The 64317-nt window shown below is 41.2% G+C and overlaps 1 long non-coding RNA gene across 2 annotated transcripts; it reads right to left on the bottom strand.

Annotated features, from left to right (window-relative positions):
• Positions 1-28443: 28443 nt before the first annotated feature.
• LOC129688509 (uncharacterized) lies at positions 28444-52839 on the bottom strand. 2 transcript variants are annotated; one of them, XR_008721951.1, is made up of 9 exons: positions 52701-52839; positions 50998-51113; positions 46433-46516; positions 40770-40878; positions 39841-39977; positions 34636-34784; positions 32569-32701; positions 30537-30644; positions 28444-28956 (listed from the first exon to the last, which is right to left on the bottom strand). It is a non-coding gene; the product is annotated as an uncharacterized LOC129688509 (long non-coding RNA). The 2 variants fall into 2 exon arrangements; XR_008721952.1 differs by lacking the exon at positions 46433-46516.
• Between the last annotated feature and the right edge of the window lie 11478 nt (positions 52840-64317).

The raw sequence follows: 64317 nt of genomic DNA, 5'->3' as shown, positions 1-64317 counted from the left end.
AAGAAAGAAAGAAAGAAAGAAAGAAAGAAAGAAAGAAAGAAAGAAAGAAAGAAAGAAAGAAAAAGAAAAGAATGCAGTCTCAGGCCAAAGCCCAGACACTGAATCAGAACTCTAACAAGAGCCCCTGAGCCTGGGCACCTACAACTTTAAAAACCTGGCTTACCTCATCTCTCCCCAGCTATTCACTCACCCTAGAAAGAAAGTAGTGAGTACGAGACACTCTTAAGAACCATGGACAATCTACCTACCCACTGTTTCCTTCTCTACGCTGTATCTACATCTTCCCTAAAGAACGGTAAAATATCCCATTCCAAACAGCTTCTAAATTTTGCTGAGGCTCACAATCCAAGAGGGAAATAAGTATTTCATCTGTTTCCAAAGTGTTCCTTTAAAACAAATCTGTAAGTAGAGCAGTATTTGTGCATCCCTTAGTTTCCAGTAACTTCCCTAAGTCATGGTTCGCTGGGTAAGTAACTTATTTGGTCATCTCATCTGCTAGTTCTCCTTACTCTCTCAGAACGAGATAAGTCTGTAAGGTCAGGACAGAAATATATGTTTCTGGCAACAGGGACCCTTATGATGAGTTCCACTCTAGTACTGAAGCTCCAAGCGTTCTCATGTTCACCCCACCTTCTTAAGTCGAACGGGTTCATTTCTAAGTTTTTTCCACCCTGGACTTCTTGCTTATTTGAGCTGTGTCTGTTCTTCCTTAGTGGAAGCTCTTGCAGCTTCTCTTGATTGACAAAAATTCTTCTTGTGTTCAGCTCTCACTGTGTAACCAGGAGCAATACAGACAGTAATGACTTGGATTCCACTATCCATTCAATAATAGACAACTAAAAGAAACCAAAAAAACAAAACAAAAACAACCCTAAATGGCTCACAATCTCATGGTCTATGTATGTAGAGGCAGTAGTACAAGTTTGCAACTTAACTTTCCTTAAGATCACAGCAGATTTTTTTTTCAATCTCTCCTCCTTTAATTTAATTAGAATCTGGGATGGGGGCAAAGCGGAGAAGGAAAGGTGACAGGGAGAAGGAAGAGGAGCTATGATGAATGAATGATATATACACATGTGGAAATATCACAGCGGAACACATTAATCTGTACAGTTAATACGTGTTTAAAGGTATAATAATTTAAAGAAAACTGTTTCTCAATATGGTCGCAGGCTCCATAGCACGTTACCATCCACCCAATGTTTCGATGCTACCTGGTTAAATATGTGCAATCAATCCACTACTCTTGGACATATAGTTGGCTTCTGGTTTTCATCATTAGAAATAAATTCGAAGGTCCGTTTGAGAACGTCTGGAGATTTGTTTCCGACTCTTCGTAGTTACCACCAACAAAGCAATCCTGGTCATGGCAGGATTGCATTGCTAACTATCCCTAAAGTTCTTGTGCACGTATCCACAGAGTCACAAGGATGAACAGACAAAAATGTGCACAGGAAATGAGGTAAAACCAATTGTTCTTACCTGAAAAACCAACTGACAGTGCATGCTCCAGGAATAGGCTGAAAGTATTGCTGGCAGCTCTGAATTCAGACACAACATATTCTAAAGACATCATGAATGTGCTCATATGAGTGAAGTTCACTGCTCTTACAGGTCACAAGACCTGGGTCACACAAGAGGCCACCTTCTGACTAAGTGACCACTCTAGAGCATAATGGAATGTAACTGCCACCTCAAATGTGAGTTAATATAGCAACTGGTGAATTACACTATTCACATTCTGTTTCTGCCTGTAGACATGAAAACATACCCAGCAGGTAGAATCTGCTTAACCTTTATCTAGACTATACTTACTTATACCGGCCACTTTTATTATAACCAGCACAATAGCTAACTTCTGTGTCATCCTCCCCATTCTGACTTGTGCCATTACTAGCCTGGTAAAGGTCTCACTGATTTTGAAGAGCATGAGAAAGACGATGGAAGCCTCATGGGGTAGCCAGACTTAGAAGATAACAGCTGCTCTGAATTGACAAGGAACCCTGCAGAGAGACAGAAATATCAAAGGGGTGGCACCATTTAACTTTGCTAAAGGAAAAAAAAATGCAAAAGATGAATTTGGGAAGGAATCTTAGAAGATCTTGAATGGCAGTTCAAAGACTTAGGAAAAGAAACAGCTATCTTAAACAACAGCAAATGGAAATGAGTGTTGGGTTCCATTAAGGCTTGGCAGGGTAAGATGATGGAAGAGAGAGCATGAGAAGCAAGGTAAACACAGAGCTTCCAGAATGGTAGCTGTGGTTTGTCTAAAGGAAGTGTAAGGAGGACAGTCAAAGAGGACAGAACTTTTGCACTGCGTAACTGCTACAAAGAAAGTTATCTTTTGCCAGTTGTTCCCAGGACAGTCTTCTTCTTGGGTCCTAAATCTTCACAAAATCATACTTTATCACCAGACTCTTACCAACAAAACAGCAAAGAAACTAGAGCATAGTTCAGTGGTAGTATGCACAAGACCCTGGGCTCAATTCTTAGCACTAAAAAGAAAAAGATAAACAGAGAGGGTAGAAGTAGAGAAGGGAGAGGAGGGAAGGAAAGTAGAGGGAAAAGGAGAGGAAGGAGGGGAGGGGAGAGGAAGAGAGAGGAACAGATAGGACAAGAGAGCTGAGAGGAGGGAAGGGGAGGGAAGAGGAGGGGGATGGGAGAGAAGAGAGGAGAGGAGAGGAATAAGGAGTAAATATACTTCTAGTACTTGTCAGGTTGAGAAAGGATAATCAACATGACTGTGAGACCACCATAACCTATAATGTGAGTCCCATCTAAAAAAAGAGAAAAAGGAGGAGTAAATATGAATATATAGGTCTAGGTATAAATATGAATATATAGGTCTAGGTATGGAGCATTAGGTTTTTAATTCTGGTACCAATAGCATGGCTGAATGAGACATAAGTCAATGACATCAATAGTACATACTAAAATGATGAATGTGTTTTGTTTGTTTGTTTATTTTTCACTAAATATGTTCTCCAATCTCAGAATATGGTCCAGGATAACCCAGCTTGCTCTAGAAACCCCAATGAGGAAGGCTCTGGTTATAGTCTCCACCTTCTTAAAGAGGCTATCAACAGAAGATGAGAGGCTGTACTGACTTGTGGGTCAAATGGAGCTGAAAATGTATGTGAGACGATAGAAAGACTCCCATTTAAAAGACAATTTCTGAGCAATTTGGAACAGGTAGTAAAACATATCATGTGTACTTATGACTCAGCAACTTCACTTAGAGCATTCATAATGAATGAGCACTGAATGTGACGCATGCTCTTGTAGGAGAACGCTCAAAGAATGTGCCTGTAGAGATGTTTGTGAATGTGCTGTTGTAATAACCCAAAGGTGGGGAAAGGAAAACCTGGAAGCAAACAGTATGAGAACAATTGACTCAGCCAACCATGAAGCAGGTACACAGGAACACATTTCTTTCTACTAACAAGGTGGGATGGTCAAGAATTTAGTGAAGAAAGATTCAGCTGCACGATGGTATGATATGATACCTGTTCACTAAATTCCCTTGGAGAGATAGGGGACTGTCAAGATATACACTGGATAGGTCATGCCCTTGGGGTGGAAAGGCAAGTGGAATTGAAAGTAATGCCAAAGACCTCACCTATATCTTCTACCACCTTTACATTAACTAGGTAAATGAATATAAGACAAATGTTTTGTCCTTCAAATTTTATTTGAGGATTTCTTAGTTATAACATGCTGATTATTATCTTTTTACTTTTAATATCTTACACCATAGGAACATTTCCTCTCACACATTGATTAGAAAAAAAATCAATAAGGTGAAAGTTTAGACCAGAAATTTAAGGTTGAATAACAATACATAGTAGATAATTGATTAATAGACATATAAATGATCAATAGATGATAAGTGATAAACATAGAGCTTGATACATAATAGATGGATAGACAGATCGTTGGATGGATGGATAGACAGGTAGCTAGACAGACAGCCTAACAGCACACTGAGTAAAGAGAACTCCAATCTCCTGACCAGAGACCTCCAGTCCCTGAAAGACACCATCTTTACACAGGATTACCAAGGCAACTCAGTTTATTACAGTCGTGGGATATTTGCAGCTCAAATGCTGTGGAGATGTGTGTGTGTGTTACTGAACTGCCAAGGTGGAAGGATTCTTGCATATGTCACTTTCCAGGAATATGAGACATAGCAGGCTGCAGGAAACTCAATAATGGAGCACACGTAAAACCAGAGCAAAGTCATCTTAATTGGAATTGTTCACAGGACTATTTTTTTTTAAGGTTCCAAAATCAGTAGCAAAAAATCATTTTCTAAATTGTAAATGATGGCTGGGCTGGTGGCATAGTTACCTTTCATCCCAGCACTTGGGAGGCAGAAGCAAGTAGATCTCTGTGAGTTTGAAGCCATCCAGTTTGCATAGAGGTTACAAGACAGCCAGGGCTAGGTAGAGACCCTGTTTAAAAAAAAAAAAAAAAAGGTAGGAAGGAAGGAAGGAAGGAAGGAAGGAAGGAAGGAAGGAAGGAAGGAAGGAAGGAAGAAAGAAAGAAAGAAAGAAAGAAAGAAAGAAAGAAAGAAAGAAAGAAAGAAAGAAAGAAACGAAATGGTGTGCCTTTGTATTAGTTCCAGTTTTAGAGGACAAGGTGGATCTAATCCAATTTTAATAGAGTTCAGCAGATAAGGATTGTCAAAAATCACCTTCTTCTCCCTCGAGACATTTTCACTGAAGTATATGGTGGTTTGGAGTAGAGCGTCGTAAGGGAGATCCTAGCACAGGACAGCAGGGAAACTTTTAAATCCACTGTGTCGCCCTAGAGCAGAACTCATTCTTTAAGCAAGTCAGGGCACCTCCAGAACACAAACCGTGTAAGACAGAATATTCTGCAAAGTACTAAGATGGCCCTGGCATCTGGAGGGCTTCAGGTTACTCTGAAACTATTGTTTTGACCCCTTGATTCAGATGTTACCTTGTAATTTAAGTCGATTTGGTTTTTGTTTGTTTGGGGCTTTTTGTTTGTTTGCTTGGTTTGGTTTGTTTTTCCCATGCATTTGAAAGCAATAACTACCAAAATGGGTTTGTAAAAATATTTCTTGGAGTCCAAAGCTGAGTCCAATCTGTATGGTTGAGCACGTGAGAATCACTCTGGGAAAGGGTGTTTAATGAATAACTTTGCAGTAAAGGGCTTTGAAAACTTCATCTGAACACTAGATCCGGCTCCCCATCTAAAATACGTTAACAGCCTCCAGAAGGTTTTGAGACGCTGCTAAGTGCGTCAGGCCAGCTTCAGAAGCCCTGACATTTCCATTCTGCCACAGGAAAAGGTTCCTCCATGGTCTCTACCCATCCCCCCACCCGGGCTGTGTTTCGAGATGGAGTGAGCTAGTGCTTCTGCTGGAGAAAAAGATTGATAAAGCCAAGGCATCAGAGTTGTTTCCTATGCATGAAATTGATTAAATGCTTCACTAAATGGCTTATAAATTTGCTTCTCATATTTCTATCACCCACTGAAAAGATTACAGAAACTCCGCATATGAGCATGTTGTGTACAATACCAAATTACAAAAGGTTGTAAAAACTAATGTTTTGTTTAAAGTTTTGAGCAGGACCATATGCCTTCAGTGACCTTGAGTAAGCTATTTTAATTCAAAACATTTCGAAGACTATAAAGGGGAGAAATATTCAACGACATAACAAACCAGCCTAGCCGGGTAGACTTGGGCTCAGGCTGTTCTACATCTTGTTGTCTGCTTAGGGCACAGCAATACTCACCACACAAACGCCTGGGCTTTGAAAGCTGGGACGCACATGTGGTGTCAACAGGGATATATTTACAAAGGAGATGAAACAAAGCCATTGAGACCTCCCAAAAGCTGAGCCTGTTCTATTATTTTTAGTTCAGAAGGGCACATCCTAGGGCGTAGGAGTCCTGAACACACTTGCAGGACCATGTAGAGAAGATGACAAGTATTAGCAGGGGTGGGTGGGATTGTTTTATTTGGGGGTTTTGTTTTGGTTTTAATCTTTACACATCTTTCAGATGTCAATTATGTCCCATTCTTTCTTCCATGTGAGAATTCCTTCTAAGGATTATATAACGTTTGGGGGCAGGGGGTTAGCCTAGAAGCAATTTACAGGCAAGCAGGTGACCCACAGATGTTACTTGGGAAACTAACCTTTTGTAACACGGCCTGAAAAATACCTTCACTTCTACAAGAAAAATGATATTCTTTCATAACATTTATAGGACATCATGTCCTAAGCAAGAATTAACATTTGGCATTAATGCACAGTTCTGGCAGTAATTTCAAGAGAAGAAGGTTTACAATCAGTGATGTGGGTAAAACCCCTACTGGTGTGGTGTCTGTGGAATAAGCCCAGCCTCCACCATATTCAGAAACAGTCAGGACAAGGGCAAAGATGGCAGCCATAACAAGAGCAGCCAGAGCCCAGTGAGGCAGGAATTGTTAGAACAGACAGGCAGAAAATTTTCAACACACCAGGCCCTTGCTGAGGCAAGCCTGTTTCCCAGGCAGTTTCTAGGTACTCTCAGTGGTCTCTCATCTGGAAGTCTTACTAGTAAAACCTGCTTCTTTCTTTCTTTTAGTTGGCATAGGCTCATTGCACATACTGGCTATAAGGATATTTTCAAGTATACACTATACTTTGAACGTATTCTCCTTCGTTTTTCACTCTTCCTCTTTACCCACTAATGCCCTTTACTACCCTAGACAATTTCATTTCTACTTTGTATAATGTGTATATGTATATAGCATTCACATGTGTGCGCTTGCACATGCTCCTGTGATGGAGTACAACACATATGTACACACATGGTGGGGGAGAAGCCGTGTCATAGAACACCCTCAGGTGTCATTGCTCAGACATTTTCCTAAAAATGTTCTTTTTTTGCTGTTTGTTTCTGAGACAGTTTCTCACTTGCCTGGAATTTGTCAAGTGGGCTGACTGGCCGGTAGGCCCGTGTGGTCCTTCTGCCTCCACCTTTCGAGGCCTGAGAATATAAGCTTGGGTTTCCACACCCAGCTTTTTTTTTTTTTAAATGGGATTCTGGGGCTTGAACTCAGGTCCTCCTGCTGTAGAGGCAAGCCTGTTACCAACTGAGCTGCTTTGTCAGCCCCTTCACTTTACTCTTTTGCCATATATGCCTAAATGATGTTATATCACTACATATGATCAAGACCCACAAATGGGAGAAAACACACCACAGTTTTCTCTTTTCTCCCCCCCCCCCTTCTTTTTTAAAAGAAGTACCTGTTCTGGGAAATATGCCAACAGTTCAGGGATGATTTAAGCAGACCATCAACAGCTAGACAACTTATTTAACTCTTTGGTGATGGTTACATGACCCTTCTTGTTGGCATGCAGCCACCACTTAAGTAATCCTGATGTCATTTGCAGAGGGTTTAATGAATTATTATATTGATGTTCTTTTTGGTACAATACATAGGCCAAGCATCTGCCCACGGGTATTTGCCATCTTAAGGATTTGAACCCATAACATCTGAAACCTGATCCTGCCATATTTATTTTACAGGCTTCTCCTTTTTGGAAGGAGTTTTGATGACCAAATCCAGTGGCTACCACCTCCGCAACAGAGGGCACATAGTAATGTGTTCAAGGCTTGAGAGAGGCAGTTGCATGCAAACAATCACTTTGACCCAGATACTTTTCAATTCTTGTGTTAATGCTTGTGACCAAGCACCTGTGCTTTGAAATGTCCTCTGGGGGACATTTTAACACCTAGGGCACCTGTGATACAACTAGTCCACCTCTTATGAAAGTTTAGCTCACTCTGAGCTACCTTTTCAGAAAGACCCTTGACAAAAATATAAGAAGCCAGTAACTCTTCCCTAAGTAGGTGATTGTCACCCCCTTCTCTTGAGGACAAAACTGCTGCCGTTGAGCTGCAGCATTCCCTCTCCACCCTAAGGCATGTCGTGTGCTCTGCAGCTACTAAGATACAAACAAGAGACCACGCTCTACTACACAAAAGCCTGTGCCCTTCAAATGCAGCATTGGGTAAACATCAGATAGATACCATATCTGTTGATTTTTTTTTCTTACTACTTCCTTTTCATTAAGGTTAGTAATGAGGCCTGTGAGATGGGTCAGCAGATAGAGGTGCTTGCCACCAAGACTGACAACAACATGACTTTAATCCCTGGGTCTCACATGGCAGAAGAGAGCTGACTCCCCAAAGTGATCCTCTGACTTCCGCCAGCACTCCCCGGCACACAGCAGTCAACGCACACACAAAATGACTGTTAAAAATAAAAATGATGATTTAGAAAGTCCACTCCCTCTCTACTTCAAATAACGAACAAGAGGTTTTCTTCCCTTTCTGCAGTCAAAATCATTCCTATCAGGCTCAATCAGGAAAACCTAGCTGCTAACCTAGATGTAGCTCAGTGGGGAAAATGCTTGTCTCACAGGCCCAACGGGCTGGCTTGCCTTTGTAGCCCATTGTAGCCTAGCTGTGATAGCACACATCTGTACACCCCAACAGCTGGAAGGTGAAGGTAGAAGGGTCACGAGCTCACAGGCATCACTAGCAACACAGCAGTTTGTTCCAGATTCACTTGGGATACGTAAGCTCCCCTTTGACAAGCGAAAACCTCTAGCCATACACAGTGAGCGCCATTAGTGATTTTAAAGATAATCTTGGATCTGCCCCTAATTTTTCAAGTATAGTATTTCCAAATTTCAGTCTTCTAATGGGTACAAGCGACAAACTCCCCATCTTCTGGGGAGGGGGATGGGGGAGGGAGCCACAGAGAGGACTGACGAAGGTGTTATGTGTGGGGTGCAGACATTTATTCTGCAGCATTGGGTCTCAGGATATCAAGTATACAGAAACGGTCTGTAGTCTCTTTCAGTAGATTCAGAGAAAGGCCTAAGAACCTTCATTTCTAATAAGCTCTCAGGTGACACTCTCATTCCTGGTCAGGGGATGTCCCTGAGAAGATGTGCTGTAGGACAATTCACTGCCGGATGGATCAACATTATCTCACCTAACCCCGAGACTGGGAAAATGCCTCAGCTGGTAAATTTCTTACCGCAAACCCATGAGGACCAGAGTTCGGATGCTCAACACCCACATAAAAGCCTGGTGTGCCAGTACCAATCTATAACCTCAGCACTGCAAGGCAGGGGTAGAAGGTGGAAAGAGGTCAACCCCCAGAGAGTGCTAGCCGGTCTAGCTAGAAAGCTAAGCTCCAGATTCCATGAGAACTCTGTCTCAAAAGGTAAGGTGGAAGGCCAGGGAGGAACAGTTGTCAGCCTTCCTAATGCTGTGACCTTTTAACTCAGTTCCTCCTGTTGTGGAGACTCCCAACCATAAAATTCTTTCATTTACAGCTACTTCATAACTGTAATATTGCTACTGTTGTGAATGCTAATGCAAATATCTATGTGTTCCAGTCAAAGGGTCACTCAACCGCCAAAGGGGTCATGACCCACAGTTTGAGAACCACTGCCCTAGGGAAAGCTGTATAACATCAAACACTGGCTGCCACACACAAGGACAACTGTGTGTACAAACATACACACACACACATACAAAAAAAAAAAAAAAAAAAAACACCTAACCCAACCCCCAACTCCCACACATGCCCATTTGGAAACTGTAAGAAGGACATGCAATTATTATGTGGCATTTCAATCAACTCCTGGAATGACTCAGATCATCCAGATCTGAACTCCAAGGCTTGGCCCCAACCATCTGTGAGAACAGGGACTCTCCCTTTTGGGGGCCCCTTCAAAGCATGAGGAGGCTGGAGACATGTGAGTCCCTCCTCCAATAACTTGTCTGGTAATTGGCATATTCCTCCCTCGCTCTATTACACAGCCCTCAACACTCCAAAAAGTCATTGTTTATTCATCAGGACTTCCAAACTGGACCTTGCCAGCTCCTGCTAGAGGGCCTGCTGATAAAAATCAGCAGATGATTGGACACACACATTCTTAACATGACTGACCCATGACATCTGGGAGAGCCACCCCAAAAGCCTGACACTGAACAATGCTTTTCTTTTTTCCCCCTTATCTAGCCCAAATGATTTTGAGATTTTTTTTTTTTATTAACTCATTAATGACTGAAGACGTCATTAAAATCAATGGGAAGTTTTTCTTTTCTTTCCTAAGTGGGAATAAATGTGCCATTTGCTGGGAGATTGGGAATCTGCTCAATAATGAAATGGTTAAGACAACTCAAGTGGAGAGGCTTATTTTATTAAAATCTGAGATCTCACTCATGATTGCCGGGAATGAAAATCTACACACAGAAATAGTAACCCGCTTCAGAAAGAAGTTGGGGAAGAATGGGGCAATTTGATCAAGGAAATAACTGCCCATAAAATTCAGCATGTATTTTCTCCAATTGTTTGCCCAATCGTTCCAAACTAACAGCTACATAAAAAGAGAGTTCAGCCCAAGGTTCCTAAAACCTTTAACTGCTTCTTAACCTACGCTGTCATTAAACCAGGTCTTGTTTCTGCATGGCTTTAATTTTCCCATCTGCAGGGTCACTTTTAAAAATCAAATTAGATCTTTGGAAGGTACTTCAACTGCAACAATCTTCTGCCTTTTCACATACTGTCAGGCTTCAGCCGGTTCAGTCTGGATTGTGCGGCCAGTTAATGGACTATCTCAGGGAAGAAGTAATCATGTGGAGAAGCTGAGACTCTGAAAAGCAAGCAGCCTATTTTCATTGTAACTGATTGGACTGAGAAAAGCTAGAGAGGAAATGTCCAATCGTTATGATAACTTTTTCAGACGGGCTTGTGCCGGTGCTCCCTTACATACACAGAAAACGGTGGAGAGTTCCATAAGGTGCTGTTCATTGACTTGGAAGCTTTGAAGTTCAAATTGAATTGACTCCTCTTCTGGGTTCAGCCTCAGGCATGTGAGAAGGCACCTCAGAGGGTGGGTTTACACTGATTTTTATCAGCTCAGAGAATTCATTTGGCAAAGGAGACATCTATAACTATCTGTATTTCATATGTTACTAAGTGTTCATTAAATTTTACTTTTGTGGAAACACATTGAGAATTAACAGAGCCTCATAACACATGGAGAAGCATTCTTTGGAAAAAAATGGCTGAGCACTTCAAAGACTATTGTCTACAAAACCTGAAGTCAGTAAACTACTATCAAGACTTAAATATGTTTTAAACAAAATTGAATTATTTTCGCTATTATTGTTATTATTATTTTGAGACAGGGTCCCACTGTGTAGGTTTAGCTGTCCTAGAACTCAGTCTGTAGACCAGGCTAACCTCAGACTCACATTGGTCCACCTGTCTCTAATTCCCAAGCACTGGGACTAAAGGTAGGCACCGTCACACCTGGACAAATTTTAGTATTAAATTGAGCGACTGTTTCTTTCTGTGTTTATTCACCTGGAATACAATTTTATTCATTACACGATATGTAAGTAGAGTAAGTAGTATTCAGAAATTAATTAAGCTGGATAATTTCATCACTATTGATAGTAAGCCTGCTCTTTCATCTTTCAGTTCACAATATTGCACAGTCCAGTGAAACCTAGTGGGGGGGAGAGATACAGATGTTTATCATACCCACATGTATGATGTCAAATAAAGAAAACAACAAAGTTTTCTAAACTTTTTTGTTGTTGTTCTTTATCTAGATGTTTGGTGTCATAGTTTTGCCACAACAAATGTTTTTTTTTTTTTTTTTAATCCTTTGTCAATATTTGAATTTCTTCTTCACAAAATTATCTCCAAAACTTTATTAAATTCACTCCTGGAGAAACCCCCTGGCTATCTTTTTTTTTTTTCAATCTTTGTGTATGTTAATGTGTGTAAATCTGGATATGTGTGTGCTGTGTCATGTGTATAGAAGTCAGAGGACCACCTCACTGAAAACAGTCTCTTGTTCATCTCTCTGGGTTCCACGCTGGCCAGCCTTTGAGTTTCTTTGGACTCCCTATCTCAGCTTCCTGTCTTACCATAGAAGCAATAAAATTATAGACATGTATTATCATATCCAGCTTTACATGTGTTCTGGGGATCCAAATTCAAGTCTTCACACTAACATAGCAAGCACTTTGCCCAGTAAGACACCACCTAAAAGAGTGGGCCATCTTCTTTGGAAACAAAACCTCTATATCTAGTAGATTTACAACATTGAGGGACCAACCAGAAGGTACCAATGTCTATATTGAAAACATTGCATACTTGTATCCTTAAAATTTGTTGATTTTATTTTATGTGGATGAGTGTTTTGCCTACCTTTCTGTATATGTACTACATGTATGCCTAGTGCCCAAAGATATCAGAAATGGGCATCAGATCCCCTGGAAATGGAGTTACAGATGGTTGTGAGTTACCACATGGTGCTAAGAACCAAATACATGCCTTCTGCAAGAACAGCAAGCACTCTTAACTGCTGAGCTAGCTCTCCATCCCCTATAGCTACCTTTTTTTTTTAAGGTGAAAGATAAGTCAGTTTACATGATTGGAATGATAACTTGATTTTAATTGGGGTGCCTGGGCCAATTTGTACTTTAATAAGTAGCTTTGGAGGACCAAAAAGCTCTTAAATGTCAGTGATGGCCATCTTTTCAATGGGCTCCTTTTCCCACGTTGTAATTATTACAAGGCAACATACATTCCCCTGGCCCTTCATATCTATGGGTTCTGTATCTTCAGATTCTTCAAACTATGAATAAAAAAAAATATCTGGGGGGTGGGGAACCTGAGTCTGCATTGAATGTATAATGATTTTTTTTTCTTTTCATTTGTCCCTAAACAAGTATAACAATTATTTACCTAGTATTCATGTTATAGTGGGTATGATAAGGCAGCTAGTGATCATATAAAGCATACATGAGGTTATATACAGGCTATATTCATATATTAGACTTTTATGCATGAGACCTGGGAATTTACAGATTTTTGTATCAGGTGTGGGGTGTGTGTGAAGGGACTGGGTGCAGTCCTCTACACAGATTATGAAGGACAGCTGATCTTGACACATAAAATATGGTTTCTGCTGTGACTTTGGGTACAACAAAGTTCCCATCTAAGAATCTACAGACTTGTTGATGAAACCAGCGCTTACATTTTCTGTATGACCTTGACGCATTCATTTTACTTCTAAGTCTGGATGTTTTTCATCTTTGAAATAGATATACAGCTGAGTGAGGAAGTGCTTGAACGTAACACACTTGAAACTTTAGGTTTGAGTCACAGCACCCCACCCCAAAAGGAGAGGTAATCTATAAACCTGCTTCAAGCTGACTCAAGAATCTTTTGAAAGCTTCTGAAAGACAAAGGACATTGTCAATATAACAAGACAAAACAGCAACTTACAGACTGGAAAAAGATTTTCACCAACCTTACATCCGACAGAGGGCTAATGTCCAGAATATATAAAGAGCTCGAAAAGTTAAACACCAACAAACAAAATAATCCAATTAAAAATGGGATACAGAGTTAAAAAGAAAATTCTCAACAGAAGAATCTCAAATGGCCAAGAAGTATTTAAAGAAATGCTCAACTTCCTTAGTCATCAGGGAAAGGCAAATCAAAACACCAGTCAGAGTGGCTAAAAAGACCTGCACCACTATTCATTACATGTAAATTGCTAGAACAATGACAAACAATGCTGGACCTGAGATCACCTGAGTTTCTTCATGCTTTACTTAGCTGACCCCAAGAGATAATTCTTGCCCCTCTCTCTTCTATGGTGACAAAATTGACTAGTCATGACATCCATGGTGTCTCTAATTATAGCAGGGCATCCTGCTAGCCTGGGACCACATTCTTGGCCAACCCGTGGACTTAAGTTTGATTGGCCTCATGTAGTCTTCTTCATCCCAGCCTTCCTCCTATGGCAAAAACTCAAGCCTCTGTCTGTAGCAGTTGTATGACTGACCGGAGGACAACCCAGCCAAGCTCATGGTGTTTGTCATGAGAGATTGCTTCCATATTTTTATTTTGCTATTAATGACCAAGCTTTTGGACAGCCTTTATCTTCGCTAGAGGAAAATGCCTCTGGGTAAGAAATAAGCTTAGACACTTGTAAAATACTAAGAGCTATAAATTCTGTCAAACACTTCAATCTTAAGCTTTGTTGTTATAGCTCCAACATTTTTGGAAAAATCTTCAAAACTCTTGAGTCGTACCTTTAAGGTACAAAAGGCCTGTGGGCTGCAGAAAAAGAAACAAAAAGGATGTAACTTGGTTCATTTTAAATTTTAAAAGTCTGTGGTGTGAAACTATTGCAGTAAAAAATAGTTTTCTTTTTTCAAAAAAGCTCACACATTGGGAATTTTTTTTTAAGTTTAGCCCAACTTTCTTCTCTACACTACAACTACAGTGAAGATGGAAGACTAATCAAGTTTCAGTTCTCCAATGGTGAAGTCACAAATCTCTCATTAGCATGTTACTATATTTGAACACTTGCTTCAAAGTGCCAGAAATCAATACAAAAGGAAACAATAATAATAAGGGGAGATTTCTCGTGCTATAATGGGGAAAGGTGTGTGAGCTGGAGAAAGAACTGTACAGAAGCCCAATGACAAGTCATGATAAATGAGTCCTTATAAAATTCATGTTTAGGCAGCACCAGGCCGGGGATAATGCCATTCGTCATGGCAACACTAGGCCGCTAATGAGCCCTCATTGCATATTCATGGATATGGCAGTTCTCCCCCTCCCACCTGGAACTGGTGCCTAGAAATATCTCTACCTTAAGCAGAAGCTGAGCTTCGGCCTTCTTCTTTTCTTTCTTTGGCTTTATTATTATTATTATTATTATTATTATTATTATTATTATTTGTTATGTTGCAGCAATTATACAGTGAAAGTGCTACCCAAGATTGATTGCTCTGATCTGTAGTTCAATTGTAAATTAGAATACACATCCCCCCAGGGACACACGGCCCCTATTTGTGATTAAGAAAAAAGCCCCATAATAGACTAATAGCCAAAGTTCTCTCTCTTTTACTTTCAGGCAATTAGCTTGATGAAATGGCCTCTTTTTGTATACCCTGGAAGTGTAAACCGATATCATAATGAAGTATATGATGTTTATTCTATTATTTTCACCTTGCCGGGTATGCAAGAATGCATAAGTAATGGTGGCTTTGTCTAGTACATTTACTGACTCACAAGTAAACTATTTTTTTAAAGATACAGTGTGTGCTTGCTGAGCCTGAGTTAAGCAACCCTTGTGGGTTAACCTCTATGCAAAGAACTTTTTCTAGTTTCATTTCTGTTGCAGAGACAGACACATTGGCAAAAAGTAACTTAGGGTGGAAAGGGTTTATGAGGCTTACATTGCTACCTTCAAAAGCAAACTAAAGGCACCCATGCTACCTGCTTGCTTGTTTGCATTCATCAAACTTTTTCCTGTCTTATGTAGTTTAGGACCCTATGGCCTAGGGGATGGTGCCACCCACAACGGGTTAAGTCTTCCTACATTAATTCATAATAAAGACGGTTCCGCATAGACATGCCCACAAGCAAATTTAATTAAGATAATTCCTCTACTGGGCTCTCCATTCAGGTTATTCCACTTTGTGGCAAGTTGACTTTTAAAAGTAACCATCTTACCATTCAAGAAGAGGAAACTTCCCAGGTGCTGTAATGAGCAGGATTCTGACATGGAAGCAGCACATGGTGGCTGGGGCTACTAGGAGTGAACACAGACCAGAACAGACTTGCCAGCACTCAGACTAGAGAAGGCTCCAGGCATCAAGAGATGACTATGCCCAGAAAGATACCTGTGGGCTGTGTTGTGACCTTCGTGTCCCCAGCTAGCTGGGGAGATGACACCTCTTTGGTTTCTGGTCTTGGATAGGTAGAACACTCCTACGCACCCCTTAGGTAGTTGTAATTTTTTAGCGAATTATATCTTCCCTGTTTCAAAAGAAGTCTTGCTTTCTTTCAAAATCCAAAACTGTCTCTCAAAGGCTCGTAGAGCAAAATAAACAACAGCAACAACAAAACATTATTCAGCTTCCTACAGTAGGTAGAAGTTTCAAGGAGACAGCTCCTTGCCGTGGAGCATCCCTAAGGCCATTTAGAGACTTCTTTGTATGCAATCCTTTTCTGTGCCTTTTTGTTTCTGAGGAGATTATAAAGGTTAAAGAGGGAAAAAGAACGTTCCCTACAATACCTTGCTGGGGGTGGTGGCACACACCTTAGGTCCTAGCACTGTAGCCGGAAGAAGTGGATCTCTGTGAGTTCAAGGCCAGCATGGTCTGATAACCTCTAAAAACATGATAATAAAATAAAATAAATATGCCCCAAAGAGAAAGATAGCCAAAAAAAAATAATTTTTTTAAGAAAAATAATTTATAAATGAAAGAGAAAAGAAAAAAAAAATCTGCCTTGGTCTCAGTAATGTAGATTCATGGTGAGTCTGTATTTCAAATGTACATTTCAGTCTCTGTCAGTCAGCAGTGACCCAGTTTGAATTACTTATTCTAGTGACGTTATATGAAAAAAAAAAAAAAAAAAAAAAAAAGATCAAATCCCAGTATGAATTCTATTTGAACTTCTAGGAAATTATTTTCACAGCCAAATGACCTCAACAATTTTAGTACTGAAATGTATGCACATTATTAGGTTCTCTATTTTTTTCAGAGCAATTGTTTTGGTCTTTTTCTTAACTTTTCATATGCACTTTTAGACAGGGTCTGCCTATGTAGAAAGCCTGGCTGGTCAGGTACTTTGTATTTAGGTCAGGCTAGTCTCAGATTTGCTGTACTTCTCCTGGATCAGCCTTGTTTGATTTGTTTGTTGTTTGTTTGTAGAGATAGCATTACTATGCAATGTCTATGCCTCTGTATCCTGAGTAGCTGGAATTATAGATCTGTATTACCAAGCCTCACTAACAATTTTGTTATTCTTCCAAAGGCAAGAGTAGCAAACTGAAACTCAGAAAGGTAATGTGACTTGCCCAAAGCCAGCACTAATAAGTAGAAGGGCAAGCCTGATCCTCAAGTTACCAAATTCCGAATCTCAGCCACTCCGATGTGCTCTGCTGGCTCTCTCGCAGCTGCAGGACTGCACAGCTCTTAGTGCTAATGAATCTAGTGGCCCTAATTAATACGTGGCCAATATTAACAAATGAAGTTAAGATTATGAAAACACACACACAAATGCACATGTACATGCATGCACGCACATATCCACACATATACACATAGATATTTTACTAGCACCAAGAATAGTCTAGAATAGTGTATAAACATTTCCTGAGATGGAACTTTACCATACCTTACAGTAATAATAGTGAGGCATGTTTCTTTAGATTTTTTTTATCCATTCATTCAACGGTGTATTGTTATAGTCATTTTTATAAGACTGTGTTTGTTTTTTTTAGTTTCTCTCTTAACCCAGCTATCACACAAATAATTGAGACTCTATTATATTATTTAACAAGCTTCACAGCACAAGAACTGAGCAGTTTTAACTTTATTTTAAACCTCTAAGCTAATTTGGTTTTCTTCCTGTATACATCCCACAGAAAATTACACTTTGTAGCTTTTCTTGCTGAGCAATCTCTCTCCTGATATCACCTGGACTTCTCTCATGGCTGAATCCCCTACTTCCTCCTTTAACTCCTCTTCCTCCTCTGGCTGGCAGGAAGTCAAATCCTATTCTTTCCCCTGCTCAGTGATTGACTATAAGCTGCTTTATTGGCAATATCAGGGGATAATTGAGGAACAGTGTTTATACAACATTGAGACAAGAGATTCTCAGAACACAGACTGCAACCAGATATGGGGGGAGAGGTATAGAAATCAGCATTTGAATTACACAATAACCTTATGCCTACAGTGTGTTGTAGATTATCTAGTGTGATGATGACTCTTGGTTGTCAACTCGACTGCATATGGAATCAACTAAAACCCAAGTGTCTGGGTACACCCATGAGAGACTTCTCCTGATTGAATCATTTGAGGAGGGAAGATCTACCCTAAATCTGAATATTTTGAGATGGGAAGATCCACCTTAAAGCTAGGCCACAGTTTCTCATATAAAGGATCTGGAAGAAGGTCTCTCTCTCTCTCTCTCTCTCTCTCTCTCTCTCTCTCTCTCTGCCTGCTTGCCCTTACTTACTGGCAAGTTCATTCCTTTATGGGCATTAGGGCCTACTTTTTTCAGGATTCTGACATTTGCTAAAAACGAGCTGAGACATCCAAGACTTGTGGGCTCTAAAATTACTGAATTCTTGAATTTTCCATTAGTAAACACCATTGTTGGACTAGCTGAACCATAGCTCATACGCTATCCAAATAAATCTCATATAGATATTATAATATATACACATATAATATATATGTTGTTTCTCTAGAGAACCCAGACTAATACATCTATCTTAACAAATAATGAAAAGGTGGACATCATGCCCTACTCATGAAACTTTTAGTTTAATGGTGAAGACAAACATTCTATAATCACAATTATGAGTGCTGAATATCTTGCTATAATTTGTGCACAAAATATAGTCACAGTATAGTAGGACTCATGGCACAAAGTTAATTTAAGCAAGTGTTTCCATGTAGAAAATCTACACAAGAGAACTCTGAAGAATGAGATGAGACGTGGAGGTGTTCTGAAGGGAAAAGCATTTCTCAGAACAGAGTGTGTGGAGGTCCAGGGGTAGGTAACAGCCTGGATAATTAAAAGACCATCAGCAGGCCAGTAGGATTAGACCTCAAGGACCTGGTAGTGGAGAGGAATATGGTGAGACTAAGGCAAAGACTTCTATAAAGCAGACCTGTTTCCTGCCATGGCCTGAACGAGCCCAGCACCAGGCCTGTTGGTGCAGAATAAAAGATGTGATATCAGGTATGGAATCAAAGAGTTGTTGAATCGGTTTTAGGAAACATCAACTGCCCTTGTGACAGAAGGACATCAGAGAAAATCCAGATGCTTATTGATGCCATAGAGGGATTTTGGAAATGGACTATGGCAGTGGTTCTCAACCTTGCTAATACTGCAACCTTTTAATACAGTTCTTCATGTTGTGCTGACCCCCAACCATAAGATTATTTTTGCTGCTACTCTATAACTACAACTTCACTACTGTTACGAATCGTAATGTAAATATTTGTGTTTTCCAATGGTCTTAGGTGACCCCTGTGAAAGGGTTGTTCAAGCCTCCCCACCCCAAAGGGGTCATGACCCTCAGGTTGAGAAGAGGTGGACTAGATGGAGCCTAAAGTCTCCTAAGTTCTCATTCTGTACATATTTACACACTCACCTTGAGCACATGGCACGCCCCTCAGTCACTTTCCTTCAGCCTTTGATATGACTAGGTGCTATCCACTCAGAGCCCCAGCTTCCTATTAGAGTTCATGGTTGAAATTACTCGTTCACAGTCTTAACTCCTGCACTCCACTCAGCAGTGACTCCACAGGGAAAAGGGAAAAGAAGAAAAAAGAAAAGTAGCCCTCATCTCCTATCCTCCATTCTACCCTTAATGCCTGGGGTAGTGCCAAGCGCCTGTAGGTGATTTGGGGTTTAATTTGTTGTCTGTATGCTGCAACACGTGACATCCTGTTTGAACTGTGTCTTATTCCTATTCCTCCCTGTAAGCTCCTGGAGGGAAATATCCCAGTTTTCATCCTTGTGTCTCCCCGTTCATCCAAGGGGCTGTTTCACAGTTGGCCTTTGGTATACAAGTCTAGTCTAGTCAGTCTGTCAAAACAACAATACACAAAAGATATTCATTAATGTGACCAACTCTGCCTCATTAGCCTATGATGCATCAAATCATATCATTGGAAAATCCCGCACACTTCCAGGATTCACTGGTGGGAGATGCGTTTCGTGTTGGCTCACTGAGTCTAGGGAGTAGCACACACAAGGCCCTGAGTCTGACTCAAACCATCACTGACAATAAATCAATAAATGAAATAGATTGTGTGTGCGGTATGTGTATTCGTATGTATGGCTTGTGTGTGCAAGCACGCACATGTGCACGTGTGTACAAGGCACATATGTGGAGGTCAGACAACAGTCTTGGGTGTCGGTCCTTACCTCTCACGTTATTTCATACAGGGCCTCTTTTTGTTCACCTCTGAGTACATAAGGTCAACCATGAGCTTTGAAGAATTCTCCACCTCCCATCTCATTGTCAGAGTATCTGGCATTACAGATGCATTACTATGACCAGGTTTACGTCAGTCCAGGGATCCAAACTACGTTCATTACATTTGTTCATCAAGCATTTTGCCAGTGGGCCATTTTGCCTGCCTCAAACAAGCAATTTTTACACTCACATAATCGTGTGCTGTATTCCATGTGAGACAGGTTAGATTCTGGCCCCCATTCTTTGTGCTTAGCCAAGTCGGCATTTAAGATATGCTACAAGAGAAAGGTGAAGCATTATTTTTGCCCAATTCAAACATATCTTTAAAATGATCTTTCTATTAACCATGTGCCAATGGTCATGATCTTCTCATTGCCTGCTCTTCTAATACAGATCAAAAATAAGCACGTCTGTTCCCTTCTGTAGATTTGAGGCTTTGGAAGACAAGAAACAATGAAAAGCTACAGGAACCAGTTAACAACACTTTACAGGAAAAACAACAAGCAAACAAAAACCACTTTAAAGTTAGTCAGACTGCCTTTCAATTTCTTTCTACTGAGTGTTGACCTCTACAAAATGATGTTAATTTCTCAAAGTAGACCTTTTAAATAAACAAGGTTGATGATAGGGGCTGTAGTTGAATGGTTGAGCACCTGCCTAGCATGCCTAAGACCCTGGGTTTACTGCTCAGGACAACAGTAAGAATAATAAATTTAAAACTGAGTTGATGTCCACAGCCTAACAGTTTCACTGGTGTTTTTAATCAAAAGCTTGCTGTTGGCTACATGGATAGCTATGTGGGTCATCACTTAAAAAATGGAAAGTCTAGTTTGTCAGTTTTTTTTTTTTTTTTCATTATCCAGGAGATATGAAAACCACCAACCAGAAATCTCTATGCTTGTGGATCAAGGAAATATTTCAGTATAGCTTAACCTACTTAAACATGGACTTTCAACTAGGATGCCCTGGGTGCAAAGTCAGCAGTTCCCAATGGTACTCACTTCATAAGCCTTCTGTCTTTAACGGAATTAAAAAAAAAAAAAAAACACCCTAACCACCATAAACATAAACTTACATTCAAAGCTCAAAGCTCGATGCCATTCCTCTATTTTCATACTTTCTCTGAAACCTGTAAACTCTTCAGTAGGTACACTTACGAGGTGGTGTGTGTGTGCTCAGAATCTCCAGTGTTATGATCACCCATGCAAATGAGGCTCAGCTCAAGGTGTTACTGGGTAGTTAGTTTGATCTCACAGACCCACCATCGCAGCCTAAAGACATTCTGAAGGAAACAGCCTGAAAACAGAGCCTCTGTCCTCCCTGGGAAAACTCATCAGGGGTGGGCATCAGGTCTTGCATCCTCTGCGTGACATCCATGAGCTCCAAATGAAAGGGAAGATGCATGCAAAAACACCTCTGCTACTTGGTTTATCGATTGCCTGAATGAAAGAAGAAACTGTAATTACCTCTGGTTCTATCTGAGCTGAGAGACTCCTTCCACACAACCTTTTGCGCAGCAGGAATAAAGCCTTATTCCAAAGAAAACCCACTTTAAAATATCTCCAAAGAGATAAAAAGCCTCCACACTCTTGCAGCTTTCTTGCTATGGGCCAAGTCTTGCAATTAGAATCAGTCACGTTAAGTGCTCCAGTCACATAATGCTAATAGATTACTTTATAATGTGAGCAGTTTTTAAAAGTCGTGTTTAATTTTCAATTATTACTCTACTGAATGCTGGTTGTATCTGTCTCTCCCATTATGGATTCGGAAGCCTAGCAAAGGGACAGACAGCTGCTGGCTGATACATTGCTCAAACACTGGTTTTAATTCTCACCGACTTGAAGTGGAACCTTGAAGTAGTCTTAACCCATGTGATTATTTTGATTTCCAGAACAAATGATGAAGGCTTCTTTTTATTTATTTATGTATTTTTTGTCTCGTAATTATTTTATTTTTAAAATAAGAAGACTGGGGCAAAAAAAATCACAGCAGCATGTATGTTCGTTGCATGAGCACACGAGTATGTGGTTTTCTTTAAGAAAATGAAATGAACCAGAAAATAAGCCCTTAACAGTAACCCAAGAAATAAAACAAAATCATTTACAACACATGGGATTGTTTCAGGATATGTTGAGATTACACGCTTTAAGGGAGCTATCCTGAATGTGGAAGCAATTATAAGGAAATTTGTGACTCATTAGCAAACATTCCATATTGTGTTTCTCATTTCTGGGTCAATGTTACTAGCAAACATACACTTAAGATTTAGCTGTTTCCCTGACTTCAGTTCTAGATTATAGATAGTTGGGCCATACAAGACCAGAAAGCAAAAGCCATTCATGATTTGGAAGCTCTCTATCCTTCGTGTGTACATAATTTGGTCCTCAAGGTAAGTAAGGAAAAAAGAACTCCGAAAACGTCTCTGTAAACATCGAGTGACAGAGGAGTCATCTGTAAACGGAAGGAAGACTTACACAGAGCGGATGTGTACTGGTGGGTGTGTGTGGGGACTGTGTGGGTGCCCTGCTTAGTATGCAACATGGCTGGTGAACTCAAGTACCCAACACTGTATGTAATGGGATCCAGATGTCTAACAGAGAGAGAAAAATATTTTATAGCAATAAATGTGACATTGACTCTTAAAGGCTTTGCCATTTCGAGGCAACTTCCCAGGCTTCCTTTTCTTTACAGCTCAAAATAGTTTCATGTAGATTGTTTAAGGAAATTATTTTCATATTTTGAAAGAAAAAGTACTTAACTAACTTCCAAACTCCGTGCCTAAGGACGAATGATCTGGAAAAAAATAATTTTGAAATTTATTTATTCATTTACCAAAGCACTGGACTCAACAAGCAATTTATAACACACACACAAAAACGTATGTGTGTATATACATATATGTAATATGTATATACATATATAACATATATATACATATATACATATGTAAATAAAGCATAATTCTTCCTGCCCTAAGGAACTTAAAATACACTACGTGCAATACGATGCTTGCATATCTAGGAACTCAAGGAAGGAGGAGAAAGCCTGTGCCTAGAAGGCTCCACGAAACGGCTCTCCCTGGTACATGATGCCAGGATTCCCCACTTCTAACCCTCCTCCAGAAGAGTCCTGAGGCTACCTTAGCGAAGAACCACCGGCTCCCATGCAAGGCCTGGCCAGTTTGCCCTTCCAGCGTGCCTGCAGTGACTACCGACGTTGCTCCAAATGTGCCTGGGGAACCACGCTGTTCCCTTCCAGCCTTCTCATTTAATGGCTGTGGGCAGTCTCTATTCCCACTTCTCCCACTTGCAGCTTCTCATCTATGTCACCTGTGCTGCAGGCCAGTCTTTAGCCAGGGCCTGCTCGGGTAATACAAGTCTTATGAAGGAGCCTTAGCTGTTAGCCTACCAGCCATCAAGTAAGTGTTCATGCTGTCTTAGTCTCTTTTTGTTGCTCAAAGGCCCTTCTGTGTTTCACCCAATACTTTTCAAACTTCTAGTCACCCTATCTGCCTCCTCACTGGCAACACCTACTAAGCCTTCCCTAACACCTTATAAAAGAACAAACACAGGCCCTTCCCCTAAGCATTGTCTGCAGCTCACATACAGCTAGCAGATATTAGTAAGATGGCATAGGGTAGTTAGGACAATTGTTTAAGATGACAACAACAACAAAAAACTCCTCTGCTAACTAAAAAGAATCAACCCCTCTTTGCTACTGATACTCCCTCTGCCTACTACCTAAAAATTTGCTGTTGATCATTGTTGGCAATTAAATTAAACAAACAAATAAACAAACCCTGAATTCTACCACTGTGAAACAAATAAAAAGCTGAAAGACTAAATGTATAAACTTTGACTCTTGAAATACTTAATTCTGGACTTCCCCAAAGATTAATGGCCTCATCCTGATATAATTCCTTTCCCTTGGAGTTGTTTGTATATCTACTTTCCTAATACACTATGTTCCTTGAGGATCAGGGTCACATGGGTAGTTTTTTCTTGTCCCTGAGTGCATGGTACAATGTGGGCCCCACATTGTATATATACTCACTTATAAGTGGACATTAGACATATAATATAGGATAAACATACTAAAATCTGTACAACTAAAGAAGCTAAGCAAAAAGGAGGACCCTGGGTAAGATGCTCAATCCTCATCCAGAAAGGCAAATAGGATGGACATAGGAAGAGGGAGAAAAGAGGGAACAGGACAGGAGACTACCACAGAGGGCTTCTGAAAGACTCTACCCAGTAGGGTATCAAAGCAGATGCTGAGACTCATAGCCAAACTTTGGGGAGAATGCAGGGAATCTCATGAAAGAAGGGGGAAATAGAAGGACCTGGAGGGGACAGGAGCTCCACAAGGAGAGCAACAGAGCCAAAAAATCTGGGCACAGGGGTCTTTTCTGAGACTGATACTCCAAACAAGGGCCATGCATGGAGATAACCTAGAACCCCTCCACAGATGTAGCCCATGGCAGCTCAGTGTCCAAGTGGGTTCCCTAGTAATGGGAACAGGGACTGTCTTGACATAAACTCAGTGGCTGGCTCTTTGATCACCTCCCACTGAGGGGGGTGGGGGGGGGAGCCTGTCCCCCACAGAGGAAGACAATGCAGCCAGTCCTGATGAGACCTGGTAGGCTAGGGTCAGTTGGAAGAAGAGGAGGACCTGCCCTATCAGTGGACTTGGGGAGGAGCATGGGAGGAGATGAGGGAGGGAGGGTGGGGTTGATGGAGATGAGAGAGGGGGGCTATAGCTGGGATACGAAGTGAATAAGCTTTAATTAATAAAAAATAAATTAATTAAAGTTAAAAAGACCATCCTGGAATACACAGTAAGTTCCAGGCTGCATAATGAGATGCTGCCTTTTAAAGAACAAACATAAATAAATAAAATAAATAAAAGCAGCTCACTAAGTCCCATATCCACGCTCTCCCAAGCTATGAGGCTGCAGCAGGCTCAGCAGGTGACTTCAGACACAACAGAAGCCAAAAAGGTTTCATGTTCTGAATGGCCCTACTTCTCAGAACACTTTATGAAATCTAAGAAGTTTATATTGACTCAAGTCAATATCTGACTTCCTTAGAATCATCTGGAACTATTCACACAATGGCTGCAAAGTCCCCTCTGTGGGTAGCAACCTGGGAGTCCCCTCATCAAATGGAAATCTAATTCACAGGCCTCCTATATCTCTGAGCCTGATTGACACGTGGCATGAAAGTGAATAGCCGAATGGTTTTAAATTTCACCTGAAAGTGTCCAACGGGTCAGATGTGACAGTATTTTCATTCTGTTGGAAGTTGAGTACAGGTGACACTATAGACATGGAAGGAAATGCAGTGTCTCTAAAGCCACAAAAAGGGTAGAGATGAGGATGGCAATGACCAGGGTAGCAAGCGCTTCAAGGAGGCTATAGGCAGCGGTAATGGTGGTCCACGGTTACGCCTTCTTCACACTCATGATCTCATGCCCACTATTTCAGCTTGGGGGCAAGTGGCCCGAGGAGTAATAATGAAGAGATGCTCAGGCCCAGCAGTATTCTTACAGTTGTGTTTCTCCATGTTGGAAATAGGAGAGCTGTTTTGTGACTATTAATAACAGCCCGGGACCAGGTCACCAGCACATAGGTGATGAAAGCGGGAAAATAGGGGATTCAGGGTCATCCTCTGTATACTGCAAGTTTGATTCCAAGTTTTAAGATTCCTTGTGATTTACCATTTAATAGATGGAAATACTGAGCCCAACAGTGTTCATCATCCGTATCACACAGCAAAGTTGATGAGAATGGGCATATGAACTCAGCACCGTTCCACTGCAGAGCTCAAGCTGCTCACAGGAAGTACACTGTCCCTCCCCACCACCAAATATCCAGAATTCACAGGACTTGGCTTACTACACTGAAAACTATAATCTGGATGGACATGTGATACACAGAAAAATTCTAGCATCTTATTTATTGCAAAAGCCGTCTACTAAGAGCAACAACCTTGAGCAGGCAGTTAGATAGAGATATCAGAATCCCATAGACACTGCTTAAGGACAGAGGCAAGATAAGGATACAAGGCCACCAGAGAAAAGTCACTGAAATCACTGGGGCCAGGTGTGAGGATTTCTTGCTCCTTTAACCCTGACGTTTCCTCAGTGTCTACCTGTCTCCTCCATTCTCTCCTACAAATCACCTTCTCCAGCAAATCTTTACCTTTCCAGGCACAATGACTAATCCCACCTCAATGAGATATCACAGGTCCAGTCTCAGATACTATCTGATTTAATCTTAAGGAAAGAGCAGACACACACCCAGCGGGCCTGATAGCTAGCCCTATTCCAATCAGCAAGGGCCTGGCACTGAAGTTCCTTAGAACTGGTTCTACAAGCCAGCAAGTAAGCACAGAAGAAAGTATTTCCCATCTAAGTGCTGCTGGGTTTTGTCTGTTAAAAAAAAAAAAAAATCATCACATTGTGAGGGAAGTGCTGAGAGGGACCCACATCAAAGGTTAGTAATGGTGCATATAAATATAATTTTGCTTTTCTGTGTGTTCTAAGTTTTCCACAGTGGATATATGTGGCTTTGTACTAAGAGAAAAGAAGCCCAGCCTCTGTGAGGATTAAAGGTGAATTCCACCCTGGTTGGTATTTAGAGAATAAAGGTTCAGATGAAAAGTGCTTTTAGTGGTGACGGGATGGAGGAAATGCTTACCAAAGATAGAGCAGCAAGCCTCACCTGAAAGTCCTGGGACTGGAGTAAGCCCTCCGCAGGAAGATGTCAAAGCTGAGACCGGAGGAGGTGCTGGGCATGGTGCATACCGGGGCCTGACGTCCTGTGATTGGCAGGCCACTAGCTGCTAGGTTAAGACAGACCAGAGCAGAGAGGAAAGGCATGAGATGTGTGGAAAACAAGACAAGGCTCTAGAGGACAACAGACAGGGGCCACTCGGGGGAAAAGCAAAATAAATACAGGTATTGCAAACAATGAGCTTGAGAGTGAGACGTGAAAGGGCAGGGCGATGTTCGCTGTTCTTCCCGTAAGTAGGGGGAGAGTCAGAAGGCCAGCCCTTCAGATGCATAAAGGATGGAGTCTCTGCTCCAGAACACTTGGGGATGGGGAAGAGTTAGACAGCCACAGCAGAATATTGTGGTAGGAAATAACAGACAGGTGGTAGGACTCAGGTGAGGCAGGGCAGTAAAAAAGCCAGTAACACAGAGCAAAGTCACTGCAAGCAAGCATGCAGGCCTGAGCAAGGGTGGCAAGAACACCCACTCTATATTTTAAAGATGTTAGCCACTTTGTCCCTGTGTCCTTCAGTTGGCCTAACTGGCCTTTCTGGTCTCTCCAATGGCAGTAAGCAACCACAGGCTTCGCTGTGACTTTTAGCCTATGATCTCTATGTAGGCAAAGTTTGGGAATTGTTTGTTGCTCTTCTTTTTTGAGTCAGAGTCTTGCTACGTATGGCCCAGGCTGGCCTCAGACTTAAAGATTCAACACACATCACACACACACATACACACATACACACGAAGGCACACATGTACGCTTGCTCTGAGATTATAAGTAACGCACCACAACACACAGCTGTTCGATGAAGCATTTTATGCCTTAGACACACTCATCTGCTGCCTCATAGCCCTGACCGGTGGACACTTCATTCCCTTCCACTGGACACTCTCTTCTTCACAGTGCTAGTGCTTCTTGGACCCTGGGCAAGTGCTGCACTGTTGAACTACATTCCCAGTCCTTTCCTGTATTTTTATAGCCTCAACTAGATACTTACTCATGGAGGTTTGGAGTTGAGGCCAGCAGACATCGTGGTTAGAAGTTTTTTTTAAGATGTTTACAAGTGCAACAACACTTTGAAGCTCCAGCGAGGCAGCTCTGTGTCTGCCTCTTGAACCGGAGCTGACCTCGTGATTGGTGGACCAACAGAGCATGTGACTCGGCTGCACCAAAAAGATGATTCAGTTTCGTTTTTGTTTTGTTTTCTACCTAGTCTTGGGACCTTCGCTTTTCAAGCACTGAAAATGTTGTTATGCAAGAAGCATAATAATGAGATGGCAATGAGGCGCAGGCTGCGGGGAATGACTCTGTTCAGGCATCCCCATCGAACAGCCCCGTGTGAGGGTGGAGCAATGGCTGGCCGGCTTCAAGCACCGGAAGGGGAAGAGCAAGCCTTGTAAAAGCCAGCCTCAGCTACGTGCCAGCCTCTACCTCAGCAAGCCTTTGTTGAGACCATCCAGCTCTTCCCAGTTGACGCTCAGAACCATGACTGATCATGATACAGTGATGGCCAAGTTTTAGGGTGGCATGGCGTGCAGGAAGTTAATAGGACCAGACATACTTGATCGTCAATGAAGATTTATTAAATTTGTTTCAGTAGCAAACAAAGGAAGGCAGCGTTGTCTCTACCTCTTCCTCCTTTTCCGTCTTCGAGTGCACTATGTTATGTCTGTCTTTTCTGTCTGTCTACCTATCTACCTATCTACGTATCTATCATCTGTCTTCAACTACCTACGGTCTTTCTTCAAACATGTATAAAAGGCTGTTTTCTTGTGTGTTTGTGCACAAAGAAACTCAATTAAAAAAAAAAAGTAACGAATCACATTTCCCTGTTCTCTGCAGACTTTATTCCTTCTCTGTGGAGTATCTTTGCATCTTCTGTGTACTTTTTTAGATCATAAAACTAGGAACAAGATACTCTACCCCATGAAGCTCTTGGCCCTGAGGTCACCTCATCTGGAAGGCACTGTTATTTTTGGCCACCTTCAGCCTTTCTTGTCGCTGTTCCACCCATCTGCGGCAGGAGCTCCCACTTCCTTCCCTGGGCTGTCCAGGAGGTCCGAAGATAGCAGCTGCATCAGGAGCCTGGGGAAGACAGCAAGCAGGGTGGTCAGATGAGCCGTCATGAAAACACAGCTTCTGGCCAGGCAGTGTAGGTGGCAAGACACAGACACTGTGGTCTGGAGACCGGCCTGGCTCTAAGTGGGAGTGCCTCACACAATGGTGGCCAAGCAGCTGATAAAGCATGGAGACCCGAAGGACACACAGAAGTTGGGCCCATCAGTTTTCCTCCGTTTTCTGCATGGAAGGGAGTCTGTTCCGTCTGTAGTGTCTCCAGAGGCTTTGATGGAGCATTATGCTACCACAAGCCTACCTGAGCACCTGTCGACAGACCCATGCCCCTGCATAGGCACCCAAAATTCTGGGTGAGCACAGACCTCAGCAGAGGAATGAAGAAGCCACTCCAGGAACTGCAAATACATGGTTAAAACGACACTATGCAGGGTTGGCTGGCTACTCTAGCAACAGGCAAAAGCATGTCACCTCAGGTCAAGGAGAAAGACCTACAGCCCAAAATAGCTGCCCTCTCCAGCTGCCAGAGCATCTAAAATTATACCATTGAAGATTTATTTCTTTGCACATCTCACCTTGGTTGGGGGCAGATCTGGGAAGGGACCCATGAAACATCTTCACATGAAGGTGCAAAAGGCCTGACAGCCGCTCAGAGTTATTCAGGGCAGGGAGAGGAGAGAGGTGTTGAAAGGCCAGGCACTAGGCAAAGGAAGTGCCAGTGAGGGACAGCAAAGGGCAACTTCTCCTATTTCAGAGTTTCACCCTGAAGGAGCCTGGCAGGCAGCTATTTCCTAAAACCAAGACCCAGGCAATTTGCCAGTAAATTCAAACGATGCGTGTAAACAATCCTAATAATTTATTGAGATGCCTTTTAAATACATGATTATGTGGGGCTGTGCATGACTCTACTTCAAATTGCCTCATGGGGAGAGCGTATATTAAGGAGCAATTAAAAAAATCATGAGAGGCTACCGAAGAAAATGATATATGCCTACCGTATTGGAATACAGTGGGGGGAAACTAAAGACAGGTAACTGGGTCAAAATCTGGTTTCCAGGGAGGGATTCACTCAGAAATTCAGGCAAGGATTCTGCCTTCGTATGTAGAAGCTTGGATAACCTGCCCCCAGAAGATTAAGCAGTAAATAAAATAAAAGCAAACAATCGCTGTTTGAAAACCACTTCCAGTGCATGGTGTCAACAAGTAGGAACTTCACGTGATTCCATTTTTGAAATCCTGAAGAAACAGACCACACGCTCAGGAAGATAAGTCTATGGCTGCCCTAAGCTAGCTCCGAGAGTGGGAACTACCAGGGTGCCATTGGTGGGCTTTCAGTAGAGGCAGAAATAACTTAGGAAACTGAGAAAACAATGAAGGGAGAAAAGGATGAATGAAAGACTGGTTGGTGCAGCTGTGGATGTGGCGAATGCCTGAGGTAAATCCTGTGTAAGAACAACCAGTGGCAACAATAACCAGATCCTGGAGCTGCAAGATGTACCTCATTTGGGAAAAATTGGGAAAGTATTTGCCTAGAACGCACAAAGTCATGGCTTCAAAGCCAGCACTGCATAAATGGATGTGGTGATACATACCGGAAGTCCCAGCACTTGAAAGAGGTAGATGAAGTGGGGTCAGGTGTTCAAGGTCATCCCCAGCTATTCAATGAATTTGAGGTCTGTCTGGACTACTCAAGACCTTATCTAAAAACAAAATTTAAAATAAAAATAAAAACCAAAGTTCTACAGCATTTGCATCATTTGAAGGCTTATAAAGAACTTTCAGATAGTGGTACCTAAATATTCAAATCCCCAAGAAAGAGAGAAAAATTAATTTCTTCCTGCTTTTGTGAAGAAGAATGCTTTGGGTGAGAGTAATAAGGTGACCTTCCCAAGGTTACCCAGCTGCTCAGACAGAGCACCTCATGTCTTGCAACTGGACTGTCCCTAGTTAAACCCCTTTGTCTACTCCAACACTCTTGGGAGTTAAGATTAGCATTGGAGAATTTTCCCTCCCAGATCTGTGAGTTACTTATTAGGTGGTCTTCAAAACTAACATGACCTTTCTTAATCATGATTCATTCACATACTCAGTAAATAAAGACAGAGCCATAGATACTTCTAGGCACTAACTTATCTTCATGAGAGGTCATACAGATGACTCAGAGGTGGCTGGGCCCAAAAACCCTCTTTCCAGAAAAACACTCCCTCATCCAAGGACCTTGAAATCTCATGTTCAAGTCCCTTCTATGGCACAGTATGGAACGGCATATAATTTATGCACATGCTTGCATGCACGTTAATCATTTGTAGATTACTTGTAGTACTTAATGCAATGTAAATGCTATGTAAATAATTATCTTGCTACATATTTTAGAGGAAAAAAAAAAAAACAGTAAGAAACCAGGCCTGATAGAAGTTGAGAATATGGATGGTGGATAGTTTTTTTGTTTTGTTTTTTTTTTTTTGGGGGGGTGAAGGGGGTTGTTTTGCTTTGCTTTTACCTGAAATGGCCTCTCATCAATTTACTCACTATTTTACTGCCCATTTCCCTCTCAAGAAAAATCAGGTCCCCCTAAACAATGGCCTAGTCTTATTCAAAGTTGTCTCTCCAAAATTGAAACAGTTCCTATACAAATAGGTACTGGGTAAATATTTACCTAATAAATCACACTTGAGTATCAAGAGAAGCTTTTGGGTCAGTGCCTGCTCTGTGTCCCGGGTAGAATAAAACCACTTAGTCAAATCATCTCACTTAATCACTATTATAAGTGACAAAACAGAAACTAGTGAAAGAAGACGGGCTTTAATAATAGCTAAGAAAAAGCTGGGGAGAGGTAACGCTTTGTCTTTAACCTGTTCCACTTAACGCAAGAACACCGGCCCCACTGGGATGTTAAAAGGCAACACATTTAAAACGAATAAAGGAAATATTTTTAAAGCAGCGTATAATGCACCTTTGGAATTCACTGCTGCAGGATATTATTGAGGGAAATAGTCTAGCAATATTCAAGAAAGGATTAGACATTTATATGAACGGGAACAATATTGGCGGTTACACTAACTAGGTTAAAAAGTTACAAGGCATGTCCGTCCTGGGCTCCAGGGCATAACTGTGCACCAGCTGAAGTGGGGAAGGAATTTCCCCTGTTGGGGGAGCATTGTGTAATTGACCAGATGCATGAATGCTCATATTCTGTAACATAGGCTCAGGCGGAAGTTTCTGGGCTAGACAGCCTAATGACCTCTAATCATGACATAGAGAGAGCACTTGGAGTCTTTGGGGATTTGTACCTGAGAAGTTGTTTGTTGTTGTTTGTTTGTTTTGTTTTGTTTTCAATTTCAGAAAAATGGAAATAGTAAAAATAATTTCTGTCTTCCAGAGGATGAAAATATTCCATGAGATGGAGCCATGGGCTCATTAGAGGCACAGAGGGTAGCAGGGCACTGCCAGAGCCCTGTGCCTCAGAGCCCTTCTGGAGCCTCACACTGGAGCATCACCTGCCCCATTCTTGTGCCATCTAACACTATCGTGTCTTGCACATGTGCACTTATGATATGTGCATTGAACACAACCAGCTTTCTGCAGGGGAACCCACAAAAGCAGCTCTTAACACTGTCCACTCACCCTAATCAGCGTTTGTCTGTCAGAGCCAGCTCTGCTGTGAGGTGCAAGCCTCTGACTATCCGTACAGGGTGCTGCGTGTTCTTTCACTCTCCCGCTGTAAAGCTGGTGGCAGGTAGTAACTGTGAATCAAAATCTGTAAAAACAAAGGATCGCATTAAGCAGAGTACTGAAGGATCAGAGAGATAGCCCATTAGCTAGAGGGCTTGCTACAAAGCCTGATGGACTGAGTTTGGCCCCCAGAACCCACAGGAGAGACCTGACACCGGAAAGTTGTCCTCTGACTACCACATGAACACTGTGGTGTGTGTGTGAGAGAGAGAGACATAAATAAACAAATAAAAATTAAAATGTAAAAGCATGATGTAATTGGAAATACTGAAACTGGCCGGGTAATATGGTGCATGCCCTTAATCTCGGGACGCAGAGGTAGATAGATCTCTGTGACTTTGAGGCTAGCCTGGGCTACAGCGTGAATTCAGGACAGTCAGAGGTGTAAACAGAGAAACCCTTTCTCAGGGGAGGGAGGCGGGAACCTTAATTATTCATTATCATCATTTTACTGCCTTCAGTCATCGAAGGGTAAAATGAGTTCTGAAAAAAAAAACTGTATCTATGCTTGAAGTATTAGAAAAAGGGCCTTCACACTAAACTGTTTCTCCATCTCTCCCCCCTCATATACTATACTAATAGACAGACAGATAGATAGATAGATACACAGACAGACAGATAAACCTTGCAGACCAAATCTTAAAGTAAATAAATAAACCAAAGATGTTATTGATGTGTGTCTTTCTGGAGAAGGAGGCCACAAATTCCGTTAATATTTTCAGATATTTTCTCACACAAAGCAAGTTTTTAAAAACACTGTTCTAGGCCCCAGTTCGAGTCAAAAGTCTCCAGTGGATCTAGCTGCTGTCCTTTCAGAGACCTTTGGACCTGCAATGTAAATGTTGTTCCTTTGGGCCTCCATTAAACTGAAAAAAATATCAATTAGATTGTCTTAGCTGAAGATTATTCACATAGTGCCTATATCTCACCCAGAGGAAAGGCTTTAAACACTGAAGCCTTACTGCTGATAGCATCTTGTTAATTAGTTACAGATAAGCCCTTACAAGTTTGCCTGTTTTCCCTGGATGTAAGCTTTCCTGTTTACTTTTTCACGTGGTTATTATATAATCTTATTATTATCAGATTACAGGTAGCCTCAAAACCATTCTTTAAGATGTGAGTGCTGGGGTTGCAGCTCCAGTTTGCAAACTGCTTGTGTCACATGCCTGAAGCCCTGGGTTCATTCCCCAGGCTTGCATAATGTGGGCATGAGAGTGCGGTGAAGGAATTCCAGCACTCCGTGATGGAGGCTTGAGAATCCAAAGTTTAGGCTCTTCCTTGGCTACATACAGTTTGAGGCCAGTCTAAGACAGAAGAGACCGTGGGATGGGAGGTGGGGAGGAGGAGGTAAGGGAGGTATTTGTTAGTGTAGTTCTTGGGTCTTGTCAGCAGTTCCTAAAACAACCACCTGGGCACATCCATGTCACTGTTCCTCATTAAACAATGAGAATTCGTGTTAATAAGAAAATACAGAAGTAGAAAACAACAAAGAAGAAAGGATGAGAAAGGAAAATCATCAACTTCTTTTTTTTTTTTTAGGTGCATGTCGGCTTTTGTGTGTTCTCTATCTAAGGGGACAAGCATGTAAACCACACAGACTCCTGTTCTTGAGCCCCGTGCCAGCTTTCTCACAGTGTCGCACTACTTCTCTCTCAGAAACAGCTCAGGGGTGGGGAAATGGCTCAGTGGGTAAGAATGCCGCTGAGCAAGGGTGAGGACCTCAGTTCAGTGCAGCAGCACACTTGTAAAAACCCCAGGTGTGGCCTCCCCAGCCTGGAATCCTAGCAGAGGGATTGGGGGTGGGAGAGAGGAAGGACCACTGAAGCTCTTCCTTTCCCTCTCCCTCTTCCTCTCCTTCCTTCCCCTTCCCCCTCTTACCCTCCCCCTAAGCCTTCCCCTTGCCCTCCCCCTCCCCTCTCTCTCCTCCCTTTCTGTCTCCCCCATCCAGCAGTTGCTAACCTTATCAACTCTGGCAGATCAAAGCCAGAGGCGGGAAGGGCAGCCTCCTGGTCTTCCGGGTCTTCTGTTGGGTGTCCAATCTCCCGCATGAAAGTCGTGAGCCCACCATTAACCAGTGGAGAGTGAAGATGGAGCAAGCAGGACCAATCCTAGGAGAAATGGAACCTGGTGAGACCAGCATACACATATTTTCCTGTGAGGTAGAAGAGGCACAGTCTGCATGTGACCACAAGCCGCAGAATGTGAAACCTGAGGAGGTTTCACACCTGAGCACCTGAGCTCCGAAGACATAATCTCGAGAAGCAGTTGGTTTGTGCTGCCTTTCAAGAGCCTTCACTGATACCTGGCTCTGTGGAAAGAAAAGAAAGCGAAAGCACTTTGGTCTTCAGCGCTGAATTTGCTGCCTGGAAAAGAAAGAAAGCAAAGCTTGAAGAAATGAAAATCTTCTGACTTGTGGAAATCAAATCAGTGTGTGTGTGTGTGTGTGTGTGTGTGTGTGTGTGTGTTGTTGTTGTTGTTGTTGTTTTTTCCTCCTTCATTCACCAACGCCCTGCTAAGGCGAGGCCTGCGCATTCACAGACTCTATACAGGCATTGTTCTAGAAGAAACCCAGGCTTCCTGCTCCTTGACACAAAACCCGATTAGAATCTCTTCTGAGTCCTTATGCATGATACAGTTCATTGGGCGGCTCCGTTCGGTCCATCATCAAGAAGGATGATGTGGTGACTGTCCCAGAACCAAATGTTGGCTAACAGCTCGTGAGAATTAGCTTTTCCAGCATGGCGTTCTATCCTGGCTCCTCTGCTCTCACTACACCTACCAAAATGTGTGTCTAGACGCAAGGGAGTTGGTCATGGTGGAAGGAATAAGGACGCCCATGATTTACTACCTAAGTAACCCATACGCCCTCTAGACCTCTGCAGCTGAACCATTCACTGGAGATAATTACACCTACCTAACAGCATTGTCCAGAAATACCAGTCTTCTCACAAGAGAAAAAAAAAAAAAAAAAAAAAAAAAACAAAAAATAAAAAATAAAATAAAAATAAAAAAAAAAAATATATATATATATATATATATATATATATATATATATATATATGTTAAAATCAATTTCTCCTTTCCATCTTCACAGCTCACAAGGTGATTTTTGAAAAAGTCAATCAAGAAAGGAAGGAAAGAAACATATTTTCTTTTCCAACAAGTAAAAGCAATTAAACGTCAAATATTAACTATTCCTGGGAGTAAATTTTTTTAATGGGTTAAAGGCTCAGCCATTATAGACCTCCAATATGTAATTTCTAAGAAAGGACCAGGTAATGTATTTTTTTAATTAAGTGAAAGATAAAATGCTAGAGCAATATATCCCTTCAGAAAGCACTTTTTTTATCCATTTCCAGTGGCTTCCAATTGCATCATGCCTTTTAAGAGGACCAATTTGTTTAACATCACTTTATTTTTTCAACCTTCACATGCGAGAAGCATTGATTTATGATTCTGTTGATTAGAGCAGTGGTGTCTGAAGCAATAATGATTTCAATTATGGAACTTCCACCAGTGTGCTTTATTCTGATTTTGCTCCATTCTCACCACATTTTTATTCACTGAAGAAGGAGGTCTGAGTAGATGATGTAATTTTAAAAAGCCCCTGGACTAATTTAATATGAGGAAGGAATGTCTGGACAGATGGACTGATGTCCCATTTTGGATGATGGGGATGTATTGTATTTTAATATGCTCTGACAAACTCTCAAACAGCTCCCTGGTGAGCCCCTACCTGATATCATTAGGGTTATTTAGTGCTTGGAGCCGACCCAATCCCCACTGGAGGCACAGTGAACTTATAGGAACATGCACACTCCATTCACACCACGCCTAGGGTCATACTTTCTCTTTATGCTGGGCTGGAAGAAGCCATTAAGCTCATGTTTAGATTTTTAGTTTGTTGAGACCAATGAAACAAAGCCAGCACTGTCTTCCAATCCTGAGGACCCCTGGTACTCAGCATGTCATTGCTCTAAATAATAATAATAATAATCAATTACTTATATTTTTTAAAATGTTGAGGAAATTAACTTTGAAGAAAGAAAGTTTTATTTTGGCTTACAGTTACAGTAGCATCTGTCCAACATGATGTGATCTTGTTGCTTTGGGCTTTTGATGACAGAGAACACTATGGTAGAAAGATTTGGCAAAGGAAAACACATACGGAGCCTAAAACCAAAGGAAGATACAGGGTCCGAGTATCCCAAAGCAAGCTTCCACATGACCCAACTTCCTTCCAGTAGGTCTCGCCTCTTAAGTGCACCACAGCTTCTCAAAAACCACATCAGCTGGAGAGCAAGCCATCTGTAACATGGGCCTCAGAGGGACACTCCAGACTCAATACTACAGCAGAGCATTGTCCCATATACAAGCAAGACACTAAAGTGAGCTTGAAGCCATGTACAACAGAATGCCCTCACGCATCAGTGAAGCTTGGGACCTCGAGGAGGGGGTACAGTGAAGACATCCTAAGCACATGCTTGCCAGTCCTTTGGCTATCAAGCTCTTAAGAGAACACACTTGAAGTCATTAAAATTTCTCCAGGAATCTTCTACAGGGAGGAGAAGAAGAAGGTTAAGAGCCTGGTGTCAGGGCTGGAGAGATGGCTCAGTGGTTAAGTGCACTGACTGTTCTTCCAGAGGTCCTGAGTTCTAGTCCCAGCAACCATATGGTAGCTCACAGCTATCTGTAATGGAATTTGATTTCCTCTTCTGGTGTGCATGAAAACAGAGCATTCATAAAATAAATAAATATTTTTTTAAAAAAGGGTCAGATGAAAGGGGAGGAGGTCCTTCCCTATCAGTGGACTTGGAAAGGGGCAGGGAGGAGATGAGGGAGGGAAGGAGGGAGGGTGGGACTGGGAGGAAATGAGGGAGCAGGATACAGCTGGGATACAAAGTTAATAAACTGTAACTAATATTTAAAAAAAAAAAATAGCCTGGTGTCAACCAGACAAGTAGCATGTCTCCCCAAAGAGACTACATCTTTGCAGACCATCTTACAAAAAGAACTGGGGCCAAAATGAGGATCACAGGCAGCCCCTTGTCTTGACCAGGACTGATCAATCATACACACCTCCTGCCTTCTACCTAAACCTAAATCTCATGGCAGGACCTCAGAGATGGGCTTAGGGTTCCCCTCTTTGTTCTTCTCCTAGTGTGACATCAAACAAATCTCTTTCTATTTTACTTCCCTATTAAATTGTCTTTTGAATTGTTGAGGATGAGTGGTTGATCTTGGTTTGTTAAGGGCTTCTAGCACCTGGAATCTGACCCTAACTCCAGGAATGAAGCCAGTCACATTTTTTTTTTTTTTAAGACAGAGTCTCACTGTATACTGTATAGCCTAGACTAGTCTCAAATTATGTAACCTAGGCTGGCCTCAATCTCCCAATCCTCCTGCCTCAGCCACCCTAAAACTTAGAGTGCAGACATGCACCATTATTCCTAGCCCACCATTCCCACTTAGTAAAGGTGTCATCCAGTGAAGAAGTAGTTTCTAAATAAGAGCAGCTATTCCTGCATTCCAGGCAATTGTCATCACAGGGATCTGTGAATCACAGGGCCACACTCTCAGATATTTCGAAGAGAAGGAGAAATTTAGAGTGTTATGTGGTCAACGTCTCTCTGTTTTTCAGCGTTAGAACCACACTCACCAAATGCAGCCTGCCTCCGCCGTTGTCGGTGGGCAAGTGGCCATTCCGTCCAGCTATTGGGAGGATGCACACAGCTAGACATCACATTCCGCAACTTTAGCAAAAACTTAACAATGTGGAGCAGGAGCAAGAGTGTGTAGGAGCACGCGCTTCACAAGCAGAAGGACCTATAGCCCCAGTGCTGTGGGGGACAGAAAGGGAGTGGGTGGGGCTTGGCAACTGCCCGCCTAGCCCCACATTCAGTGAGAGACCCAGTCTCAAATGGTAGAACATGACACCCAAAGTCCTGCTTTGTCCTCTGTTTCTGCACACACATGTGCGTATACATCACACACACACACAAACACACACACACACACACACACACACACACAACAAAGTATTTTTCATCTTCTGTTCCAAAAACAGTTAAGGAGACTGTTACACACCAAAAAATAGGTGCTAGACACTGAGGGTATGAAAAAAAAAAATACAATGCCCACCTGTAAGAGGCTGGCATTTATACCTATATGAATTATAAAGGATTTTAGGGTTTAAAAAAAAATTTTAAAAAAAAGTGCCACCTAACATTGAATCCAAATCTATCACATTTACTTACAGGTAAATGTGATAGATTTGTTCCTGTGCTCAGATTTGAAGCTCCATTTTAGTTTGAGAACTGCTCCTGTGACTGCCAAAGTCTGTGTAGGACACACTGCCATTATCGTCTCCACTAACAACCGGATGGTAAACTTCCAGTCATACCATGATAAAGTTTTTCTTCGTCAAATCAATGCAACAGGTTTCTTAAATTAAGCACTGGTGTTACTAGGCCTTCCCATGACTTAAACCTAGTTCTTAATATCAGTGATCTTATGCTGCTTTCGTTTTTTATGAGAGCTGGCCAGCCAGTGCTGTATGCATTAATATTCCTGGAAAATCATCTTAATATTTTTTTTTCAAATGAATGAATAGAATCCCAAATGAATAGAATCCCGAAGACACAAATAAAAGCATTCAAGGCCTAGCCACTGAGTTTGCAACTTAGTGCTTGAAATATTATATCCGGAAGTTGCTTCTTGGAAAAAAGATCATATCACAGTTAAGATTCCTTCATGTTAAGCTCCATGATTATTTCTCAGAATCTTTCTTGAAACACCTCAAAGTACTTCCCCTGGATTACATGTGTGCTCACCCCATCTTTTTTTTTTCCTTGCAAATTTATTCATTACTTCCTCTGAGGCCATTACCTAAAGGCAAAGCTCTCAAACATCACCACCATGTGTAGGATTTGGAAAAGCCAATGCAGGTGGTCTCTGCTGGGCTGATTTGAACACAACATTCCATTCGTCTTCTACCTTAACAACAACCAATGACAAGAAATCTCATTTCCTTCTTCACATAACATTGCCAGCAACACCTTGGCATATAGCTCCCTATCATTACTTTCCTTTTACCCATCCACCTAAAACCCTTGTGACCATCTCCCCAGAGCCATTCATTCAGTCATCAGTTACATACTCTACCTGCTCTGGGTGTTGGCAATTGTCTGGGTGCTGGAGAGAGCATCTAAGTCTTTTGGCTTGATTTACACTGACGATCCTTCTTATAGGATCACTGGCTTCCTTAAAAGTAAGTTTCTTTGATAAATCTTCTCCTGGGCCTTTACGTGAAAAAGGAAGGAAAAAAAAAAAAAGATTGAGAAAGAAGTGACTTGCCCAGGTGTACAGCTCTTCCCTGTAATTTGTGATTCAGTGTTCTCTTTTTATCTCATGGCCATTTCTTACAACAGTTCATAGCTTCATTAGATTTCTATTGCTGTGATAAAACACCATGACCAAAGCAACTTGGGGGGTAGGGAGAGAGGAAGGTTAATTGGTTTATGTGTCCCAGTCACAGCTTGTGAGTCTGAGAGGAGTCTGAGCAAGAACTCAAGGCAGGAACCTAGAGGCAGGAACTGAAGCAGAGGTCATGGAGGAGTGCTGTGTTACTGGCTTGCTGCTTTACCTGTATGTACGTATGTACACATTGTATATGCCTGGTGTCTGGGGAGGTCAGTAGAGGGCAATGGATGCCCTGGAACTGGATTTACAGATGTCTGTGAGCCACCATGTGAGACACAGAAGTTGTACCGGGGTCCTCTGCAAGAGCAACGAGTTCACTAAACTTTAGAGCCATCTCTCCAGCCTGTCAGGTTGATATATATATATATATATATATATATATATATATATATATATATATATATATATATATATATATACAGCTCAGGACCAGTTACCTAGAGGTGGTACCACCCACAATGGGCTGGGCCCTCCCACATTAATCATTAATCAAGAAAATGCCCTAAAAACCTGCATACAAGCCAATCTGATGGAGGAATGTTTTCCAAATGAAGTTCCTTCTTCCATAATGACCATAGCTTGAAGATACAGTTCTTAAACTAAAATTTTACCTCAGATTTATCTTCAATATAGATTTACTTCAGGTTGGACCTCTGTAAGTCAAAATCCAAGGTCTGGGCTGCTCCAAACGCCAAAACTTTTTGAGTCCTGATGTGATGCCTACAAGTGGAAAATCCTACACTTAATTTCATGTGACAAGTCACAAATAAAATGCAGCTGCACTAAATGTACAGCTCAAGGCATACGGCACACAAACCTAGCCACCTTTGGACTTGAGTCCCACCCCCAACACAGCTCATTATGTGTGCACAAACGCCCCAAAACAAAAATAAAACATGGGACAGTTTCTTTACCCAGAATGTCACACAAAGACTGCTCAATGACTTTGAAGCCTTAATGAAAGTTTGTTTTGGGTGAATCCCTGATCACCCCCAGGGACTGAAGAACAAACAAGAACCATCTGATGTAGATCCCATCACCTGCAAAGGGTTCTTCCCCATGGGCCACTATACAGACCAACCAGAGCCAGAGCCAGCGAATACATTCATCTGAACTCCTTGCCATCCAGAGAGCTGGTCTGGCTAGTTTTCACTACAGGTAGACCTAGAACCTGTTAACTTTGAAGATGTTCTTATCTAATATATAATATGAGTGACGGGAGGGCCTGATCTATCGCCTACAGGAAAATACTTCCTGAGTTGTCCTTCAGGTAAGTTAATTTGTCACTGTAGCCTGCTTTGAAGCTCCATTTGTATTTCAGAACTAGTCCTGTAAAAATCAAAACTCACACAGGGTACATTTCCATGAAAACCTCTAACAGCAGTGGGCACTGGTGTCCTGGGCCCCAGAAATGAGACACATCTGTATAAAATTGAGTGAGTCCAAGTTGCTGGTGCGATGCACCACTGTCACTGTAGACACTGGCGTTTACATAGCCTACACATCCATACCCTGATACTCAGAGATGCATTTGAAATACTACCTACGGTCTACGTCTATTCACAGTACCCTTGTAGACCAATAGTGTTTAATAATCTGAGCTGAGGCCATAAGTGGTAACCAAACCCATTAAAGAAGAAGTTAGGGGTGTTATTTTGTTTTGTTTTGTTTTGTTTTGTTTTGTTTTGTTTTTCTAATGTGGTCTTCCAGGAAGGTGCCTCTGGACATAACTACAGAAAATTAACACAATAAGTAAAGCATTATAGAACAGCTATTAACTGATTACACTAATAAAAACCAAATGGGGGCCTCAAGCCTGCCCCTTTGGGAAAGCAGCACAGATAAAATAAACAAGGTACAATACGGAGTAAGGGATAATTAATTTTAACCAATAATAATAACACAGTTACCTCCCACCATGTTAAAAAAAATACAGACTTTGATCTTTGTGTGGAGAAAGATAGAAAAAAGTTCACACCCTTTTTCCTTAGGATCTAAGTTTCATACCAATAAGAGTGTTTCCCTAGGCTCACAAATTGGAGAAATTAAGGAGTGCTGACAAGTTTCTTAAACACTAGGCACACAGGCACAGTGATTTAATATGCCGCACTACCAAAATGTCTTCCTCAGAGAAAAGCAGGGTCTCTGCAAGCAGGGTGAAACAGCAAGTTAGGCTCAAGGAAAACTGACAGGAAGAAGAGGGGGAAATAAAACTAACAGTTCCTCCTATGTTGGGCAGAAGTCCAACCCTCACGACATCTCTTCCTTTTGCCTAAATCATAAAATTCTTGAGTGTATGTGCAATCGGCTCTACGAAGAGAAAGTCATGGTGGAGAAGGGCCTTTATTTTCTATTTCTTTTCTAAAATAACACCCATTACCTGACTTCAAATCTAATAGTCCTAACAGTTACTGTTGTGTGTGCTGTATGACATGTGTCAAACTAAATGCTTAATTGGAGTTGTTGCTAATTCTGGCATTATCCCACAGATTTGTAGGTGAAGACATTCAGGCAGAGAGTGACACAATGACATACTTAAGGTCCCACCATCATTAGGCCCAACCCACTCAGGAGGCATCCGCCAGCCTGCCTTGACACAGGCATCCCAGTTTTCTCAGGAGTCGTCTTTATTTCCCTCGATATCTTCTCACTTATTGTTTTAACCAATCTAAACTCATGTAACCAAATCCTTTTGCATGGCATATGCAAAATTCTGGGTTATTTTTACTTCCCACTGGCAAAAAGTCAGCAAATTCAAATGAAATGATAATTTTCTATGTGAGAAAATAGTTTAGCATTTTCTTAAAATGTGAAAATATAAAATCTTATGCAAGACACTAACTTTTCAGTTGGCAGAAAATAGCCTGGTGGTTTCACATGAGATGAAACAAGAGCAGCTCAGATCTTGACTGTCTGAGAACTAAAGGAGAGTTCTACTGCCAGGGAACAATGGGTACTAGGCATGAAAAGAAGAATAGATGAATATGCAAGGGATGCCTGCATTTACAGAGAACACTCAAGTATAAAAAGGGTCACACTTATTCAATATTTAGAAAAAATGACCTAGGAGGCAGCCAGTGTGAGGGCCAACAAACAGAAGGCCCAGGGAGGGAGATTTAAAGTTAAATGGGGGAAAAATATCCACACACGAGAGCTGACCAAAAGCATATTGTGTTTCTGTCTGCATTCTTGCTAGCAAAACGTTAGAGGCACCTCCAAAAAGGAGTGCTTTAAATAGCTTGGAGGTTCTGGCCTTGAAGTAAGACAGAAAAAAAAAAAGAAAGAAAGAAAGAAAGAAAGAAAGAAAGAAAGAAAGAAAGAAAGAAAGAAAGAAAGATTTTTAAGGAGTACAAGAACAGAAAAATCACTTGTCTACGGTGATAATGTTATCTATCTAGATAACTCAAAAAAAACCAAAATTAACTAATTATTTGATTAAGGAATCAGTCAAATGGTAAATGCAACAGAAAATGTATAAACAGACAACTTTTCCCAGAAAACAGTGATTAAATATAACAGAAAAATGACATGCAGAAAAGCACTGCAAGTGACACTTTCAGAAAAAGAACAAGAACAAGGAGAACAAGAAGAAACTCCAAATGTATAGAAGGTTACACAAAAAGATAAATGAGAATGCATGCGTGTTTCTGCATGAGATAACTCAAAATTAGAAATCTTAGCTTGCCAACATGAATGTACAAATACATTCTCTCATATTTCGAATGTACCAAGGTGTTAAAGAGTAACACACGAGGGCTCAGCTCTTTGGAAACTATTCAATGAGAAAAAACTTGCCAGGTAGGAAAGGGTACTTAACAAAAAGGGAAGTGCTGGGGGAACGTGAAGATGAAAAGATTACAAAAGAAAATATAAGGATGCAGAGAGAGGGCCGCTAGCATACAGCTCTTAGAGAAGTAGCTTTATTAAGTGAATTCTTACCACAAGGACCAAAACAAACTCCAGAGAAGTGACTTTCGTGGTTCCCAAAGTGGGGAGGGTGCTATTTTAAAAGCCCTAGAAGAAAAAGCAGGTTCACATGACCTCACCCTGAGACACACAGAGCCTAGTCAGCTGAAAAAGCAGAGAAGAGAGGAGAGCAGAAGGCAGTTAACATCTGCAGTCATGAATGTACATAAGTGTCTCAACACCTAAAAGCTCAGACAGAAAAAGTGTCCCCAATATCAGATAGTGAAGGGGTTAATAAATTTAAGATTGAGTAATTGATATGATCGATTGGTTGATTGTTTTGAGACCTGGAACTGATTGTCTGCCAGGCTGGCCTTGAATCCTGAGCAAGCTTCCCACCTCAGCCTCCTGAGCCCTGGGATTACACATTAATGTTAGATATCAATAATAAACCCAAGACTGCATTTTTAAATGTGTGATTTAAAACCAACAAATCACTCTGTAGAACTTCTAGACAAAGTTAAGTAAATAAAAGAAGTCTCAGAGCACAGAAATCACTATGCCTGTACAAAGCAGGGCAAAAAACCAAGGAATGTAAAGAAAACTGGGAACAGCAGTGTGCAGTGCAATGGTGAAACTAATGTAAGAGGGCTGCTGAAAGTTCTAGACCAGCCTGGGCCTCGAACTGATTCTAAGCCAGTTCGAGCTATACTTTGAGATAGTCTTTGATAAAAAGATCTATATTCCTATTAACTGTGAAATGATAAATTAGGCATACATCTTTCAGAGGGTAACTCTGCAAATGTTTAGGAAGGAAGAAAGAGAGGGAGGCAAGAAGGGAGGGAGGGAGGAGGAAGGGAGGGAGGCAAGAAGGGAGGGAGGGAGGAAGGAAGGAAGGAAGGAAGGGAAGAAGGAAAAAAGCTCTCACCTGGGAGTCTCAGCTATAGCAATATATCGAGAGGAAATGGAGATACAAGATTTTACAAGAAAACAATTACAAATGACATAACTGGGGCAATGATAGAATGCTCTTCTAGCATCAGAAAGTCCCTGGTTCAATTCCCAGCACCACAATTAAATGATGTAACTACCCAGACCAAAAAGTTACAGGACCTATGTACAGAGATATAACGGTGACATAAAAACCTGTTTAAAACTGTTTTATCAATATGGGCAAATCTTCATTACAGCTTAAAAAAAAAAAAAAGAAAGAGTAGTTAACAGATCAATGGACTATACATGGAGCCTCAATTTCATTTTTTTTTTAAACATACAAATTTGCTGGGTGAGGATACTGCACAACTTTAATCCTAGCATTCTAGGCGGAGACAAGCAGATCTCCTTGAGTTTGAAACTAGCCTGATTTACAGAGGGGGTTCCAGGATACACAGAGAAGCCCTGTCTGGAAAAAACAAACAAAAGAAACAAAAACTACAAATTCACTTTTTACAAAAAGGAAGCTGGATGAGTGGGGTGGTGTACATTGGTAATCCTAACATTCGGGAGGTGGGAGGCAGGAGGTTGAGGAGGCTCAGGGTCACTCCCAGGGATATAGTGAGTTCAAGGTCAACCTGGCTTACAGGAGACCTTGTCTTAGGAAAAGACAGTAGAAGGAAATGGTCAGTCTGCATTTGTCAACGTGTTAGTGTTAGCAGAAACTACACCATAGAGGCAGAGTCAGAGGTGACTTGGGTTATATCATCATGTTTTCCATAAATTCTAAATTCTCCCAGCAACCCAGAGAGCAATACTTGTTCCTCCTGGCTTGTCTGAAGAGTATCAGCAGAAGGGAACAGCATGGAGAAGGTGCTGGAAAGGAAGAAGGAGGATCATGGACCACCTCAAGCCTTCTCACTCTGTGCCTCCCTTATTCCGATTTATCTTCTTTCTTTTTCATCTGTTCTCAGAACGTTTGCAGTCTCCGCACCATTTTATTGGCTCCTCCTGTGAGTGACAGGCCAGAGTGTCCCAAGAATCCTTAATGTATTTTGTGTCAGGGGCCTGTGGGTCAGTAAGGTTATTAATAAACAGCGCCTCCTGTTCTAATTTTGGTCCCTCCTCTCCACCATGCCTCCCCTGCTGTCCTGCTTTTCCTTTCATTTCTCTTGTCTGACCCTTTTCCCCTCCTCCCTGACACAAAGCATTCAGGCTTCATTTTAGCTCAACCTCTGGCATTTTTCCCATAACGCTTTTTCGATGTTGCTGGTCCTGTTACGTTTTCATGGAGAATTTAATTTTTAAGAAAATGTCTGGTGTCCTAAATCAATTTGACGCAGCCAGTAAAGTCCTGTGATATTACATACAAGCAGGAGATAATGAAGGCCTACCCAAAATTGGGACAAAAACTGAACAAAAAGCAGGAGGGTACCTTGTTTTTCTTAACTTTCTTTTAGATTAGATGCATGAATTCAGTCAGAACTTGAGAGGCTGGGTAAACATGAATACGTGTGAGCTGGAAGACAGAATACAGGTCTATTTTAATATTTTTCTGCTTGGTTGATAATATCTAAATAATAAACTTAGTGTTATATGTGTAAACTCTGAGCTTGGCATTAGTTAGCATTACACGGATAGGAATCGCCTTAGGTTTGAATTAAGTACATCAATTTTATCTTCTTTTTAGAGACTGATTGATTTCCTGGATTCATGTTCACAGTAAAACCTGCTTTTTCTTTCTTTCTTTCTTTCTTTTTTTTAAAGCACATTTAATTTATTTTGTGACTGTGGGATGAGAGGGGCATTAATGCCACGCACATTCATGGGAAGGTAAGAGGACAATTTGCAGGGGTTGGTTCTCTCCTTCCACCGTGTGGATCCTGGAGACTGAAGTCCGGACATTAGGCTTAGTGGCTTCACCTGATGAACCATCATGCTGGCCCAAATTGTTCTATTTCTAATGAATTTATTATAGGAACAGAAATTGCTACATCGCGATCACCAATTTCTCTCTCTCTCTCTCTCTCCCTCACACACATACCACACACCCTGTAAGTGCTCTCTGAAAGCATCCTAATTTTAGTTGTTACTTTCTTCTTTAAAAGAAGTACATAGTTGTATCTATGAAGAGAGCTCTCAGGGCATTACATGTACCAGTTTCCCATAACAATGATAAAGCAGTGCTTTCATATAGAAAACTATGCAAAAAGCCCATGATTCTATGCTGAATTATCCATATTTTTCAAAGTAACTAATTGCACTTTTTCAGACTCAAGAACACATCAGTTTTTTAGAATGTGACTAGACTATCTTTTGTACATTTTCATTCAGAGTGGTGCAATTTTTTAACATGTGATTAATCTGATTCCAAACCAAGGTACTCATATTGTCAACTCTCTTTTGGTTTGTTTTTAATGAAGAAAGCACAAGTCTAAAGAGGAGTAATATAGTTTTTGATATTTAAACTAATTATCATGAAACAGACTAGTTTAGCAACATCCAAAGAATTACTCCTGATTTTTGGTCTCGCCAAAACTGAAGGCGGAAAAAAGTTGCATGTGAACTTTTAAGTTAATAATTGCTCTTTCAGTGTGTGTGTGTGTGTGTGTGTGTGTGTGTGTGTGTGTGTGTGTGTGTTGGTTTTGTTTGTTGTTTAAATACTGGGTCTCACTATGTAGCTCTGGCTATCCTGAAACTCATTATGTAGACCAGGGTGGCCTCAAACTCACAGGCATCCACCTGCCTCTGCCTCCTGAGTGCAGGGACTAAGCACATCACCAGTCCTAGCTATGTGGTTTGTTTTGTTACTTTGTTGTGTTTTCTGAAACAAGGTCTCACTATGTTACTCACTGTGATATTCCTGCCTCAGGCTCCCAATTGCTCCCATTACAGGTATGTGGCCCCTTGTTTAGCTGTGTTTCCCTTAGTATCCACAGATCTGAAGGAGTATCAAGTCAGGATGTAGAAGGAAGCCTGTAGCCACTCATCAAAGTGTGTCCTTTCCTCTGAGGGCTTCCACACAGTGCAACCATGAATAAGTTATTGTCAGCCTTTGAATACAGATGAGAAAAACAGGGCTTCCAGAGGTCAAGCAACATCTCTAAGATATATAATTATCATGGTACAAAGCAGGAATTGAAACCCAGGCTCTGTTTGTCAAAATACCACTTTCCATGGTCAGGAATAAATGGGAATTGAATGCTTACAGCCTGGAGGGCTACAACGCCAAGGGCTTAGGAGAACATCCTGATATTATTGCAGCCGAGGCTTGAGGTCAGTAATACCTGGTCGCTTTGATATGATTTGAGGCCCTAAAAAAGTTTGTAGGAATTACATTGGGAACCACTATGACTCACTTCAGGGTGAGAATTTATATACACTATATATGTCCCAAAGCAATACGGTGTTTGCAGGCTTTGTGTTTTTGTTATATGGAATAAGGAAAAAAAAAAACATAATTGTTTCTCAGGTGCCTTTTTACATTTATATTTATATAGATAAATAAGTGGTTTAAAGAAAGATCACCTGTAGGGAATTGCCCCCCCCCCCTTCACCTAATAAGCTAGGCTGCAAAGTATGGTCTCACCACATGGTAGACCTTATCTTTTAATGCCCACTCTGTTTCAGCTGCTTCCAATACTAGCCTGCGGGCCACTCATGGTGGGACAAGGATGAGGAGGGGGGTGAGTCTCTGACTACAGTTTTTAATGCTCCAGGGATAAAATTTCTTATGAAACCTGGCAGCCTTTTTGTTCTTCTCTAGCCTTTTTAACACACAGCCAGGTCTCTCTGTCTAGCCGGGCCTGCTGTGGTCACGACTGAACTGAGCTAAATTTATGCTGCTGAGAACTCCCCTTGAAGTACCTCCATGGCACAGACGGTGGGAGTCGTGTGTATATAAGCACAGAAGATCTTGGCCTGCCGAGGGTAATAGCATCTCTGCCCTTGGAGATTATGGGTATAATATGGGCGAGTGTAATGGATAGGGCAGTGTGTGTACAAATTTTAAATGACTTGCTACACCCCTTTCAGATGGTGGCTGTCAAAAGTATTAGCTAGCACACTGCACACACAACAAGGCTGGATCATATTACCTGTGTTCTCTGCTCCCACAGAAAAGCTCCTCCCATACCCTACAGCAGGTGCCTGCATCAGCGGCCCCTATAGAACACGTACAAATAAAGAAAGAAAGAAAAGGCTGGTGCGTTTCATTCTCTGAGCTCCACTGTACTAATAAAGAAATAGGGAAATACCCAAGCTGTCTAAGTTAGCATGGACCGGGGTTCAAAGAGAACCACCTACTAAAAAAAAAGTCTCCAAAGGACTGACATTCCTAGCCTGATGAGAACTTGTTTTAACATACAGCAGTGAAACACGGGGAGAATTATACTTCCTGTACTTACTCAGGAAGGCCCAGTGCTGGTGTCTGTGGAAAGAGAGGACTGTGCAGAGAAGTCCACACAGTAGATGACTTTTAGGACAGTTCTCTTCCCGGTCTTCCTATGACCGGGAAATGTACAGACGGTTAAGCAAAACAAAGATCTATGAAATACAACCATTCTCATTTAGGTCTTTTGTGTGTGTGTGTGTGTGTTGAAAATATCTAGATTTTATTTTGTTTTGTTTTATTATTTTCTTTTATTTTGCTCAGCCTCCTAGAGGCGCAGCCTAAGTGCTCATGTGCATGTGTTATAGTCCGTGTATGGATGCCTGAAAACAACCCACAGGAATCTGTTCTCTCCTTTCACCATGTTGGTCCCAGGGAGGAAACTCAGCTCATTGGGCTTGGCAGTTTTTACCTACTTAGCTGTCTGTCTGACCCAAGATTTCTTTCTTCCTTTTTTATAACTTATTAAATATCTGTTAACATCAGTAACTACAGAGTTGATTATATTACCTGTTATTACCGCTATAGAAATATATTGTTGGAATAATGACAACACAAGATAGGGCTATAAACAAGACTTTGCCTTCATTCTTAGGAACCAGCCTCAATTTATCATATCTCTATCAATAAATAGTGCTAGTCCTGTCTGAGGCACTAATATAAGTGCTTTGCATATGTTAATTCATTTAGTCATTAGAATACTGTCACAAAGGTAGCATGAGGTAGTGCTACTAGAACCTCCATTTTACAGATGAGAAACTGAGGCTCACATAAATTGAGCCGCTCACACTGCCCTGCATATTGGCAAGCTCAGGACTTAAATCCAGGCAAATCTCACGCTGGAGATAATTCAGTTAACCACTCCTTAAGAGCTGTCAGAACAAATATGCACTTATTCTCACCACAGTAACCCTGGAAACTCCAGAAACCCTGATACGGTCAAAATTTAGTTCAGTGAGCGAGTAAAACAATGGGAGAGGAAAAAAAAAAAAAACAATAGTTCAGTCTGTAAAGCAACAAAATATGGGAGTGACGGGTTCTAAGAGCTCCCAAAAATCCAAAGCGAAATGAAATTTAATGGGGATAAACATGAAACATTCTTAAAAGCATTAAATCCCCTGTACATACCTAAGATGGCTGACATCTGACTCTGGGATATGGGGGTTCTTCCCCTTGAGGGGCTCTGTTTAAAGCTAGTAACAGGATACTGTCTGTGACAGTCACAGAAGTTCTGAGTGTTTTATTTGTTTCAAGAGACTTCTTAGGATACTCTGGCAAACCAGGCCAACTCAGAAAAGTCCTTGTCTTGTGGGGATCTAGGAAATAGATCCAGGAAAATGAATGTAGTGGGTTAGGGAGTGTGTCCGTTATCTTTAAATACTGAAATTTTTCCTTTAGGGTAAAAATGATGCCTCTGAGGACAGAATCCAGCCCAATGTGATTTCTACTCCTGTATATACTCAATCAGAGCAATCAATAAAGCTTTTAAATCTTTTAAAGAATGGTGGCTGTGGGAGAGCAAGCTTTCCACTTTATCTCCCTAGCGGCCATGGCCCAGGCCTTCACACATGCACGTTACTTGCTTAGAATTTGAAATTCACAAAATCTACCTTCCTTTCCTTGAACAGCTGTCCATCTCCTAAATGCTGGCTTCAGCAGGAGCCTGAAACAATGTCCCCAGAGCCTCTTCCCACAGGTCCACACCTTCTTATTTCTGCTGTAGAACCTGAAATGCAAACAGAAAACATTATTTAAAGTTTATCTGTTTCACGGTAGAGGAATACCAGCATGCCGATTTAGAGTGAAGAACTCTAGTTGTAATCTCTAGTGCCACACGGAACTCCTGCTCACATCAGAATAAGCACGTTGACATGATCCACCTTAACATCATCACCACACAACTTAGTCCTAACCTTATTCTGGGAAATTGTTCTCATCCCCAGTGGATATGCTATCATTTAGCTGAGAGCTTACTATCATTTCTAAGTTAATTTGGAAGCTAATTGTGAATGTCATGGGCTCTGACATTGCAGAAAATGGTAAATTGTTGAGATAAGCCAGGATCAGAAAAATCCAACATGGAAGAAGTTGGGTTTTTGTGACCAGTTCTATGTTGGGCTGGAGTGGCACGATCTTAGTTGCCTTCAGCGTCACTGGATGATGGGACCAAAATGCCTCTGAGAGTCCACATCACAGCTTCAATCTAAGCTCCATATTTCAGGTGTCCTTTTTTGATGTTTTAAATTATGTATAGGCATGTGTGTTTGTGTGAGCGTACACATGGGTTCAAGTGCCTGTGGAGGTACCTCCTGGAGCTAGAGTTACAGGCAGTTGTGAGCTCCACACAAGGCACTAAACTTGGGTTCCTAACAGAGCGAAATGCTCTCTTAATCACTAAACTATCCCTCCATACCTCATCTAAGTCCTTCTTTAGGGAATTTCAGAGAGCTGGGGAGACGAATCAGCAGAAGAAATTGCTAGCAGTGCAAGCTTGACTATCTAATTTCAATCCCCAAATGAAAAGCTGTGCACACATCTGTAATCCAAGCACTCTTACCAGAAGATGGGAAGCTGAGACAGGGAAATCACCTAGAAGCCATACTGCCAGAAGTGCATAATGTAGTAACAGAAATGACAGAGATCCTGATCAATGAGGTGGAAGGTGAGAACTTATCCCAGAAACACCTATGGTGTTCTCTCAGTCTCTGTCTCTGTCTCTATCTCTGTCTGTCTCTCTCTCTTTCTCTTCCTCTGTCTCTCTCTCTCTCTCTCACACACACACACAATTTGAGACAAGGTCACATTATGTAGCCATGGCTTGCCTGGAACTTGCTGTGTAAACTAGACAGGCTCTGATATAACAGTTTTGTCTGCCTCTGCCTCCCAAATGCTAGGATTGAAGGTGTGCCTGGAACACAAAATAAAAATATTAAACATCAGCAGAAAAGCTACTGACTGACTGACTGACTGTTTGTTTGTTTGTTTTTCAATACAATGTTTCTCTGTGTAGCCTTAGCTGTCCTAACCTAGATTAGTAGACCAGAACGGCCTTGAACTCATAGAGATCCACCTGCCTCTTCCTCCCCAAATGCTAGGACTACAGGCATGTGCTACTGAACCAGGCTAAGGAAGATTTTTTTTTAAGAAAAGAGAGAAAAAGAGAGAGGGAGAGAACTTAAGAAAGAAGAAGCCAGCCCCTACCTGTGGTTCTTTTCAATTTATCAATCTACCAGTAGTACTTGGTGTGGTCTTGTGTAAAATCTTGCATGCAGGCATTCATTCTGACCACAGGAAAAACTGCCAGTCTCCTCACCCCTGCTATAATTGGCAGGCCTGCTCTTCTGGGATGGATGCCTCCCATTCTTCATGCTTCTTCACCTCTGTGGACATTTCAGCAAGCAAGGTCAAGCCACTCTCCTCAGGATTACATTAAAAAAAAAAAAAAAAAAAAAAGATAATTACCTTCAAACAATTTTGAAATTGCCAAAGTTCTGAAAAATGAGTACAGTTTGTCCTCTGACAGGAGAGGAACTTGCATCCCAATCTCATAGTTTAACCTTTGTAAACTTCAAAGTTTAGACCAAATGTTCTAGATGCTTCTAATTAAGTCAAGATACCTGTAATTTCCAGGCACTGTGCTATGCACCCTTAGCCTGAGCTCTTGGGAGTCAGAGGCAGGCGTAGCTCTGTGAGTTCAAAGTCAACCTGGTCTACATAGTAAGTTCTAGGTGAGCCAATGCCACCTAGGGATTCCTTGTCTTGAAAAAAATAAATAAATAAATAAATAAAATTATAAAATAAAAGCTCTGAATTTGCTACCTGTTTCTAAAACCCCTCTCATTGGCACAGTTTTTATGGTGTTAACCTCACTATATTCCCTTGGCCACTGACTAACCCCAAACCAAAGTTAAATCAAAGTGTTGTAGTAATTAAACAGGAGATGGCAGAGAACTGTTACTTCCTGATTTCTTGTGCAAAAAAAAATCTTTTTTGAGGAACATACACCTGAAAAACAACATCCTGACACAATACTCAGGGTCAGAAGTTGCTCTGAGTGATGAAAATCCATGTCTTCACTGCAGGGGATCTCTGAGTCAACTCTTTTACCTGGAAGACTGTTCTGTGTCCTACTTGCTTTGGATGTCTTGGGCAAGTGACAACAGGTCCTTCTCTCTGCTCTTCTCTGGCTTGGACACACAGGTCAAGAGGGAAGTCAACATTAAGCTGAAATGCCTGCTTGTGGACCAGAGCCAAAGGGCCCTGGGCTACAAAGTGTAAACAGTTCCCTATGGCCTCCTGATCTGGGTAATTGCTCCCAAATGCCACTGTCCCTTTTCCAGATAGAAGGTTTACATGCTTTTCAAGAAATACGGAACTTTTCCCATCACTGAGATTCCTTGAAAGAGCCAGGTGAGGCCCCAGGAGGCTGGGGCCTTCACTATAGACTTCTATGTAGTATTTTCCTTCCATCCACCTTTCATTTGATCCCCCATCCTAGCAGGCAGAAGCAGGTTTAATCTACATGAAGAGTTTTTGCCTAATCTGTGCAGACTGAGCACCACCTGCAAGACAACAGGCAGCTTTCAGAGCAACACAGAATCCCAGCCCAACATAAGAAACGCTTACCAGAGTGTGCCATCGTGATTTTGGTCATAACCAGTTGTTCTGTGACATCATTTTCAGGTTAAAATTGTGCCACTCACATTATGTGGGGAAGACAGTGAGGTGTTCTGGGAAAAGACAGGAAGGACTCTTCAGAGATTTAGGCTGTGTGGTGGTGGTCAGGCTATATAACCTCTCTGAGCCCTGTTTCCATATTTGCAAAGCAGAGATAATTACATACACCTTACAAGTTCATTAAATGAGATAATCATTAAATGGGACATTAAATGAGATAAAAGACTCAGGCCATAAGAGATATAAGGGCACTTCATATTTTACTGTATAAATACAAAGCATTTTGTGAACCAGATTTGGTAGGTCAGCTTTATGCTGACCTATGCAACATGAGGGAAGAAATTTCACTGAAAAATATTTAGCTTAGACTTCAGTAGGAAAAAGAAAAAAAAAAAAGTACACCTTTCTTTGTGACAAAAGGCAATGACAAAAATCTTAGAGAGCCTGTAATTTCTTTCTTTTTATTTTTTCTCCCCTCAGGCCTTCCTTCTTGTTTCTTCAAAACTTCCCCCATCACACATTTTTCTTCTGAATATCGCCAGAGTGTGTAGCCAAGCTCTGAATTATCGCTTAAGCAGAGTTGCTCATTCTCCTTTTGATCTTTCCTTCCAAGTCAATCTCTTTCTGTGACAGTTTTGAGTCTTTTCCTTTAAGTTCCATTCCATTTCTCAATCTTCTCTCCCTTCCTTTCTCCCTCCTCCTTTCCTCCCTCTCTCCTTCTCTTTCTCCCCCTCTCCCTCTCCTTCTCTCTCTCTCCCCCTTTCCCTCTCTCACCCTCTCTCCTCTCCCTTTTCCTGTCTCCATCTTTCCTTCCCTCCTCTTCCTCCCTCTTTCTCCCACCTCTCTCTCTGCCTCCCTCCCTCTCCCTCCCCACTTTCCTCTGTCTAATCTAGCCTGCCAGGGGTTCATGGGAGGACTGGGAAGCCATGTTCTTCTGACCGAGTGATCAGAAGATGAGATAGGAAACACTTTCCTTTGGTTTATTTTTCTCCCAAGTAATTCTTTCAGTGCTGTGGGTTGCCCAGAAATGGAAAGTTAACTCTCCCATGCATAGCCTGTAACAATTTGTTTTGCAAACACCATAATTACATTTTCTCTTGACAGGCAGTTGAGCATTGTACATACTGGACATAAGCGCTGAAAGACAACATGGTGCACACTGGATCTGGTCATTTTTATAAGCAATGTGACCTTGAGCAACTTGTATAGCATCCCTGTACTTCATCATCTTCACTTGAAGAGCAGAACAGTACTGCTTGCCCTGCACTGCGGTGAAAGGTGACCTTAATGCATAGCTTAGCACAGAGCCTTTGCTTATCAAGTACCCTTGAGACCGTAGGGTACTTTTCCATCCATGTTCTCCTTACTAAAAAGCCTTCTGTGGATTAGAGGTTTTGCTCCACAGCAGAATAATCACCCAGTGTTTGCAAGGTTCTAGGTTCAGAAACAAAGTGACAGGCATATTTACCAACCCAAAGACTGCTTCCTGTCTTGTTGGTCCTCTTCAGCTGTTTCCACAAACATCATGAAAGTTCTTTTCATAAATACTGTTCTTCTTGTCATCTCTAGATGAATTTCAAGAAATACAAAATAAGACAAAGACATTCCAAAAACATCTTCCATTCTGTCTAGCATAACCTATCTTTTGTTCATTGTCAGCTAAAGCAGCCTCCAAGTTTCATCATGAACACATATGAGAATTGAAGTTTACCCATATGTTACTGAGTCAAGGTATAGATAGAAGAGGCCTGCTTGAATTGCAATGTGCATTTTTTCTACTTTCAAAGGCCCAAAAGGTAAAGAATCATGGTTTCACTTGGGTACCAATTGAGATTTGATAAGTTAGTCTGAGTCTAACTTTGAGTTTGTCATTTCAATGAACTCACATTTCGTGAAGCTAATCCTTATGTTTAGAGCATGGGTGTTATTTTTACCTCTGCTGATTAAAAAAAATATAGTTTCTTAAGTGAAATATGAGAGGCGTTTTAGGTAAATGAACTACAGTGTACAGAATGCTCTCATTCCCTTGTCTCAATAGTAAACGTAATATAAATTTTACTATTAGGAAAATACAGTTTAGCACATCTGTGCCAGTGAATCACTGCTGCTGTAAAGGATCTCTCTTTATTTACAGTCGCATTTATTTGCCATGACATCCCAAAATGACTAGATAGTAATTTGCAATTTACCTATTTCTCTCAACCTTTAAAATTCTGCAGTACATCACTGCTTCCCCCTGGTTCTGTTAAAATCAAATTTGTGTAAGTTAATTTTTCTCTGTTTTTCACATCTTATCCTCCCAGACTTTAAGCTGGTGAGTTTCCTCCAATCATATGCTAGAGGTTTGGGGAACATTGAAAGGTAAATCTTTTACATCCAAATGATAGATGCTCAGTTTCTGCTTGATGAGCTTCTGCACACAGATGATACTGACCATTAGATAAAAGGACTTCTCATGGAATGATGAACAAGAGTGAGCTTAGAGAAATTGCCACATCTGTCTATAGACAGAGGAGAAACTTCCAATCTTTGCTGTATTATAAGATAAACTAATCTTAAGTAACATATATGAAGCTTTAGTACATCAAAGAGCTCTGAAAAGATTATTTCTCTAAAACTGCAAGTTTGATTCTAGAGGTTGAATGGGAGCCTAGCAGTTATATTACACTGATATCTACTTCTTTATTTCTCCAAACAAAGTTTATTCTGGGATAATTCTTTTCTTAAGAAACATACACTATACAAAAATCCCAGCCCCTGAAATACTAATGGTGCCTTTTCAGAAACTGACTATATTTCATACTATTTAAAAATTTAAAACCAAAAACACAAAACTCACGGGTTCTTTCTCCTTCTGATCTATAGTCTGCTGCTCATAAAAATAAACTTTACAATGTCTTTGAGGATCCCAAAGAACTTGAGTCAAGATTTTTTTGGCTCAAAAAGAAAGCGGTTTTGATATTCAAAAATTTGGCCTCTCTTAGTCAATCCCCAGAAGGGGAAACAAATCAGCTAATCTTAGTAAGATGGTAAATTGAAGGGATTTGGTCTTCTAGCATGATCCCTGGTCATGTTTTAAAATACGATCAAAAAAGTAAAGACTGGGAAAAGACATAGAAAGTCTCAAAAATAACTCAAAATAGAAAGTTGAGTCCCTCTTTAAGGAGCTTTTCTGTGTCCAAATTAGAAAACAACTAGGATCTTGGAAAATAGCTGCAGCGTTTCTTCTGGCATTTTCTTTTGACCGGCAATCAAAAACATGCACTTAGCATTACTGGGCTACCAGATCATTTAACACAGGATTGAACATCAAGTTCTTGCTGGTCAAGTACTCCAGCTGTGATTCTGGAGAGCAAGCCAGCTGAGAGCAGACATCATTAACAGACATGGGCAAAAGACCCATGCAACATCAACATCCAAGCCTACATGCACTACCAACAGACACAAAACCGACTGGGCTCTCCTCTAGGTCCTGGATAACTCAGGCATATTGTGAGCTCTGGAAGGAATTTTAATCTACACGGTTTGAAGATAGAGGCCTTTTAAATATGCTGCATACAATGTGTGATGGTCATCGCTAAGACGCTGCTCCATTATCCTTTTCCATTTGGAATGAATGAGGCTAATTAATTTCAGGCCATACTTGATGAGGTCAGCACCATACGAGGGGTGCGTGCTAGACATTGCTAATCTCTTTCAGCTGAGAGTGATGAATTAAAGATGAAGCATGCCTTTGCAGGCCTAATTTAGAATGTATATCAAAAAAACCTACAGCAAATAATACTATCCCCTACAACAAAGGAAAACTTGTTCTCTCAGGCTCCCGGACTTGTGTTGATTTTTTAAAGACATTTTTGGTTCTCTTTGGACTTCCAGCTGTGGATGACTGAAGCATCTCAAGAAAATCAAGCCATCTCTCACACACAGCCATGGGGACAAAAGGTAGGATTAAAGGGACGAGAGAAAGAAAATAAAAACAAAATACAACAATCAAGTTTTGATTCCTTGGGTATTAAAATTCCACTTACATATTAGGCACCAACCTCCGCCCCCCTTTTTTCCCAGAACTACCAGATTAACAAAGATTTCAAATTAATAATACCTGTATCCAAGTCCTGGCCACCCAACTCTGCTGGGATGTTTCAAAGTAATGTGCTAAATGATGCTTCCTGTTTTTTTTGTTGTTGTTTTTTTTTTTTTAATGTTGTTGTTGTTTTGTTTTAAAGCAGATCTCCTAATGAGGCTTATTAGGTTTTTCCATGTCTCAATTTTGAAAGCCAATAGAGATTGACCAGGTAGATAATGTGATACCTTTTATTAAGCCAAGAAAGAAATTGTAATACAGACGCCTCCAGGCCAAAATGTTCTTATGAAAGTCAATGCTAAGCCAACTCCCGAGTTGTGAAAAGGGAGGTGCTCTCTTCTAACTGCTAAAGACAAGAATTAGTCATGATTTCTCAAAGGTGACTATTACAGGTCCCTAAGGGGAGTAAGGAAGACGTTTTAGCCCAGAGATTGGCTAGAACAACAACAACAAAAAAAAAAGTGGGTATATCTGGAATGACAGTCACTGACAGGTTTCTCCAATGGTTTGGGGTTTCTAGCTGGTGGCTCGGCCTGCTCCTGACTGAGATCCCAGTAGCTCTCATTAGAACAAGCCGCTTCAAATTACGTCTAATCTACACGCTGAATCAATCTTTCATCCCTTTAATTGCTTCTGAAAATATTTATATTTCTCAATAATGCACATTTTGTCTTGTAACTTCTGATTAAACCCAGGCAGGCATTCCAAAAGTAAGCAATGACTAAGCAAAGACAATTTGGGGCAGGAAAGGGAAGATTTAAAAGGTGTGCTTTTCCTTCTGGGGAACTTTCAGAGGAGAGTTGCAATAAATTACTAATTGAGTGGAAGATTGCTGTGATCTGATAGAAATTAAAGAATTATTTTTTTTATTTGTTGATTTAGGTTTGGACACGGGCTCTCAGGTAGCCCTGGCTGGCTAGGAGCTTGCTATGTAGCTGTGGTTGACCTTGAACTGCTGATCTATCTGACTCTGCCTCCTGAGGCCTGGGATTTCAGGAATGTACTGCCACGCCTTGTTGACAAAACATTCTTACTGAAGGATTCTTTATCAAAGTGCCACCAGCTACGTTGCTGATTACCTTTTAAGTTTTACAAGAAACAATTGTGACAGAGACCTAGGAAAAATTTCCTATTGCATCACACACACATACACACATATGAAGAGTAACCAGAAGTAGTGGCTGAACAAGAAACACAGTAGGAGGTGATGTTTTCAGAGTGCTATTGATTCATAGCACTATTGATTCTTGGTTTGGGTGACCAAGAGAAAAAAGGGGGTTCATGTTGGTGTTATCACCAATTCACTGGATAAGTTCCCCCATGCCTCTACAGACTCCAAGTTTTCTCAATTCTGTCTGAAAAATAAAGGGGCCAAAGGTTGTCTTCAGAATTTTAAATTATGTGATGTACTAAAAGACCTTCCCTGCTTGGAGTCCAGTAGGCCACTCTAACAGAGAGTTCAAACAACCAAAGTTCAAAATGTAATTTTAACCTATTAAATCTCATGCATTCAGGAGACTCAGGACAGAGGATCATAAATTAGAGGACAGTTTGGACATGAGACCTTGTCTGAAAATCAAGATAGACACAAAGACATAAAGGAGGCTGGGAGCAAAGAAGAGAAGGAGGGAAGGAGGGAGGGAGGGAGGAAGAGAGGGAGGGAGGAAGGAAGAGAGGGAGGGAGGGAGGGAAGAAGGACATTTTCTCTTTACCAAATGCTTCCGGCCTCGTTTTGTATATTTTCTAAACTATACAGTATAACTCTCTACACAGCCTTTGTATTGTCATGATGAATTTGGACAAATACCATGCTGTTTTGGAGAAGACACCTGAGCATGCATGGATTTTGGTCCATTCCCATGAGGTATTGAGGAATTCCATGCTCACTAGAGGAAGAATAAATAAGTAAGTAAGCAAATAAATAAATGAGTTAGTGAGTGAATGAATGAATGAATGAATGAATATATGGCAGCACTTCTTATAGTGCCCAGCATTCTTCCCAACAGTCTCAGGGAGAAGGAAGCTACCCCTCTTGCCTAGTCCTGAGTATGCCTTGTAGCCACTCACCTCAGATAAGGTGACTGCTTCTTATTTCTTCTCCTCACTCTTAGGAGTGACAAAATGCATGCCAAAACATCATACTTTGGTACACTGAATCTAATCATCCCATTTTTGAGAGGACAATAAAGGTCACTGGAATGACTGGAGGTCATATGCTTAATAATTGACAAAACCAGCCAGGACTCAGGGCAATGAAGCTCAGTGATAAATTGCTTTCTCTGCATGTGTGAGGTCTTAGGGTTTGAATCCAGGCACTGCAAAATACATAAATGAATAATAAGTAAATACAAAGAAACCGACCGGTGAACTACTCTGCACTGCCTCAGAATCGGAGAAATGTGTGTATTTGGAAAATAAATGAGATGTCTTAGACCCACTCAAGGCAACTCTAAGCTTCTAGCAATTAAAACTGAGACCTAGAACAGGCTACCATCAATGGCTTTTGCATTCAAACTTCCTGAGTGTCCCCAGTTTCCCAGCAATGTGAGTTTTAAACAAGTCTCCAAATTCCAGAAGCCTCGTTTTGTTTTCTTGGGTTACTGAAATAATGCCTAATCTATGGAAGAGGAAAGTTGTGCAGAGATTAAATGAACGTGTTAGTGTTTGTGTTGTAGTATATCTTAGATGTTAGCTTCATTTAGCATTGTCACCATCTTCTAATCTCTGTTTACATAATGACTCAGTTAAAAAAATCCCCAATGAAAACTAAAAGACATAGTGACATAGTTTTCAATTCTGTTTCTATTGACTCCCTGACTTCAGACAACGTAGCCTCAAGTTGCTCGTCAACAAAACGGAAACTAATATACATATATATATATATATATATATATATATATACACACACACACACACACACACACACACACACACACACACACACATATATATATATATATGACTGAACAGAATTTCAGTGGAAATCAAATGAATCCGGCAGGTGAAGACACTCTGCAAGTAGGAAAGGCACTACAAAATACAGTGGTTAGTGGTTTCATTAAAACATAGTGAACCTAAGGTTGGAAAGATTTTGGATGCTCAGAATTGGTTAATAAATAATAAAAGGAGATAATGACATTGTCTTGCCTCTCAAATAAATCACTGTAAGAATGAGATAGGAAGGCTGGGCTTGGTGGTGTTCAGGCCTATAATTATAGCACTGGAGGGCCAGAGGCAGGAGGATTTCTGAGTTTCTGGCCAGACAGGACTACATAGTGACAAAGCGAGATGCTGTTTCAAAAGAGAGGTGACAGAAGTCCAGGGGGCACTGGGCCTGGCTCAGTCATAGACTGCACGTCTAGCCCAGTAGATGTGCTAGTCCACCAAGTGAGCTACAATGCAGCATCATTAAACGATTAAAAACTGTGCCCGGCTCCCTTTCACCATTATCCATTTAATCTTGTTCTTCTGTTATCTACCTAAGCTCAAAAGTCTCATAATTTCTTTCTCCCAGAGCATTAGATAACTGCGCAGTCACCGGGTTTAAGACAGCAAATCCACTCCCTTTTTGCCTTTCCATCAAGGGGGCGGGGGATCTAAAAAGTAGAGAGGAACACATTTTCTGAAATATTAAATGATGACTTCCAAGGAGCCTTCATACTCATTAAAATGCTGTCAAACTTCACAGTCTGACCAGCTGTCCGTTTGTGTGTGAACTTTAAAAATATATTCATTACTGAGCTATAATTCAGCTTAAGTCGAGGAAGCAGCTAGGGCTGGGGGATTGTTTTGTGAGTGGGATTATTAAGGAGTTGGGGCCTAAAGGTATATGTCTATTTTTAAAAGAAATTTTCTGATTGCAGATAACTTCTCAATTTGATTTAGTGTCGAACGATAGTGATGGGGTTGATAAGTGAGCATTCATCGGTAATTCATCTTGGGCTTGTGGAAAGTTACAGCAGTGCTTTCCCAACAGTGACAAGCCCTATTAATCTTCTTCAGACACATTTCAATAGGTGTTCCCATCTGTGGCCGACATCTAAAGGCTCCGGCATCACCGGCGACTCGAAGACACCTTCATTTCAAGTTACACTAGTGAAAATGTGATACTAGATTGTACTCTATTTTTTAACCTAATTCTCCCTCTCCGTTCAATTAGCCTTGCTTGCCTGAATTTTTCTGCTCATGTGTAACGTCATTTCCTAAGGAGAAGTCTCCAAGATTTAGTTTTCTCAGATACACAGTCTACCCACAAGGTTAGCAACCAACAACTTTTTTTTTTTTAACAAATTAAAATTGTATGGATTCAGTTCTGACAGCCATTGATTGGCCTCTGATTGTGTCTGTCCTTACAAAGTGGAAGCTACACAAATAAAGAGCGGTTGTGCATTGAGAGGCCTGAGAGAAAGGGAGGGAAGGCTATACAATCTATTTGTATTCAGGTTTCAAATGCAATTTGTTATTCTGAATTATGATGCTAAATTTTCATGGGGCAGGGGTTCTGGAATTAGAAGAGACCATTAGAAAAAGAGAGTGAGAGCTGTCATGTTTTCCCAAGATGTAGAAAAGTACTTAGATTGGAATCTCTTCCCTACATTTCTGAGTCTGCTGGAGGAACAGCCTTTAAACTGAGAATGTAAATAATCACCATTTCACTTAAATTGCCTTCATTCCTCCAGCAACACCCTCCAGCTACCTGCCAGTTTAGCGTAGGTGAGAAGTGTGGAAAGGGGTGCTGGATTTGGGGTGGTACCTAACTGCTTTCTAGTACCACTTTCTACTCCATAATAGATTTGGTCTCACAGAGAAAGTGAATTTAAATGCCATATATATATATATATATTTTTTTTTTCTCTTGTGCACTTTAAAAGTCCTTCAAAAATGAATGCTCTGTATATTTTCATTTGGGGAAAGGTAAGACATATCTGCATAATGGGTGGAATTTTTTAGCATCACTGAAGCATGTGGTCATGCTAACTTGTGACGTGTATGTACATGCGCAAACATGCAGGGGTGCCTGTGTTGCTTGTGCATATTTGCATGTGTAAAATATGAATTCTCAGAAGTGTCCCTCCCCCATACAAACTCTTTTTCCCATTGAAGGTTGTTAAAGATCTCTGTAACCTCATCGTAGGTGGTGAGTTTGAATGTTTTGTACTAATAACTTGGCCAAGAAAAATTAAATCCTTATCTGTCAAAAGCGCTCTGCATTGGATTATCTAAAAGACAAGTACTTATTGAATAAATGTTGGGACCAATTTCATTTTAATGTGAGTGACTGTATGTTTCAGAGATAAAAAAGACTCAAACCTATGACTGTATTGCAACAGTACACCCAACCTGTCTATTTCCATTATTGTCTCTCAACATAAAATATGGAAAGGCTCTCTCTGTCTCTCTTTCTCTTTCTCTCTCTCTCTCTCTCTCTCTCTCTCTCTCTCTCTCTCTCTCGTCGTTGTTGTTGTGAAGAGCAAGGGGGAGAGATAGAAAACGGCTGGCATTCAGCCTAAAGAGAAATCATTGAAACAAATTAATCCTATGCCGTTTAAATTGACATGGTAATCCATCATCAGAGAAGCCAAACTCTGAAAGCAATCTCGAATCTGCCCTGCTCTTTCACTGGCCCTGGAGGCACAAAGACAGATAGTAAAGAGGTGGGGAGTGGGGCATAGTCATAAAAGTTAGAAATGCCTGGAAAAGAATAAAATTGGTTCTATCGGCCCTTCCTGTCCTGCCTCTTCAAACCTCCTTTGGAGACTTTCAACAGTTAGTTTCTCAAGTTTGCTTCTAAATGATGGGCCCCTGTTTCCTCCTCCAGGCTGTCCTTTCCTGACTCAGGCTGGGCATTGCCTGGTGCACTGGAAAAGTTAGGCAACTGAGAGTACTACAAGTTATCCAGCTGGTGACACAGAAACTTTTCCCAAGCATTAGGGGCCACGTTTGGAGGTAGGTGGGGAGTAGATTTTGTTTTGTTTGTTGTCGTTTGGGGTTTGAAGTGGTAAGGAATGGAAAAGAACCTTTCTTTTTGTTTTTCTCCCGTTATCGTTTCATTTTTGCACTTGGGGAAAAAGATGATATAGTTATTTTTAAAAAAGGGAGCTCTTCTGGCACCACTAAAAAGTGAGGCATGCCATCCTGCCCTATCAATTGTCACTTTTTTTTTTTTTTT

Source organism: Psammomys obesus, unplaced genomic scaffold, assembly GCF_907164565.1.
Source record: "Psammomys obesus unplaced genomic scaffold, mPsaObe1.curated_primary_1811, whole genome shotgun sequence".
Lineage (NCBI taxonomy): Eukaryota > Metazoa > Chordata > Mammalia > Rodentia > Muridae > Psammomys > Psammomys obesus.
The sequence above is the reverse complement of the archived record's forward strand: the minus strand, read 5'-3'. Positions and strand labels throughout refer to the sequence as shown.